Raw genomic sequence first — 70,819 nt, 5'->3', positions numbered from 1 at the left:
CTGATGATATAACCACACCACTTTGCCAGCATTGTTTTTATTTCAAGAGGTTGTGTCCTACCGGTGCTCTGCAGCTCATTTGATGCACTGAAGTGTGGTGGCTGCTTTTATAAAGGATACTCATGAACGTTCTGCTAACTGTTAAAAACTGGCTCAGGAGATGCTTTTGATTTCTGGTTCTATATTTGAAAGCACACCAAACTCTCTGTGCATGATGATGCCCCTTACTTTGGAATTGTGGGTTGTCCAGCTACACAGAAATAAGCTGTTTTTGCATTGAAAGGCTTATCCTGTGGGAAACTGGAAAAGGGAAATGGGCACAGAAGGGCAATGATGCACATACAGCTGTAGAAAGCATTGTGAGCAGGGACAGGATTTCCCACCTTGCTCTGGCTCATCAGGATGCATTGGCAACACTGTCCCCAAGGTTTAGTGAAACGTCCTTTCTTTTGACCATGTTTCCTGACAGACACACACCATGTGGTTGTGGTTTTCTGCAGTTCTGTTTTGACATCTTCTGCAGAGTGGACAAAGCTTGTGAAAAAAAAAACTGAAATCCACTAATCTGTTATATACTCTTGGAAAACAGCATGTTATCATCTACCTGCCCTGTGCTTCTGAAGCTGTTCAGTACAGGCTTGGTCCTTTTCCATGTGGGTGAACCAAAGAGTTTTAGGAGATTTTCATGCACATGGATTTCACACTGTGCTCCCGCTGTTTGATTACAGCACAGCTACACAGAGCTTAAACTGCAATAAAACAGTTTAGTGAAAGTTGTACACAGTGATCTCTGATTTCCTCTTAGGAACTACAATCCTCCTTCATTATTTTCTGCATCCTGGAGTTTGGCTGTTACTTTTGTGGCCGGACTTCTCTTTTAGCCAGTCCTCCCTGTTTATCCAAATGCCCTCCCTCCTTCCCTTTATGGGAAGGGATAATATTAGAGGGCATTTCTTAAGCAGTGGAAACCCTCAGAGCCTTGTGCTGCCTTAGTCAGAACACTTTTATGGATAACCTCTAATCTGTGTGAGTGAGTAACTGAAGGCCCATATGTCCCAAGGGAAACCTTGGAAATGGGAGCCAGAGTGGAGTGTTCGGCAAATAACAAAACCCTTTTGGCTTTGTTCACATCAAACATTTGTGTTTGCCAAGACAGGGAGAAACTTCTGCGTGACTATTTAGAATGCCACCTGCTCATTTAGCATTATGAATTGCATCTAAGCCTACTCTTAAATTAATCCTGTCCTCAAAGACTGGTTAGTAATTTTGAAGGAGGAAATACTCTCTTACAGAGATTGTCCCCAGCAATCTGTACATATTTCTTAACTTCTTATTTCTCCCCTGTGCTGGAAAAGGGAAGATACAGACCAGGCTCTAGATCAATTCAATAAGTAATGCTTGTTCTTCATAAATAGAGAGCTATGATGATATATAATTGATTGACTAATGGGTAAAAAATCAATGTTGTATTAAACCTCTCTTGCTGGAATAAAATGAAAATATTTCATTTTCTTTAAAATATGAAATAGAAATTGCTTTAAAAAATAAAAAAATATTTTTCCTACACCATCCAAAAAAACCAGAGCAGAGGTGTTTTTCCAGCTGCACTTTCCTATGTCTGAAACAAGGCCTACCGTATAGGTTGTGAGGAGAGTGAAGTGGATAACACCTAGAATCTCTGCCTCCAAATTCTCACAAAAAATTGACAAATGAGCTGGAATACCTTGATGTAAAAATAGGGTTATTTTGTGTGCCTTTTTGAGCTTTAAATATATATTTTGGTCATATATACAGGCTTCATCCAATAACTATGAAGCTTAGATAAAACCAGATTAAGGAATTGCTAGATTTTTTTGCTTAATAAAATTTCTTTCAATGCAAGAAAGCAAAAATTTTCAAGCTACAACCTTTCTGTTAAAACCCTTGGGGCTGGGAAATTCAACTGAATTGCTCAAAAATGGAGGGACAATTCTAGCTTTTGTTGCATTATGAAAGATGAGTACAGAGATATCCCAGAACTCCAGCAAACTGGAAAATATGGCACTTCTGGTTTCTGGAGGCTTGTTTTCAGATGCTTTCATAAATGCTTCCTACATTTAACTACTGTCATGTTTCTGAATTCTGACACCATGGCTGTATTATTGTTTAAGTACAATAAAGAGATAGGAATTGATTAAAAAATTAATAATAATTATATTCAGAGCCTCTCTTGCTTGAAAATCAGTCTTCTGATGAATTTGCTTGGTGTGCAGTGATGTTCATCCCAACAATGAAGTCAGAGGTGATGAGAAACATCCCACTTGGCTGAGGTTATGCTCTTATTAAGTAGCACAGCTCTGCTAAGTAGAGATGACAACAAAGCAATAATATTTAAACATTACTGTAAATCTGGGGGAGAAATGGCAGTCTTAAGTGTAAACCTCCTTCCTTTCAGCCTGTGCCTACATACCTGCATTGATGGGCTCCATTTGAAGCACTGTGTAAATGTTTAGTGACACTCTCTCTCAGGTCAGCTCTTATTAATGTTGAGTGTGTGCAGAACAGTTTGCAGAATCTGAATCTTGGTTTCTGGCAGAGTGTCTTTCCTTTCTATTACATTGGAAGAGGGGGAAAGGCAAACTGCCAGGGAGAAGCAGTGAACTGACAGCAGAGAGCTGCAGCCTGCAATGGGTGTAAAAGCATCCTAAACCATATTTAGACAAAAACTGAAGCAGTCACTATTTATTCTGTTTCAAGAATGGCAGTTTTGAAGCCATTTCTGTTACACGAAGTAACGTGTGAACAGTTTTCAAATTACTGTTGCTTGCTTAATAGAACAAAAACCTGAAGAGTCAAATTACGTCAGTAAAGCTGCTAAGCCTCTGTTGTTTCCTTCTAGACTTTTGCTGCCCATCAAAAGTATTGACTCACTGCAAGTCTTTGAATTTATTGAGAATAACAGCAGAAAAAGCATAAATAATGACAGATTCTATCTTCTCCCCACCACTGCCGGGTTTATTTTTTAGGAAAGGAAAATCTGAGCGGATTTGTGCAGGAAGAGACACCTACCCAGACAGACACATATCCAGTGCTTCTGCCTGTAGCTGGAGAAGGTTCTAGTTTGCTTAGCTTTGTTCTCTGCCTTGGATGTCCTTCCTTACAGTCTGTGAGCTCAGGAACAGCAGCTCCCAGCTTTCTGGGAGATACACACCATGCTAAATAAAGGGGGTGGGAGGCTGAGTGCCAGCTATTTTTCTTGCTTTGGGAGTAGTGGCTGCTCTGTTGGGGGCAGGGGGGCAGCTCCAGGAAGGTTTTATTCTTCAGAGCTTTGTAATCCCCCTCTTCACTGGAAGCTGCAAGGGGACAGCTGGGGACACAGCAGGCAACCTTTCAATTAAGTGGAAAGAGTAAGAAATTTTCCACTGACAGATTTTCCCCCTCTTGACCAGACAAATTTGCAAAACTGAACACTGTTATTTAAATAAAATTAAGAAAAAAAAATGTACTCCTTGCAAAAACAAGCTGATAACCTTCCTTCAGGGAGAGAATTGAAAAAAGATTTGAGCTTCTTTTCTTCTACTTAGTTATTTCTGAATATTAAAAAATGGGGATTTTTTTTTTCCAAGCCAACCTTTATTTCACATATTTAAATAAGATCTTAAATAATACTAAAATTCTAATTTGAAATTTACACATTTAAAAACAATATAAATAGACATTTCAGTCTGAAATATGTCCAGGATTGTTGATTCATGAACATGAGTTTTTTGGGGTGATTTCATACTTATGTTTTGATTTGGGATGGATTTTCAGTATCTTACAAATACTTAGGGAATACAAAAGCCATTCTCCACACATCTGCTAGATGCTGTGGTGAGAGTTTGAAAAATATGAATCCATTCCCTGCACTTGACAGAGGTTACCCACCAAATTCCTTTCACTTAGACTGTCAAATTGCTTTCATTAGGAATAAATTTTCCTTTTTCTGCACTGACCAGCACTGAACTAACACCTTACATGTAATAAAGTCTTAATTTTCTATGTTTTTCTTCCACATCTTTTTTGTTGAAGTGTAAGAGTCTATTTTGTCACACAAAAGGGTGGAAAACATCCCAGCTTCCCTCACCAAACAGCATGCCCAGGGAAATGTGTGAGCATACTTTACCCACACTTCAAAACAAAAGCTGTGGTTTATGAAGTCTTTGAATCCTCTGTGCACTGGTTGCGGGTAGAGATGATTGAACTCTAGCCAGAGATTTCGAGAGGGCACTGCTAAGTTTATTAAACATCTGGGAGGCAGACCAGGTTTCCTGCAAGTCATTTGGTACAGAAGCTTCTTACTTCTAACCAGGGCTTTGAGGTTTGCAATTACAGCTCCTAAGAGCCATGGCTGTCACAAGTTGAAAGGATTCATTTCCTCCATGACTTACTGGGACACGGTTGGGATGGCTGGAAGTGACAGAAGAGAATGTCTTTCAAGCTAATAGATCATCCAATATAGCACAGTTCCAGACTGGCTACATGCCAGGCAGACACACTAGAGAAACAAACCCAGTGCTAGTAAAAACTTAAAACAAACATAGTGGGATCACTTTCTCCATTTGACAATCCATTGAAATGGACACTATTTCATCCTCATGACACTTGCAGCACAAGAGTCTGCACTCCAAAAGCAGTTCAGAGCCCTCCAGTTCCAGAGCAGTTCAGCAAGGAACTGCTGAACATCCCAAAATTCAGAGGAAGGACTGGTTTTGGGTATGGGATGAGGTGGTTTATTTGTTTTAATTTGAGGTTTGGCTTTTGAGGGATAGGGGATAGTGTTGTTGGTTTTGTTTTGAGGGCTTTTTTCTGCAGACATCCTTTTCTCCTCTTTACTGTATCCTGTTGTTTCCCTAAACCACTGAGTCTGTTTCTTATAGCCCAGATCCCAATATTGCAGCACAGGCAATGATGTTCAAAGCTTCACTGGCCAGAGATGAGGCCTCGCTGCCTGGAATAGCAAAGTGTGGCTGCTCATCCATGCAGGTACTCACTCCAGCAAGCCTTTCCCAGCCCCCAGGACGGCAAACTTTAGGGCAAGGGGGTTTTTTTTGGCTGCCTGTGTGAGTGTAGTGAGTCTGCAGGACATTATTATTCAAACCCTTGAACCTGTGTCAGGTTGTTAATGTCTTAATGTTTATTCAGGGGTCAGAGACTGCTGGCAGGTGTCACAGTAAATGGGAGGCTGTCAATAAGCAAATGGCTTGCCATTCACAGTGTGATTGCTGTCAGCAGGTGACAGGATGTCAGACTGAAAGAGGAGAGCATGGGGAGGCAGGAGAAACTGCGAATGTCTCCTGGTCTTGAGGAAGTGAGGGAGAAACCTCCAGCAATAGCCACGGTAAATCAACATTTAAACAGCAAGAAAGATCCCAACATCCAGGTTTGGGATAATGCTACTAAAGGAGCAGTTTAGGTCTTCTAAAGCTTGGCGCAGATGGCATTGACATTGGAAGTATTTCCACTTCTCCATCAGGAAAGATGATAGATTATATTTACTGGTACTCCCAGTTCTCCCATATTTGTACATCATGTGTACAGAAAGAGGCGAGGTCCTAAACAAGTGGTTTTATCCACAATTAAAGACAGTGATTGTGCAAAGTATGTTATTTCTTCTAGATAATCTGCTTTTAGGCACGCTTCCCAGTCCACGAGGTTCTGACCTCCCAAGCCACAGAGGACCTGGGGATCAGGATTCTGTTCTCAGGTGTTCACATGCTGCATCATCTGCCTCTGAAAATGCCTCCATTCCTTCATCTGTAAGACAAACTGGAATATTTTTCAAATTTGCAACGACTCAATAGTTAAGATACTTTGAGGAAGTTTTATAGAAATAAAAGGGAGACTTAATTATTTCATCCTGGACAGTTTATTCCGTTGGGACAATTAAATAGAGGTCGCTGATAATGCAAGTGATTGCAATTAAAAACCAGCATCTTTTAGCAATAAAAACTGGGATTAAGCCATACTGAGTCAGGATCAACTTGTCCCCTCCTTTTCACACTGTCTTGGTGTTAACATGGAGGGCACAGAGAATATAAAAGAGTCTCTCCATCTCCTCAGCTCTGGTGCCCACTGCACTGAAGGGGATCACAGTGGTGCAAGTCCAGCTCAGCCCCTCAAACCTGTGACTGATTTTGGCCATCATGAGAAGGTCTGTGAGAATCAGGCTGACAAATTTTCACACATGCTCACAGGGCAGGCACAGAGCTTGTCTGAATTTGGGCAGTTCTTGCATTAAAGGCAAAACATTTAAGGAAAATTAGAGGGAGTGTATTCTTTCCATTTTCAAGACCCTGTCCAAGGTTTTGCACAAATTTTCCTTCAGAAGGTAACAGGAAGAAATAAGGAAGCTATAGTTAATACAGTAAGATGAGCAATAACAATAGATTTTGTCCACCACCTTTTCAGAAGAGTATAAATAATATTTTCTGAATTTTGTCCTAGCCTGAAGAAGGAACTTGCCACCAACACTTTGAGCTCCAATTGCTTAAATTCTGACAAAGTTGTAAACAGCTAAAATCAAAGTGTCATTACAACAGATCTGCTACAGAGACTGCTGTATGCCTATTATTCAAGTGCCCTGGGTGCTTTTACATCTCTAATGTCCACACACAACCCCTGCACTGCCTCATAACTGCATCGAAACACTGAAGAATGTTGTCTGAATTCCTCTATCTTCGCACTTCATTTCAAACTTGTAGCCAAGGCAAAGTTTAAGTGATCTGCTGGATTGATTTCATCTACTCTGCATGTCTAGAGAGTAAATTGCAACAGTTTTTTGAGAACTGAGAGTGGTCAAGAGCTTTGGTATCTGGATCTGCAAGAAATATAGCGGATGTGTGAAATTCTGCAGTTGTCCCAATGATTCCAGCAGGAGTTCTGTGCACAGGTTTAAACGTGTGCAAGTGTTGCCAGACTTTTGAATTTCAGAAAATTGCTTACTTTTGAATTCAATCAATTGACTTCACATTCTAAATCTTTCCCTTCCATCCATTTGCACAAGAGTACTCTTTGTGTATGGAGTTCTGCTGAGCACTTTTTGAAATGCCAAATGTTGTGCATGTTTTAGGTAACATGACTTCTCCACAGTGACTTCAATACTACTTTTCATTTACTTTGCCTTGCATCTCATTTAAAACCACAGGCTAGTTTTGGCAAGCATTAAGAGCTCTTAAATGGTTTGTAATCTGTTTTTAATATGATCCTAGTTCAAGTTCAAGCTGAATAAACATAGGGCTAAAATGAAACCTGATGTCTTTCTGCTTTATGCAGGGAACTGCTACAAACCACAGGGTAAGGGCTGATTTATTTGCACAGCAACAAGTCCTAAAATGAAAAAAAAAATATGGGTACTGGTTGTTTTCTCTTAATTATTACTCTTGGGTGACCTTTTGGAGTTACAGGAGGCAGACAGCAGCTAGTTTGGCCAATTGTTTTACATGGCTCTGACAGAGAACTGTCCAGACAGTTACTTGCTGAAACAAGAGAGAATGTTCTCTCTTGATGTTTAAAGTTCACCCTCATTTAATTGTTCTAGCATGCTTGCTTGGCCAGCAAATGATTGCTGGACAAACTGAGGGACATGGTTTCTGATTTATCACCTGGAAATGATCAGTATTAGGCTGGGGCACATATCACAAGCCATCCTGCATGAGGTCAGGATAAATCTGGAGATGGGGAGGGTGCAGGTTGTTTTATCAGTACACAGATTTTCAACCACGTAACAGAAGTTAGGCCACAACACAAGCTGCATAGAGTTAACAACTCTATTTTCACTATGTCCAGGCTTGGTGAGTTTTCTAAAGCTGCATTTCCTCAAGTTATCTGATACCATTAAATTTGCTTTCCCCCTAACTCTCCATTCTTTATAACTTGTAACTCTTGTGTCTGAAAGAGAGATGGAATAGTCTGAATATGCTGATTTGAAGCACATTAACTCACTTATTAGTCACCAGAAAAGTAAACAGAAATATCTTGAAAAAATGCATTTTTACTCTATGAAAGTACCAAAATTTTAAAGCTCCCACTCCTTCAGCAGTTGATATTGGCATTACTGTCAAATTCACCTTCTCTGGAGTGGGTCTAAAAACCCAGAAGCCTGGTCACAATCAGCCAGAATTGTAGTTTGTTTGCCCAGGAATTTTCTATGTCTACAACACAGAGAAGTACTCTTCCCTCCTAAAATCTTTTTTTTTTTTTTTTTGAAGTAACACATTGTTCTCACATGCTGATGTTTTATAGGAATCATAGAGATCAGGTGGGGCTGTGGATGACATTTTCCACAGCCCAAATCCACAGACAAAGCAAAGCCTGGTTTGCAGTCCAAGCCTGCAGCCCATATTACTGCCATGGTGGATGGTCTCACGTTAAAGCCCAGCCCAGGTGCTGGGTTTCATACTGGCAGATCCATGAGGACTAGGCCTGGATTTTAGGAGAACTTGTTTGGCAAGAATTTGTTTAATTGGTTCAATTATTCCCCATGTCATTTTTTGGGCTTTGCTTGTGCTTAATTCCTTTAATCTGCATTGCTGTTGTGAGGACCACCATATCAAAATAGGAAAATAAACAAGCAAAACATCTGAGCAGCACAAACCAGGCATGTTCTGCACTTGCAGTGTTGACTCATAACTGTAATTCTTTCCCTCCTTCCAAGTTTTGATCTCCTCTCAACTCTGGCCAAGTGATTCATAACTATGCACTATGCACTATGCAAAGGAGACCTGAGCAGCACCACACAGAGTCACTTCCCTGGGATTTTCCTCCCTGCCAGGGAGCCCAAGGGCTGCCTTCACTCTTGTCAGCCTGCACCAAAACAAAGCAGAATAAATGTGCCTGTACTTGCAATTACTTCAGTAAAATATTTCCACTTTAATCAAAGATGTTGTCTGAGAACACAGGAGACAGGGGGAGGGAAAAGCAATGTTTGCCCTTGCATCTGAGAGGGGCAAAAAATAGAAGAAAAAAAAAATGGAAACCTCTTTACCTGGATGAAGTCTAAATCTTTTTTCCAGTAGATTTCTTGTATGTATTGTAACATGGACTGTTTGATGAGGAAATTGTAGGTGTAAACAGGAATCAATAAAGCCAGGTAGTGTACTGCATTGAGAGACCTGTCACAGACAGGAATTGGAGGCAGAACCACCACAAAGCAGAGCCTGAAGAAAATACATCACCATCCTGTGATAGCACCGTCCTCTGACATATTCACCAAAATGGAAAAGTACCAGGATATGTGTGCAACTGCTGGGACCCATGACTTGGCAGTATGTCATCTTCTTTCAGAAACAGCATTGCAATGTCATTTTGTTATATTTCACATTATATGTGACACTTGCCAAACAGAGCAGGCTTTTGTGTGAATCCAGAACATAAAGACTTGCAAGTAATTTCTAGAATCCACAGTAAGACCACGTGGGTGTTTAAGTCCTAATTCCAGAGAGAGAAAGCTGCATGCACAAAGGCCTTTTGTGTTGGGGTTCCTTTTACTATTGGTTACATTGACAGCACAATTACTTTTAAACTAGTTTTTACAAGTATTTCTTTCTATAGCCTCTATTTGAAGAAATGGGAAGGCAGGTAGGCAGGATTGCGTGATTGCCTCCAAATCATCCTGGCCATAGGGTATGAGGTTTATTCAAGCTCCTTCTATTCTTGAATGTAGAAACAGTAGCTAGAGTCATCTGTCTCTCCAGCCTTTAACTACCAGGGACAATTTTTCTTCAGTTAGTGAAAGATCTGGTGCATGTAGTTAGCCTCACTCGCCCAGTGCAGGATCTGACCTGGCTGCTGCCACTCCATAGGAAGACCTTGGCTGGATGGTCTGAGGGGTCAAAAAAAGCAAATTGAGCAAATTGAGATCAGTAAATGTTAGGAGAGGGGGTGGAGAGCAGGGAAAGTTGAAGTATTGCTCCCTAAATCTGAGGTTCAATTGCAGCTTGAACTGTGCAGATGCAGCTCCCTCATCCCAGAAGGTTTAGAGGTACTGCAAAAACACTGGTGGAGGATAACAAGGCTTGTCCAAGATTTGGGCCCTGGACTTTTCATGCTGGAAAAGTGTTGACTGAGAGTGCTGAGGACACACAGAAGCAAAGTGTCTGTCACTCCATCCAAGGGCAATGGGGCACCAGATCCAAGCTATTAAACCAAGTTGCAGAGGAAACTAAGGGCGTGGGTGAGGAGTTGTAGTGGACCTGTGCAAGACTTTTTTGAAGATTACCGTGCATGAGCTGGAGGGGGAACTGGATGAGAACTGGGGAGAGAGAAGAAACAGCACCGGGCTGAGGAAAGAGGAAATCCACTGTGCTAGAAATACGACCTGGGACACTCATGGTGCCGGGCCAGCGGCACACCAGCTGAGGCCACGGCTGGCAGCAGCACGGGGGACACCATCCCGCCGGCGCTCGCCGCCCCGGGTGGCTCCGCAAGGCCGCTCTGGGCCGGGCGGGCCTCGCCGCGCTCCGCCTCCCCCGGCACCGGCGCTGCGGCGGGAGGGACGGGGCGGGACGGGGCGGGAGCGGCGCTTCCCGGCGCTCCGCCCGCCGCCGGCACAGTCCGTGCGGAGCCGAGCCGTGTGTCCTGTGCTGTGTCGTGGGTGATGAGTGCGTGAGAGCCATAAAGCAGCGTCTGGGGCCGGGAGCGCCTGCCATTTCCAGGTACAGTCCGTGAGTCTGCGGTGCGTCTTGTCGGTCCGTCCATCCATTCATCCGTCCATCCATCATCTATCTATCTATCCATCCATCCATCCATCCATCCATGTCTGTCTTGTTTGCCAGCCCCGGCAGGACAGTCTCATTCCTCCTGGTGTTTAATCTCCTTCCTGGCTACCCGGTTCTGTACGGACAGAGCTACTTTTTGGGGGGTATCAGCATACTGGGGAAGACTTCAACCCAGCAGTGGCGGTGCAGTGCTTGGGTCCTTCTCCTTATCTCCTTCTCTATAGTAAGATAGAACAGAGTCCTACAACTGCACGATGTGGTTTGTTTTTTTCCGTGGCTATAATCCTTGGAGAAGCTTTCCCTGCTTTTCTTTACACGCGTCAGTTCAACTGATCGCTGGTTTTCTTGGGGGGGAAGGATAAAAAAAAGCACTGATTTACCAGATTGTGTTTGTAGGGCTGAGTAAAATGGGGGTGTGGGCGGGATGTGTCTGTGTGTGTGTCTGTGTGTGTGTGTGTCTTTCGCTGGGCATCTGCCGAGTGTGAGTGTGATAAAACTTCAGGCTCCTGCGCTGTGTGGGGCGGCAGCAGTTCAGGGGTACGACGCGAGTGAGGACTCTTAAATGACCCCGAATCAGTGTTAAATGACCCCAAATCAGTGTTAAATGACCCAAGACCAGTGCGTCAGTCCGGACTGTAAACTAAGGCAGCCCTAACAAGCAGTGCCTCCCAGTCTGCCCGTGTGTAAAGCTAAATACAACACAGGGGATGAGGAACTCTTCCAGAGAAGCTCTCCTGAACAGAGCGGAGGAGGGCTGGCTCCTCTCAAAGGGCAAGAATGGCCTGAAAAATCAAAAGAGCCGGGAACAAAGAGGTGCTCTGTACCTCAGGCAGCTATTTCTAAGCCAGGAATGTTGAGGGGGCTGCTTTCAGTGAGATTAGCGCCTTGGTGGGCTGAGATGTCATCTGTGCCATCTGTGACAAACTGGGACTTGGGCAGGCAGGACTGGGTCTCTAGGCTGTCTGTTTTGAAAGCTGAGAAGAGCTTTTTGAAGTACAGCTTCCTCAGGCTTATCTTAGGGCTTCCAAATGAGATGCCTTGGAGAGAAGCTGTTAATCAGCTGAAAATCAATGCTAAATATACTCAAGACAAGTAGCTAACTGATGAGCTGTACCGGAGAGAACTGAGACCAAACTCTGATTTTGGATAAGCTGAGGCCAAGCTCTGATTTTGGATAAGCAGTGGGGATATCACTCCTTTGAACAGCAGGACTGAAACACACCGCTGTAGGATTTGTTAAATCTTTGTAAAAGAGGAAAGAAATGACTGATTTAGCAGGGGTTAAGCTCACAGCTGTGCCACGCAGAGTAAAAGGCTTTTTTTATGTGGTGTGCTGAATCCCTGTTGGTTTGCATTCTCTGTGGTTTCTTTCTGCCGAGGTTTTGGGGGACATCTCTGTGTGTTGTTGCCCGTGCTCCGGCTGTGTGAGTTATCCTAACATTCCTCGGGGAGTGCAGGGTCACCGTGCCTGCTCCCGGCCTGTGGGGAGAGCTGCTGGCACACTGTGACAGGAGTGACAGGCACAGCTCAGCCCTGGAGCGTGATCAGTGAAGAAACATGAAAAGCTGGAAAAGCTGAGAATGTGTGGGGCTTTACTTTTCTAGCTGGGTGGTTAAAAAGTGAGGTTTTCTCGGGGTGAAGACAGGAAGGAGCTGTGTGTGGATCGTATTGCCAGTCTGTGCTGTACATCACTGTAAGGGTCTGCTGGTATACCCCAAAGGCTGTTTGGGATGCATTGCCTGCATTTCAGGGGAGGAGGCACAATCTGTGATTGCACATACTTAAGGATTTTTTTCAAATGTTAGTAAACACACAGGTGTACTCTGCAAGTACTGACAAGCGCCCTTTGCTTGGCATGGGTATGAGGGACTGAGCCACATCATCTAATAAACACTTTGATAGAAAATGAGCTTGTAAACAAAGCTTCCAGAAAGCATTTTGCAGCCACAGCAAGACAATACATTAATTTACAAACAGGAGGCAAAGACTCCAGCTGAAAGCTGCTGCTAATTTCTCCTCTGTTCTAGCTGCTGTAAGAAGTAGTATTAAAAAACTAAATTGCTACTGTGAGGAACCTGAATGGGTGGCATTTAGTATTGGCTGTATTTTTAAATGGGAAATGTGCAGGATCATGACAACAATCCAGCTCACTCTCCCTAGGCGGCTCCAGAATAGCACTGAATGACTCAGATCCATGCATTCTGGCTATTTTGGGTTTGATTCATCAAAATGCATCTTCTCCCCGGAATAAAATGTTGCCCAGGTCACCTTCCCCTCCCATGGGGTCAGGTACTCTGCCTGCTTCTGGTCACACCTGGAAATAGGGCCAGAAATGCCAGGTAACATACCTGCAGAGAGGAGCCTGGGAGCTGTGAGACCTTCAGATTCGTGAGGAGTAAGACAGAGGATAAATAAGCTTGAGTCAGACTGGGGAGTGGGGTATTCTCTGAGGTAATTGCTCTCATTGATACAAGGCCAGGTGCTTTCTGCATGAATGTAGCGTGCTGAACTGACAGTACTTGTCCATCAGGACTAGAGTTGATCCTCCCTTAAACATCCTGCAGGGATTCAGACGCTGTTAGGCCACGTTTGTAATGATCTTTTCACAGCCCAGCGTGGTGTCCATTTGCTCAATATCATACCTACTGGGTGGTGACTTAATAGCTGTAATTGTTTCAGGGCAAGGAGCGTTTGGCCATCGATTGCAAATCCCAGGGGTCCACCCTGAGTCGGGCACGGGAACTGCTGCTGGTCTCAAAGGCTGACACAAACCAGGCTGCTATGGCCCTGCCCAGACTGGGGGAAAAGATCTTTTCATCACTTTGGCTATAAGATGCTTCTCTTTGATTTCCCAAGGATTCAGTCAAGCTGATTGCAGACGACTGTTTACAAGTCCTCTGTGCCTCAGACCCAGCTCTGTGCTAGAAGCCACTGGCTGATACCCAGCCCAGATATAAATGGGTGAGAGGCAAGTGTAGCTGGTGTAGATATGGAGCTGTACTTCCTCTCTTAGCTGACAAAGTGCAACCATCCATTTTTATCTTCAATCTGGACATTGGAAAGTGTATTTTTGTTGTTGTTGTGGTGATGGTGGGGTGATCAGTTAATACTTTAACTCAAGTATTTCTGTTGCAGAAACTGAATATACTGCTTTCAACCTGCTGTATATTGAAGTGTCAGTAAAAATTCTGTACTGCTCATGGAAACATAAGAACTCAGTGACTGGGGAAAAAAGATCATATTAATTGTTTGCCCTAAAACCAGCAATTTTTCTGCATCATCTAAATGGCAGAGACATCTGGCAATGAGGTTTTAGGTAGAAACAGTTAAATGAAATTTAGTACTGTTATTTAACACTACAGCAGCTTGCTGTTGTAAATTATAACTTGGCTGCCTATTATGATTACAAAAGGGAAAGGTGTTTTCTTTTGAAGTGTCTGTAGGTAGCACCAAAAGGCCAAGCATGGGTGTCTGCAAAGAGCAACAGTTTTGGGATTCAGAAGATATCTTGCTTTGATGAGGTTGAAGAAGGAACCGTGTCAAGAGAGCTTCATGCTTAAGGCTAGTACCATGCTCCTGGCAGTAATATAAGATATACCTTCTGTACACCTTTTGAAAAAAGATCTTAGTGCTTAATGAAAGGAAATAACCCCATACTTATCCCTCTTTGTACTGTCAAGCAGAGGAATGCAGTAATGAGAAACTGACTAAAGCCACGTGAGGAGCTTGTAGCAGAGTCAGAAGCAGATCCAAACTACCAGGTGCCAGGTCTAAGCAGTGAAATAATGCCATAATAATTCTGTTTTCTGTGGATGGATATGTGAACAGCTCTTGATGAAGCTGGTTATCCCTCTGAAATGGTCCAGAACTGTGCTTAGCTACTGCCCATGCCAATAGAGAAGGTGGATCTTCTGGCTTGGATCACCTAGGGTGGGTTAGGATTACATTCCTGTCACATCCCAAGGTTCACATCCCTGCCACATGGAATGGATCACACTCCCCAAGGTTAGTGAAAGTCTAATACCACAGTGATTCTCTTCTGGTAGTAGTATAGGGGAAACTGCTCCCATTTTTGTTGAAAACATCAGATTTCAGTTTTGTCAGTTTGAAGTATGCAGGAGGCACAAAGTATGCTACAGAAAGGATGCAGAGTGCAGAACTCTGTAGATACAGAGCTACAGGACCCATGTCAGAGTTCTGATTCACTAGTGGGGTAGCATAGCATGGTGGCATCACAGGCCCCATCTGTCCACCCCACCCCACACCCCATTCCTGGACATCTCAGCCACCGTGAATCAGCTGCTGAATCACTGGTTTTACAGTGTGATGTTTTGGAATAAAACATCACTGCTGTTCACTTGCCTTCAAACTCCTGACCTCAGAACTGCAGCAGCCCATCAGCTGAGTGAGGAGCAGCATCCCAGCTGCCCCTCTGCAGTGGGGGAGCCAGGCTGGTGAACTCCTCCAGGCTCTGGAGCTCTTCTGCATCCTGCTGGTGGATGGCAGCCCTGACAAACCAGTCTGCAGCTTGCTGAGTAGAGAGGTGAGATTTTAGTGTTTTAAGGCTGTAATATTTAAGAACAAATGGCAAAACTGTTCTGTGCTTCACTGAGTCCAATAAGGGGAATGCTTTGCTTCTAAAATCCCCACCCTGCTTCAGTAAGGTAAAGAACTGGAAGGTTTTAGTAGCATTCTTGCTTTCAGTGCAGCTGTCAGCTCAGAAATTTTGGTAGAAAAGAGTAGCTATATGTGTTGTCTGTATTTTAACATGGGAGGTGTTTCATTGCATCTTTTGGCTGGCCTGAGACTCTTGTGCATCTTTTTCCTTTTCATTCATTATGTAAATCCCTCAAATTTTACAGAGTCACTATGGAGAATGCAACGGACTGAACTTTTCTAGAATCTCTTGTGCCTTCTGACATTTAATTACTGCTGTGCTAATTCATCATGTCACTTTATATTATATACTTATCCTGTTTATTAATGTTTTAAACCTCTTTTCTGAAACTAGGATTAGCAAAAAGATATACAAGGTACAAAATCCCCACATGTATATGGGGAAAGCCTTATTTTGCATTCAAATGATAAAAGAACAGCATCCAAATTACCTATAAAATTAAAAATAACTTAAAATGAACTTAACAAAAAGACTAATCAGTCACTAATGGAGCATGCTTCATATCTTTTTAAATAATTCTGGTCTCTTCAGTTTTTTAACCTACAGACAGAAGTCTCAGCAGCATTGTGGTCATGGTAAGAGACAAGTGCTTTAAGAAATTATGTTATAGGTGTGGCATCCTTTTAGTGTCTTGTGTTTCAAGGCTGTTGCTTTTGTGTGTCCAGCAACACGGCCAAAGTGTATCATGTGTTTTGTTTGGGAGGAACACATGTCCTGTCCTCACCCTGGACTGAGTAATTTTCCTGCAGCTGGGATTTTTGCTGTGATGCAGTCTGCCTGCATGTGCTCCTCTGGCACTGCAGCAATGCTGTCACAGCCACTTTCAGCATCATTACACTGTCTCTCTCTTCCTGCCCCACTGAAGAAGAGGATGGGGAAGGATAGAAGGGGAGCTGAGTTGTGGGGCTTAAGCAGGGGACATGGATTTACAGCACATCAGCAACAAGAGGAACTTGTTTGTTTCCTTCCCTTTTTCTATGCTTGCAGATTTGGAGAAATTCAAGCCATTCTTAAATGCCCCACAATGTGCCTAATGCTCCCAAGTAAACCCACAAATGTGTTCATGCCCATCACACCTTTGCTGTTCAGTATCCAAGGACTTAAATTTCGAGTCATTCAGGATTCACTTAATTACTGTGCCAAAGTTCTCATACGTGAGTGATCAGTCAGCAGTGCTGCATCTGACCTTCCCAAATCATCAGCTGGGTCTATTTATAGACACAAGAAAAATGCACATTCAGGAGGAAAATGCCCCTACTTGAAATTCAGTTCCTGTTTTATTCTTTGCTTACTGGCGTTTTTCATTTTCCTTTGCAGCTTATTGTTGCCTGGGTGATTTTTGGAAAACTTTACAAAATTGTTCATCCTCTGCTGTTTTAGTGAAAACAAAAGAGTGCTTTAAGGCTGAGTCAGGTTTCTTACATGCACCTCAGGTCTTTTCTTGCCCCACCAGCAACTGTGCAAGGTGTATTTTCTATTGTTATGACATTGTCCAGCATGGATAGTTTTGGTCTTCTTCCTCTGGGCTGGATTCCTTATGAGAGGTTCTTAATTTTCCTCTTGATTTCAGTCTGCAAAAAGCCAATACCACTCCCCTTTTCATCTCCTATGTGAGTATGAAAAAATATTCTGTACTCTGCCTTAAAAGTTATACTTAATAAGTAGTTCTAGGAAGGAACTATAACTCAGGGTTGGTGCTGAAGTCACGCTCTGAGAACTGTATGGCAGATTCATCACAAAGGCTGGAAGCAAGAAGGCTTGAGCTGGGATAGTTCTGTGATCTTAATTTCTGCAAGTAAGACACATGAAACACCCATCTGGGAGTTTTTCAGGTTTCTTATCTTCTCAGTAGCTTGAGCTGTAAAATTTCCCTTTACGTTTCAGTGCTAAAAAAACCAAAAAAGGCTTTGTGAGTGAAGCGCACACACCAGGAAGAGCTGTGTGGAATGCCATGGGTGGCCCCTGTGTCAGGTATGCTTTTGTTTTGGGCAGCCTGGGTGGATGCCCTGAGCTCTGCAAAAGGATTCCAGCTGCTCCAGTCAGCTTTATCCAGGGCCTGGCTCAGATACCTCTACACAAACACATATGGCATGGGGAACAAACAAGGAGAATTAGAGACATGCACATGCCTGCATGGGTGTGAAATCAGTGGCATCAGTGGTGGGGTGGCTCCTGTGGCTGCAGCATTGGAATGGAAGGTTCCTGGCTTTTCATGGAAGACAGGCTGGGAGACAAGGAGGGGGTGTAAGTCTGGAGGATGTCGTGGTTTGAGAGGAAGTAGGTTTTCTGGGATATGCTGTGGTCACCAATAGGTGTTCAGGTTTTAATATTGGCCCTGGTGTGGGCACTGGGGACATTGAATACGCCTCTGAGAACACAGGGGTTAAAAGCAGAGCACTCCCGGGGGAAGCTCTCTTGGGTTTCAGCAGGGAAAGAGTTCGGATCTCTCCCGTCCAGCTGCTGCTGCTGGGCCGGGGAGGGCAGCCATGCGGCCGGGTGAGGTAGGCCGGGGCTTGGACAGAGAGGGGAGGTGAAGAGGCCCTGAGGATGGAAGGGTGGGAGAAGCACCAGGAGGCATCGGGCAGCCCCCCAGGAGAGAGAGTACAGCCTGTGCCTGTCACTGCCACCTTGAAACTTGATAACATGTGCCGGCAGCACTGCCGAGAAGGAGAAGAAGGGGGGGTGCAGCGAGAAGGTGTCCGGCCACTGTGGGAGCTCTGGGCGGGCAGAGCCTGAGCTTTTAACCCTTTTTTGGACAATGAAAACTGTGCAGAACATAAACCTTTCCTAGAAGAGAGATCGAGAGGAAATGGAAGAAGAAATGGGCAAGTGTGATGGAGGCAAGTGAAAGATGTCAGAAGAGTAGAGAAGAATCTTAGGTGGGAAGAGATGATGGAGTGGCCTTAGCTGGACTCTTCTTGTTATAGCCATGGACAGAACCATGTTCCTTGTGACACAGAGACTGTATCCAGAGCAGATGCCTTAGCTGGACTCTTCTTGTTATAGCCATGGACAGAACCATGTTCCTTGTGACACAGAGACTGCATCCAGGGGGAGGCAATGCCTCAGAGCCAGGAGGGTTCAGTGTTGAGACCCCTTGGCCCCAGGGGGTGAAATTTGGGGGGGACAGGTGTCCCGAAGGTGAGACTGTGCTCTTTTTGGAACGAAAAAGCATCCTTAAAAGGACGACCCTGGAAGCAGCTCTGGTCCATGTGCAGTGGTGAGAGCACTGGACATGGAAGGAAGATGTTACAATGGCAGATGATCTCCGGGCAGTGCCACGAGTGACATGGAAACACACGAGGTTTCAAGGGTGTTTCCAGGGGAAGCCCATGGCACAAGAAGGACTCCTCTCCTCTTGATGAACTGAGAAGTGATTGTCTGAAGGGTGGTCATGGACTGAGAGCTGAAATTTGGGGGATAGATGTATTGGAAATTTGGTGGGGGGAGGAGGAAATGTTTTTGGAAGGTTTTCGTTTTCCCTGTGTGTTTCTTGGTGATTAGAGTTGTAGTTCAGTTAATAAAGTTTTCTTTTCTTTATTTCTAAGTGGGGGCCTGCTTTGCTTATTCCTGGTCACATCTCACAGCAGACACCAGGGAGAGGTATTTTCATGGGGGGCGCTGGCATTGTGCCAGCATCAAACCATGACAGAGGAATATGGGGAAATTGTACAGGAGGTTAGGGAGGAGGTTAAGAAAGCTAAGGACCAGTAAGGGCTTCTGTAGGCTTGTTGCTAACAAAAGAAAGAGCAGGGATAATGAGGGCCCTCTCTGGCGCTCAGCTCCTGCATGAAGTCAGTCTTTTGTTTTGCCATACCTCAGTTTTATGATGGCATCCTTAATAACAATGGTGGATGGTAATCACCTGTTAAATGTGGTTAAGAGTTTCAGATTGTATAGGGGACAGCTCTGACGGGATGTAATTGGGTTTCTGAACTTTGCATCTTTTAAGGGGAGGTGTGCCTTGGGACTCAGACCATTCCTCTGCCTGAGAGATATAGTGTGGGAGAAAACTGTACCTAACAGAGGAGCTGAAAATGTTTGGCAGTGGCCTTAAAGACTTTTATGGCTACTACTGAACTTCTCAGTGGGTGCTTCTGTGAAGGACACCAGCTGTCCATATTATTGGGTTTGTTTTATGAATCTGATGTGCAGCCTGAGCTCTTCAATATAAATTAAAACAAACTGATGCAACTTTCCACTGTTTGTAGTAGAAAGCAGATTTTTTTTTTTTTTTTTTTTTTTTTTACATAAAGGTTTGGAAAAGCACTTGGCAGCCTTGGAAGCCACGTCTGATTCCTTTAGTTTTGCCAAACTGAAACTTGGCTCCTGCAGGAGATGGTGGGGGTTTGAGTACATCGTCTTTGGCTCTCACTCCCTATTTACAGTGCTGTTACTGGGAAGGTTGGGGCTTCTTTCTTGTCAGAGGCCACTCACAGGCAGAACATGGACCCCAGTGCTCCAGGTCTCCTGTTCTCCATAGTGATATTAAATGCAGAAAAAAAATGTTATATTCCTCTTTCCACAGTGCAGAGTTTTTGACTCCTCTCTGTCACAGGAGAGCATCACTGGTAAAGCCAGGAAATTATTTCATTGCTCTTTATTCAAGTCAGATCTTTAATAAAAAAAAACAACAAAACAAAGCAAAATGAAAAAATCCCACACTTTTCATTCTTGGGGAAGAAAAAATAAAGAGAGAAGAGATAAATGGGTTTCCATGTGATTGCTAGCCAAATGTTTCCAAAGCCCAGTTAAAAAGTTCCAGTTTTTAACTCCCAGAACATTTTTCATTGGAATAATATTTCTTGTCTTTTTCCCCAATTCCCTCTTGTCAGATCTTGCCCTGCTGTGCTTTGTCAACAATATTTTTAGGTTCCAAGATACCTCTGCTCTATATGCCATGGATTTGTGGACCATTATCTGCTCTGCAACCAAATTTCAGTTCCACTCAAGTTATTCTGAAGGCAGGGTTCGGCTGAAGCTTTAGCTAAAGAAGCTTCTAATTAGAATTAAGCATGCTGCTTTGTGTCTCCACCTCCAAATAAAATACAGAAGAGGAGTCAAAGTCAAGATAATAAAGGAGTCATGCTGGAAAAGCACATGTGTTGTATGAATCACCCCCTTGGCTATGCTATATTTATCTCTGTCACACTTTGCTATCAGCCCTTTTCATCGCATGGGGAACATGTCCTGTGTACTGCTCACTTCCAAGTGAAACCCAGTTCTGACCACACAGAGCATCACCAAAACTTGGTGTCTCACTGAAGCAGGACTGAACCCTCTCTGTCAAGCAGCTTCCAGAAATAGGTAGCAAACAAGTGAGACAATATGTGCCCTTTGGGACAGACTTTTGAGAATTTTATTTCATGGTTACAAATTAATGGCCTGATGATTTTTTCTTTCCTGTTGATGAGACCCTAGGAGACTGTCTTCAACCTGCCTTTGTGTTGTGAGGATTGCATGAAATCAAAACTAATTGCTGGCTAGTCTGGCTAAATTCCCTGCAGATTCCAGTCTCACCCTGAATCAGGCTGGTTTGGTTAGTACGAGATCTGGGTTGGAACAACTACTCACCTTGGTTTTTTACAAGTGCTAATATTGATGTCAAGTTGTTTTGCAGATGCAGACTAGCCTTTCTCACTTCCCTGTGGAGTAATACCTTGGAGCCACAGTGCTGCAAATGTTTAGTGGGTTGCAGTGTTTACACACTGTTCACTACCACTTGCATTTTGACTGAATAAACCATGCTACAGTAGCTGAAAAAAATCTGAATTTTGGTGCAAACAGGACATCTTTCAGTGTCACTGGGCTGAAAAATATTTTGGAGTTGGTTCAAGTCTGTGGCTTTACATGCACGATATGAAAACCTAGTAGGAAACACTGCAGAAGGTTCCTGTCAGCTCCTCAGTAAAGTTTTGTTCCTTAAACTGGGTTAGCCTTGCAAAGAACCTGAAAGACCGGAGTCTTTATGCATCAGGATGCTTTATTGCTGCACAGCATGGCCATGGTAGGCTTGCACCTCACCTGCCCAGTAACTTGAACTCCATTGTACAGGAACCCAGTTAAGTTCAGTCCTGCACTTTACACTGTGGCATGTGTATTTACTTTGTTCTTCTCCCTGTTCATTGGGCTGAATGGAATTGAAACACTGGTTGAACAGCTGCATAGAGTGTCTGATGTCACTTTTCAGGCACTGAGACTTTTCAGTCTTTCCCATTTTGATGCAGATATCTTTTGCCACCTCTCAAGGTGGAATTAGCACAGGTCCTGTAGGCCAGGAGGCTCTCTCCACTGTCCTTCTCTGCCTTTGTTTTTGGCTTTCTTTTGCTGTTTATTTACTGAACCACTCAGGCTTGTGCTGGTTTGAATGTCTCCATTGTCTGGACACACTGCCAGCAGCAGCAGCAAGTCTGTGTGGTGCTCCAGGTTCGAGCTAAGGAATCTGGCTAATAACTTAATAGCTTCTCATCTGCACCGAGCTCACTCTGAAAAGTGCTTTATTGTGGGCTGGGGAGCACACAGATGGCAGCACTCTATTTATCTCCAGGCTGTCACATCACTAGTTGTTCTCAAAATGGGGTGCCTTCACAGGCTGGTGTTCACTGAGGCCTGTGGCTTTAAAGAGCCCTTTCCCGAATAGGATTTGATACAATGAAGAGAAAAGAAACAGCATCTGCTCTTACAATGATGGCTCAGAGGCATTAATGCTTTTCTCATGCACATGTCGACACATGAGCACAGCAGCCTGTGGATATTGTGTTCTCAGTTTGATCTCCCTTGCCTTGAAGTTGTGGGTAGGGTTGGAAACAGAGTGCCATCCCCTTTTGCACTTTATCTGTCTCTCCCTGAATGCCCATCAGCACCCAGTAACTCTCGGGTTCTCTAGCTGGTCAGAGTGACCCCAAGATGCGTTAAAAAGTCTCTTTTCCCAGCCCAGAGGTCAAAGAGGGAGTCAGAACTCTTCAGTTCTCATTCTCAAGGTTGCTTATTGTTTCTTATTTATAAAATTCTTTCTCCTGCCCTGCCAAGGTCCACTCAGCAAGACAGTCAGAGGCATTCTGCCTGCCTCTGGGGCAGTGTTACCTTTTTATACTAAAAACTACATGTACAATATTTACAATTACTTTCCAATACCTATCATCTATGTTAGACAGTGAGCTTCTACTCTAAACCAATCTAAAAGTGCCAACATCACAGCAGAAGATGGAGACCAAGAAGAAGAAGGAGAAAGGCTGGACACGCCCAGATTCCTCCATCTTGCCCCCTGAACCCCCATTCTAAAAACCCAAAAAAAATCAATTTTTCACCCTGTGATAAATTCACTATCATTCTACTTAAACTGTCATGGCTTGTAATTCTTTATATAAAGGTTGGTAATTGTGTTTTTCCAAGGGCTCAATCAAAGGCACAGGGGTCTTGGGCTCTGTGCCAAGGTCTCTGAGCCCCCTGGGCAGGGGCTCGAGCCCTCCAGGGCAGCCAGAAGAATTTCCTGGGCTCCCACAAGTAACTTCTGCAGAAGAGGTAAAGCCAGCATGTTTGGGGTTAAAACTGGGCACAAACTTAGCTTCCCATCAAGCCTATAAAACCTAAGTTCCTTAAACTGACAAGAACTGCTACTCCCAGAAAGCAGGGAAGGAAGGAGAAGGAAGGAGTTTATAACTCAACACTCAAGCAATCAGAGAGATTTTATCTTTTGGCCTTTTCAGATATTGCATTACCAGAAGAGCTCCTGAGTGATCATGGCCCCCTTGCTGCCCACCCACTGCTCTGAGTGACTAAACAGCCTGCAGCACTGACTGATCTTTTCCTTGGAAAGACATTTTGATTCCACAGGCACTGAGATGCAGACTGATGAGTAATTGCTTTATTTTTCCTAAAGCTGGGAAAAAACAGGGCTGGATTTTTTTCACATTTTCACAGAATCTGGGGAGAAGGTTTAACAAAATTCTGAATCTGGTCTCATCTTTTATATCATTGGTGAACTTGGACAACAGTGGTAAGCAACTATGCCCAGGCTAGTTTTTCCAAATTTCTGTAGAGCCACTCAGAGGGTAGGTGGAGGCAGATGAACTGAAGCATCAGGCTTTAGCCTGGGTCACACCTGTCACAGTGTTATTGGGAAAACCAAGCACCAATTTACCAGGGTGGAGTTGGGAAATGGGAGGTTTGGGATTGCAGTTACATGGCTGTCATGTTGCATAAAGGAGACTGTCCTGTCACATAACCTTTCCAGGGCTTCACTTCAGTCTCTCTCCTTCTGCACTGGCACTGGGGGGGTGTGTCAGCCTGGGACAGCTTGAGCCTGCTTCCCTTTCAGAGTGCTGCTCTTAGGGAGCTACTTTCAGGATTTGACCAAAGTGAACTTTATGCCACATCCCCAAAAGCTTTATAGAAAGTCTGAGTTCCCAAAGCCTGTTAGGATTTTTGTACTTCCTTCTAACTCTTAGCCTGGACATCTTATCTGTCATTTAATAAAGAAACAGCAAGATATGGAAGAAGCACCTGGCAATTGTGACAGGCAGTGGTGAAAGCCTGTGTGGCCCTTTCCTGAGGAGTCTGCACAGGCTTGAAAACAGTGCCATCTTTACTGTGTGCAAGTAACCCATGGTGTGAAACTGAGGGTTTTTTTTCTAGTGCTGTATTATCTCTGGGAGATAGAAAACCCCTTACATAGTACCTTCCCTGAATTATCCCTTATCTCTCTTGTGTGTCTCCTCAGGGCAAGATGCCACAGACACCTCCCTTTGCAGCCATGTTTGACAGCAGCAGCTACAACAGGAACCTGTATCAGACTAAAGAAGACAACTGTGGAGGGCTCTATTACCATGACAACAATCTCCTGTCGGGGTCTCTGGAAGCTCTGATCCAGCACCTGGTACCCAATGTGGATTACTATCCCGATGTAAGTTAACTGTGTGGCCAGGCCTGATGTGTCTCCTAAAGGGAAATATGTGCTGCAAGAGCAGATTGTCACATCCATGTCTGAGGAAGGGGTTCAGGTGGCTGGCCAGCAGTGATAACATGTGCTTTACCTGAGTGCATCCTGAAATAACTCACCCAGCCTAGGAAGTCCAAAGCTTTATTACTCCCGTTGTAAGGTGAGCAACCCTGGTGACTCATTTATAAAGCACACACCTAGACTGGCTTATTGCCTGATGGACTGTGTGTACCATTGACCCTCAAAAATGCTGCCAGGCAAGCTGAAGAGAAAGGCATGACCACCATTGTGACAGAATGAAAGTATTTATTGCAAAACCAAGTGGTTTTAGTGCATATTTCCCATTGTTCATCTGAGGTCGACGTGTACTTGCAGTAAGCAACCAAAATGTTGAACTAGTACCACACTATTTAGGATCAGCAGAGGCTGGATGTGACAACAGGAGGTTTGTCAGCTGAGAATTTTTGACCTGTGCGGGCACATTTTTGACCTGTGCGGGCATTGAAACACTTTCTGTAATTCTTAGAAAAGGTGATAAAAAAGAATGGTGTCAAAAGGTGGCAGGAAAGGGCAGCTGGGGAGAACTGGTGGATGATGAAACTGCAGCTTTACTTGTAAACATGCTTCTGCTGAAGACATAACTCTGCTTATATTCAGCTTCTGTTATTGTCAGAGATCTGTTCATGTTTCCAAGACAGGATCTTTTTTAACTTGGGTCAGAATTAACAGCAGCACATTACCTAAGCTAGTGCTTAATGCTTAGTAAACTTCAAATATGTAGCAATTTAGACACTGGTGGGTCAAACAGGATGATTTATTCCAAGTTTCTAGAGCAAGAATGTTGTAGAGTCTTTGTAGAGTGGGTGCCATGGATACTTAACTACTGGGAAAGTGGAAAGTGGAATGGATATTCTGAATATCCATCTCACAATGGGTTTGAATCATGACTCATGGAAAATCAAAGCAAAATAAGGAGCCTCTTCTTGTAACCTCAGAATCAGTTACTGATTTTTATTCTGTAAAAATAAGCTGTGTAGTTCCCTCTGCTTTCACTCAGGAGATAAAGGTTTACTGTAGAGCAAGAGAAGATGAGTTGAAATTTTGTTTTGAGTAATTTCAGGTAACAAGCTTGCAATAAGGCTGTGTGCAATAGGAGAGCTAAACCACCTTTGCCCTGCCTTGTTTTGGTTTAATCTTTCATAACTTGGCTCGAGCACAGCTTATAATACTGGTTCTGGACCAATGATAAGCATTAAATTAAATGCTTACCTCTGTAGTAATTGCTTTTGGCACAGCCACATGTAGAGTTTTCTTCTGCAGATAATAAAGTACAAAGAGCAGATTTTTCAGGAAGGCATTTCAAGAAAATATCAAAATCCTGGTAATTTATGCTTTTCTCTGTCTTCCTCTTGCTCACAGAGGACGTATATCTTCACCTTCCTGCTCAGCTCCCGCCTCTTCATGCACCCGTACGAGCTCATGGCCAAGGTCTGCCACCTGTGCACTGAGCAGCAGAGGCTCAGCGAGCCTGGCCTGGACAAGGTGAGATCCCACACTCTCAGGGACTTCCCAGGTCCCTGCCCAGACCAAAATGCTCCCATTCAAGAGGGCCCTCAGTGGGATAGAACAGACTGAAAACCTGACACAAGCAATTAGAATTTGACCCTTTATTCAGTGAGATTCATGGGGAATTTCCATACTGCTCAGCCTGTCCTCCATGAGGGCTGCTGCTTCTACTGCATTGTTTGTTTTACCAAGAGAATCTGTGAAACAGGGTCCTGAACAGACCAAAATCTGCCCTCTGAAAGTCCAAGTCAGAGGTTTTGTTGACCCTCGTCCTTACTTCACTGAGAATCAAAAATCATTTTGTGGTCACTATGCCCAAGGCAGCCTCTGACCACCACATCTGACCAGCCCTTCTCTGTCTGTACACAGGTTTCTCCCTATAAGGTGCAGTGCATGCATAGGTTGTGGCACAACTTCAATCTGCCACTTTCTTCGTTGAGGGTTAGTCATAACTTAGGGAAACGCTAATCAATGCCTTGCACTGAGGCACTCCTGATAATGAGGGGAGTCATTTCCACCCACCTGAGGCCTAATTTCCAGGTCAGCTAAACCAATGAGAGTCTCTTCATTGGCTTCCATGGCCATTGGCTCTGGCCTATAATCTAATGCTGAATGAAGTTAAGATTAAAATGTACCTGACATTCATACCCTTATGCTCCACAGTATCCTGCAGAGCAGAATTCTGTTTCCTTTGAGCTGGATATTTCCTGCATTGGTGTTACATGTAACATTCTTCACTACTGTTTCCAAATAGAACTGGACCCAGAAAATTGCACCAAAAATCCTACAGTTGTTGACTGAGTGGACAGAGACTTTTCCTTATGATTTCCGAGATGAAAGAATGATGAGGAACTTAAAGGAGCTGGCACAAAGAATAGCCAGTGGGGATGAGGTAAGTTGTCTGCACACAAAGTTACTGGATAAAAAGGCATTGCTATTAGTGCTTGATATTGCTGTTAATAACATGGTGTGGCTCTGGGTGCTTAGGAAAACTTATTAACCAAGGTGCTGGTAGGCAAAAAGTTCTGTCTGGTACCTAAGCCTAGGATGAAACCACACAGCATAAGCAGATCTTCTCCAAAGCATGGGCAAGGTTCTCTCCACCTCTAAGCCCATAACATAATCCCATTTTGTGCAGACAGGCACAATTTGGTAGGTTAGTATTTATCATTTTACTTGGGAGAAGCTAGCTAGGACAATAGCTGAGCAATCCCTATCAGTGTTGATCATTTCTTGTGTTGGAATTGGGCCTTTGACCTGTAGGTCAATGGAAAAGTTAGAGCAGGTTTGGGGAGAAATTTCCAAAAGAGGAATGGACCAGGAAGAATTGTCTTGAGCTTAAAGTATCAACTCAGAGAAGTCTGTCCTATTCCTTCCTGTGGATGGAGCACACAAGGAAATCTCGAAATCCCACTTTTCAGATGGAAGTTCCACATGAGTATTATGAAATATTTTGACACTTAACTGATGCTTGTCTTTTAAGTACTGAAATAAACTCGGCCAAAAGCCAAGAGTTATATTTACTTAGTGGAAGGGAAATTAACAAGGTTTCAGTCAGTAAATCCTGTGTAGCTGGCATAATACTGCGATTACAAAAGACACTGGAGTGGCATTTGGAAGAACTATAAACACAAGTAGCAATTGCTAAATGGCATTGTGTTTCCAGTGTTCCTCAGGGACCAGTGTTCCTTATATAAGCTTTTAAGTAATGGTATGGATGAGGCAGCAAACAGCACTTTAACAGGCATGGAGGTAAGCTGGACTCAGAGAAGCTGAAAGTGCTGCCGAAGGCCTGGAAGGGCCTTGAGAGGCTGTACACAAGCATGGAAAAGAACAAACCTAAACTGAACTTGGAAGCTGAAATACATTTTGATGTTCTCAAAGTGGGGAGGAACAGAAGATGGGACAAAAGAGTGAGATGTGGTATGAAATACAAATGAAAAAGAGACACAATTTGATGTGCAAGCTGAAAGTTGCAAGGTAGCTCCAGGGAGCTCTGGGCAGGGAAGGGGCAAGAGGTGTGCCCTCACTCCAGGGGTGCCAGGTTGCTTTGTTTCTAGATACTCTTCATAGCAAGGTAGGAAATTGAATTCAGTTCTAGGCAAAGTAGTTGCGATTGAGGGCTCACACCCACTTGAGAAATACTCACTGGCACAAAGAAAAAGAGCTGCTTAGCCTGGAGGAAGTTGAGTTGGTGCATGGAAGAATGAAATGAGAAGGGGGAAGGGTTGTCTGCAATGAAGTTTCTGGCACTACAGACAGTTTATTTAAACAGTGAAATCGTCTACTGCAGGGAAAGGCAGATGTACAAAGCTGCTAGAAACCGTGCAAAGGGAGTAATCTTACTCAGAGAACTATAAATCCTTTCTAGCGGTAGCTTTGAGGGGTTTTGACTTTGATGTTTCCTTTAAAAAGACAAAGTTAAACCAAGCACTGCAATAAATTGACTTGTTTTATTGTGAACTGCTTGGAACAGTAAATGGCAATTTCCTTGACCTTGCCTTTCTACAGATCACTTGGATTTTTGTGAGTCATTACCTTAAAGGATACAAAAGAAGCAGTTTCCTACTCCTGTTCACTACAGTTCTACTTATAGCTTCTTATTTCACTTCCTGAATTATTGTACTCCAGTTCTTTTAAGAGCTGGTAGTAAAAGTACAACCAAAACCTCTCACCACAGTAACATGTTGCTCCTTTAAAACAACTTATTTGGAAAAATCTTTGGAGAAAAGGAAATTCATCAGAATAAAGGAAATATTGCTGCCTTGGACTGATCATACTATAGTGTGCAGACAATAGTTTTTGGATGATCCTTTTTGAAGCCAGTTAGGTTTTGGTTTAATGGCTTTAGGATGATATGAGGAATCTGGAAAAGTAACCCCTTTGGTTACACAGATCTATCTACTTAAGAGTTGAGTTCTACTCCTACTTTAAATTGCACTCCTGGTAACTTAAATCACTACATGGAAAGGCCTGCAAAGGCAAAGGAAGAGAGAGATGGTTTTATTATCTTCTCCTTTTCCTCAGATTCACTGCAAGTTTGAGCTCTGACTTTGGTGAACCTAGTCGTGATTTGCTGCAGAGAGAAGCAGGCCCTTTGTTTATCACTGAATGGCCACATGTTTTTTTCTGTGGTTTTAAGCAGAAGATGGAGTATTTTCATTTCTTGTATTTCCTCCAGTGGTGGCTGGTACTTTTCAGGGAGTGGATCGAACACATCTTTTCTTTGAGCTGACTGGGTCAATATTGTGAGACAATCACTGCTTAAACCCTCAGCTGGATTCCTTTTAGTCTGATGAGATGCTAATATTACAAATTCACGTAATAGAGCTTATCTTGACAATAGGTATCAGCATCCATCTGTTGTGGTGTTGTGCAGACTTTAGTGCTGTATTCTCACATTTTGGAAGTGTTCCCTGACAGTTTGATGTTCAACAGGTGTACAGGAAGAGCGTGCAGCAGCTCCTCCAGACCCTGCTCCGGAAGCTGGCCGCTGTGACCCAGTACGAGGAGGTGCTGGCCAAAATCGATGCCACCACATCCACAGATCGCCTCACACTCCTGAAAACCAAGCCCCAGTCCGTGCAGAGGGACATAATCACAGTCTGCAATGATCCCTATGTGTTAGCTCAGCAGCTGACACACATAGAGCTCGTGAGTTGTTATACTCCTGGGGATGACTTCGTCCCTCCCCTCTTTTTGAAGTGCAGGTTGACAGGGGATATGACCTGGCTGCTTCTGTGCTTTTTTTAGGAGAGACTCAATTATATTGGACCAGAAGAATTTATCCAGGCGTTTGTGCAAAAGGATCCTTTGAATAATGACAAGGTAATGGGAGCAGATCTGGAGCAGCTCTGAAATGCATCATTTGCCATCAGGTGCACCATGAGCTGAAGTGAGGTCCAGCAATAAATGAGGACCTGAGGACCAGTAGAAAACAACCTTTAGTTAAATATTTTGTTAATGTTTTTTTTCTTTCTGGAGTACAACTCCTGAAGCTCGAGAACTCAGCCAACAAATTGACTTAAATGAACCCATTTCCTGGGTTTTCTGACTTAAGCTAAGGGAGAACTTAATCTGTGAATGTTTTCCCCAGGCCATTTATGTGGCCAACAGCTGGAAGAAGCTGAGTTTAACTTTGCCTTCTGCATTACTCATTTTCAAGATCTGTTCTTCCTTTTTAGTAAAGTGAACTCTTTGCAGCCAAGTGGCACATGGGGGAATTTGCAGGTAGAGCAAATAGACATAACAAAAAGACCACAGAGGGCTCTAGGTCTATGTGAGATAGAGGGCAAATATGCAGTGTTTTTAACCAGCCACGATGGAGTTGTCATCTGTTTGAGTGCTGTTTTCAAAATGACTTAATTTTTTTATGTTTTTCAAGATGACTTAACCTCTGTAAATAAACTGTGACAGAGTCAGTCCATTAAAACTTGAATTATCCTTAAACTGACAAACAGAATAGAATGATGCAAGTTTACAATTTGATGTTCAGTCAGATGGTCTCTATAATTGTTTTTTCAGATAGAGATCACTGAAACTGCTGTCTATCCCTTTTTAGGCAGCCCTGAGATGTGGTGTGGGAATGATTTCAAGGTGATACAGCATAGCACTGCTCAGGAAAGGGATAATCCCATCAAAATGGGATGGGAAATTACTATTGAGCTGATCTCCCAAAGTTAGGATGCAGTATGTCCATTTATCATCAACAGCCAAACATAATGTGCCTGACATCTGTTTTCCTGCTGCACTTGCAGAGGGCCTAATGTTTTATCTACTCTATCAGAGGGACAGAAGTAAGGACTGAAACAGTGTGCATATTCAAGGGAGCTTTATACAGATATTTATCCCTGATTGTTTGCATAAGTCTGTCTTAGGTCCTTAAAGCATCCCAGTAGGACTTAAAGTATTCCACGTGCCTGCTGGAGTTTTAGTGGGCCAGCAGCTCAGAAGGAAGTTACACATGCTTGAATATTACCACTGCTGCTTTCCCTCTAAGGTTTTGTCACTTTGGCTAATTTGAGTTATTCCTGGTTACTTGACAATGTTTGGGAATGGAAAGGCAGAAAGCCAAAAGGTCTCCCAGGGAAAAGATAAAAATGGTGCTAAAAGTTGCTATTTTATTTCTGTCTGTAGAGCTGCTACGGAGACCGAAAGAAGACTCGGAATCTTGAAGCCTATGTGGAGTGGTTTAACAGGCTCAGTTACTTGGTTGCAACAGAAATCTGTATGGTGAGCAAGGACTCTTTGTGCTGAAAGGTTTTGTTTAGTTATCCAAAACTGTGAAGCCTTTTTTAGTTTGGTGCCTTTTGGACTTTCCATTCACTTGGTTCTGTAATTGTTGACATTTGGATGCAGTCAGAGCAAGTCTGAAGAGGAAATAAGAGCAGTGTTTTTAGCATTATACTGGTGCCTCAGCCTTGTTCGTGTGACAGTGATGATTTATTCTGGGTTAGCCCTTCTTGGTATGTGAGTGCCTCTCACCTGCTGTTCTCTTCTCTGGAAGGCCCTTGTGAATTGAGGCACATTCTCTCCTCTGGCTGACCCTCTGCTCTGCTCTGCTGGTCTTCATATCCTTCTTCTTGGCAGAGTCTCTTTGCCTGTTGTCCTTGCTCTCTGCCTGCCAGGGATCTGGTTTGTCCTTGCCATCCTGAATGCTTTTGAACACAATAGTGTAACTTCTTCTACACGTAAAGGATAGTGTGAAGCTCTGCTACATATGGAAAAGACTTTTAACAGGGGTCTTATTTCCTTGGGGATGTGTCCAAGTGCTGTTTCCTGCTGAGCATAACCCTACAAATGCATCTCTTGCAGCCTGTGAAGAAGAAGCACAGAGCAAGAGTGATAGAATATTTCATCGATGTGGCACGGGAATGTTTTAACATTGGCAACTTCAACTCCTTAATGGCTATTATTTGTAAGTATGTGTACTGAGATATTATTTTATCCCTGTTTACATCTGGATAAAGGAAGCAGAGTGCTTCTCACAGAAGACTACTGCTGAGCTTGGTCAGCAGCATGAAGTTACTCAACACTGTTGTAGTGCTATGTGTGTAGTATAAAGTTGGTATAAACCAAAGTTTTCTTTGCAACTCTTCAGAGACCTCAACCCCCACTTTTTTAAACCAACTTCAGTGCTTAATTGGAATAGTAACTTTCCCTCTAATATGGAGAATTGAAACGTCTTCCATCATTTCTGTCACATCCTAGTAGTTTAAAAATTCCACACCTCTTTATATCTGGTAGGAAAATACTGGGAATATTTTTTTTTTCATTTGAAATATGAAAACTTCATAGTTAGGCATAGTTTTCAATGAATTATGTAAGAGATGGTGTTCAGAACACTCATTTGAACTTTCCTGTTGTATATACATGTTTTATCAAATCCACATTAAATAATGTCATAGCACCTTTTTGGAGCTTTCATTCTGTAAGAGATGAAGATTTTGTTTCCAAGGTTATTTTGGAATTTGAAGGAAACAATGACTCTGATTTCTTGAGTAGCTCCATTAAAAATACTTGTTATTGGTAATATATTCTTTGCTTTATAAATACTTACTGGTCCAAGCTACCTGAAAGATTTTTTCTTTTAAATACTCCAAAAATCTCTTTCTTTTATATCAAGCTGGCATGAACATGAGTCCAGTGTCTCGATTAAAGAAAACCTGGGCAAAAGTGAAGACAGCCAAATTTGATATTCTTGAGGTAAGTTTGGCTAATATTTGGACAGGAGGCTGTTAATACCATGTTACTTTTAACTGCTCAAAAATGTGATTTGGCTTCATTATGACATTTAATTTAGTTTATTTGTGCTCTTAATGGATATTGTCCAGCTGACCTTTGTCAAAGATCATGCAGGTGCAGCACTATACGAGTTTGTGATTTATCCAAGACAATGTATTGGATCCCTTGTTGTGCTGAATGGACATTTTTTAAAATAAGGTTCTCTTCTCATCAAACAAATAGAGAGATACCACAGTCCTCTACACAGCTGCATTTGTGGGCCTGTTCAAAAGACCTTTTCCTATTTAAGAGTTGCTCAGTTGAAAAAGGATTGTGTGTACCTCATTATTTGCATCTTTTCATGCCTTGCAGCATCAGATGGACCCTTCCAGCAACTTTTACAATTATCGAACTGCTCTGCGTGGAGCGACTCAGAGGTCCCTGACAGCTCACAGCAACAGGGAGAAGGTGTGTTTGCAAATGAATTGGCAGTGGGCAAAAGGGAAATGTGCTTGTTAAGTTGCATAGTAAACCTTATTCCTGGAATTCTCATTCTCAGCGACTCTGCCCCTGGTGGGCTTATAAAAAGCTGCCAGATCAGTTTGGTGCTGGCTGAAAGTCCAAACATTAAATGATCACTTTGATTAAAGTAAAAAAGTACATTGCCCTCAGCTCCTTTCTGTTTGACAGACACCTCTATCTCACAAACCTCTATACCACAAACAGAAGGGCTAAGGACTGACATGAGGTTGCTAGCAATTTGTTCTTAAAGCTGCTGCTTGTGCTAAACTTCCAGTAATTCATGGCTTAAGGTGGAAAGACCTTAAAACTTATTCATCAAAGGTATTCTAAACCTCAAATCTAGAAAGAGCTGTGGCGTTCCCTTCCTGTGTATAGTCTTTAGATGCAGAATCTCAGTGGTAGTTCTTGTGGAAAGGAAACAAATAGCTTCCCAGCTGCTCCCCACTTGGAAGCGGTTGCTCATCAACTCCTTATGATATTAGGACTTCATGTTGTGTTGAATAAACATGGTCTTAGAGTTCATGGAATGAACTACCAGGCAGATGAAGTAAATCCACCTGCAGTCTGCTGATCTATACTGTTGTTAAACATGCAATGTGTTTCTGAGTCCTCAGGATCTGTTCACATATCATTCAAAGTACCAGAAGTCTAAATGTAAGAGGCTTACTTCTTTTCAGAGAAAAGTCAGTTTTAAGACTTCAAAGAAAGAACTTAGAGATATTGAAATATGGTGCAGTGAAGTGTTCCACGGAAATAATAAGTGGTATTTGTTTTATCCCCAGTTGTAACAAGAATGTGTAGCTGTGAAAACTTCCATAGGACGAAAATTAAAAGAGAACCATTTTCAGAAAGCAAAATTCTCCAGCATTCTCCAAAGAAAATACTTTGTTCATTTGGCATGAAATGCTTAATTTTAAGCCAATCAATACCAAGGCTCCATGACTTGCATGATTTCAGGGAATTGTAGGTCAAGCCATTTGTGCTGCAACCCCAGCATTCCCTGCCATGCCTCAATGTGCCTCTCCCCTTGTTTACCAAGCAAGTCCTGTCAAGAGCTACACTATGAGATATCCTGCAGGAATTGCATGCAAGTAGGTCCCTCTGACCATTTGTCATCTGGAATCTGCAAGGAAGAAGGAAAAAATGAAAACAAGAAGGACATTTCATAGAAATGGAGGACTTCATGGAGAGACTTGTATTTTAAAATGTAGTGAATGCACAGCCTTTTGTGTAAAGATGTACAATCCTTAGTCCTTGTGTATTGTGCTTACCTTTTGTATCACCTGACTTCCTTTAATTTTTCTCTGTAGACCATTGTGTCTTGATTCAGGACCAGACTGACAATAATGCTGCTCTCTCCCTAGATCGTGATACCTTTCTTCAGCCTCTTGATCAAAGATATTTACTTCCTCAATGAGGGTTGTGCCAATCGCCTTCCCAATGGCCATGTCAATTTTGAGGTAAGGGGAGCACTGAGTGGGGTTTTAGTGCAGGCTCAGCCCCTTTAACAGAAAACTAAAGCAGATCACTGTCCAATTTCCTTTGGTTCTGGGAGAGCAAACATAGACTGGAATTTGAGTATATCTGTTACTTCTCAAGGGAGCTGGGAGGTAGTCAGAAAAAAGCAGTTTTATCAAAGATGGAGTGTTTATAGAAACTTTCAATATTCCCAGTTTTTTTAGTGGGGGGAAGAAAAGTCAGAACTTCTTCCCCGTGCTCAGATTCGTCTCAACATTTCAATTCATGGTTATTTCAATTCACAGGTTTTTTATAGTTAATGACAAAATGTTTAAATGTGGTATTTTCAGAGTCCCCTGTCGAAGGGAGGAAATTATGAATCTGACTCCATGTTCTTAGAAGGCTGATATGATATGATATGATATGATATGATATGATATGATATGATATTATACTATACTAAACTCTATTAAAGAATAGAAAGGATACTTATAGAAGGCTAAAAGATAATAATGAAAAATTCGTGACTCCTTCCAGAGTCTCGACACAGCCTGACTGTGATTGGTCATTAAGTCAAAACAATTCACATGAAACCAGTGAAACAACCACCAGTTGGCAAACAATCTCAAAACCTCATTCCAAAGCAGCAAAACACAGGAGAAGCAAATCAGATATTTATTGTTTTCATTTTTCTCTGAGGCTTCTCAGCTTCCCAGGAGAAGAATCCTGGGCAAAGAGATTTTTCCAGAAAATATGATGGTGACATTCAAATTAGTATTTTAGGGCTTTATCTTTTAATTCCTCACATAAAAAGCAAATTCTTCCTTTATCAAGATATATAGGCAGCATTTTCATGCATGTGAGTCCCAGATTTTCTCTGAAGAAATATGTGATAGAGCAGCAGTGAGGGAGTTTTGACTCTCTTGTCTTCCAGTAGTTTCTCTGCCTCTGATTTCATGCTTGTTATCTGACACAGGGGGAGTTACCCAATGATTTATTTCCTGGTACTTTCAGTTTTCAAGAAGCCTGGGTCATCCACACAAAAGTACAGTACATTTCAGTTGTAGTCATAGGCCTGAATTAGCCTAAAGGATCTAAAACTAGGCTGTGCAATGCCCTTTTGCTCAAGGAATCCACCTGCACTTGTGGCATGTTAATCTTTAATTGAAAGAGCTTATCAAATAATGGCATCAGCACACTACATGGGGAGTGTTTATTTTTGGCATACATTTCCAGCAAGAAAATAGAGCATTTCATATTTGCTAACTGACAGAAACATCTGGATTTTGAAATGTCAGTATAAGCATCTGATGTGAAAATCGCTATGTATTTAATTGCAAAACAAAAAGCATAAGCATCAATGAAGTTACAGTTTGGGCATAAGGAGTGGTACCAGATCCTTGAAAGAAAAAATTAAGGTGTACTTCATGATCTACTATATTTGTATTCACAACAGCAATTTTAACAAGGTGAAGGAGTGGGAAGTTACCATAGATTGAAACAGGAACACACAAGTTAGAAGCTGAGTTGTTGAGTCAGATCATGTTCAATTCTATCTTAAAAGCCAAGGATAATCGAAGCCTTGGTCTCCAAACCAAGATCTCTCCCTCTTTTTAAAAAAATATTCAGGGTCAGCAGTGCTGTTCAATGTATAGCAACTTCTTCTGCTTTGTATTCTCACAGAAGTTTTGGGAATTGGCAAAACAGGTCAGTGAATTTATGACATGGAAGCAAGTGGAGTGTCCTTTTGAAAGGGATTGGAAGATTCTGCAGTACTTGCTCTCTGTCCCAGTCTTCAGTGATGATGGTAAGGAGCTCTGGGCTTCTGCAGGGATGGTGTCACTGGCTACTGCTTAAACTCTTTCTGTGTTAATTTGTGGCTTCCTCACAGTAAGGAGAGACTGTCCTGAGGACATCTCTGTCTGGCAAGTGAAAAATGTTCCTCCCTTACAAATGACTGAGAAGATAAGATTTTTCTTTTATGTGCATATGAGGATCAACATTGGTTCTGAAATAGAATGAACTAATGTGATGTGGTCCCTGTAAATGTCACATGAAATGTATTTATGTGGACTTCCAGGATACTGTGCACTAAAGGGTGCTGCTTAAGGAAGAAAATAGGGACTTCACTGGCTGCTTACAAAGCACCATGTCCCTGGGCTCAGTTTATTTTCTCTTGAGTGCTTTCTTCTCTTCGTGCTTTTGAGTTTCCGCTGGTTGGTTTTTTCCCCCCTCAGGGTAGTCTTTGTTCTCATGCACAGTTTGTTAGCATTGTCTGGGTGCAGTTATAAGCAATGCTATACTTCCTAATGGGATTCTGAAGCCCTAAACTGAGGGATGGATAATACATGCCTGCTTCATTTAACTCAGACTGCTTTGCAGGGAGAGCAAATTTTAAAATGCCAATAGGCCTAACATAATGTATTTGCTTCTGATTGCAGCACTTTACTTGGCTTCCTACGAAAGTGAAGGTCCTGAGAACCACATTGAAAAGGACAGATGGAAGACACTAAGGTTTGTGTCAGAGGTTAGCCAGATCAATAAATAAATAGAAAGGGATACAGAGCAAGCATCAAGCAGTTAAAACCAAATGGAGTGTTACATGTTTCAACAGATGGGATACAGCATGGTTGTAAATGCCCCCCCCTCTTCCAATCTCCTAGACTCTTGGAAAAAATAGAACAATCAGTCTTAAACCCTCTCAGTCCTTCTTTCCCTTAGGAAATGGAAATTAGAATAAGTAATTTTGAATTTTAATTCCTTGTGTTACTTAGTGAAGAAAGAAAGTGCTTTCTAAACTCCAAGAAATCCCTACTTCCTCACAAGTACTATACAGAGCACTCTAGATGCCACTGATGTTTTCACAGCTTCTGCCTCCCTTTCTGCACCAGCCTTTCAGACAGGGCTGAGGTTTGCCTAAAGATCACTATGGGGCAAATGTATTAATGAAACCATTTAACAATTTAGAGTTCAGGCTGGGGAAAAATATTCAGCAAAGTCATATTTTTGGTGTTTCTTCTACTGCTATTAGAATGCAGCCTCAGCAGCTCTTTGATTTTACTAATTGTGGAAGGATACATGAACCATTGAGGCTGGGGATGTAACAGTTCCATCTGATTTATTCCACTCATTTTGAGGAGGAGACAAGAAGAGAGTTACTCACATCAGGGCACAGACATTCCACAGAGTGACAAGGTGAAAACCAGCACCTGGAATCTCAGTTTCACAGCTTCCTTATCACAGTCACTCTGTCTAGAAGATTTACATTGTTCTAATGGTTGCTTTACCCATTTCCATTTGCATTTCCCTCTGCCTTTCAGGTCAGCGCTTCTGGGCAGAGTCTAGAGCACACCCCGTCTGCTGTTGCTGTGTTACATGGATTGCCAAGGGCCATGGCTTGGTTTACTTTTCTGTGCACTGAGTGGCACTCAGAATGATGAAAGATGTGCAGTCAGTTGCAATATTGTGGCAGCAAAGATGAAAGAAGTTAATTCAAGAACAAACAGGCAGCTTCTCCCATCTGACAGATGAGATAAAATCACAGCCCACTCATCTGGCATTCAGGCTGAAGTATTGATTGAGAATCCTTTGAAGATCTCAGATGCTGCCTATGAATCATTTCACACCTGGATGGAATATTCTTTCCTTTCCTTTTGCTGCAGCTTGCTGCTACAAGGACTCTGCAGAGCTGCTGGAAGGACTCACAGGAGGAAATGTTCACAATTCCTTTCAGTGAAACCCAAGTCTACATTGAAGAGCTCTCATTCCTAATAAGCTGAATATATCCCAAAAGTTTGGGATTGCTAAGAAGGGAAAGGACTGGACACAAAAATTGGCTGCTGAGGAGAATTTCTCCCAACCACTGTAATGGTGGCTGGGTTTTTTGTCTTTTTCCAATGTGTTTCTGAGTTGGCTGCTGGCAGGCGAACTCATTATTATTTTAAGTTATTTTAAAAAATATAAAGTTAATAAAAATCTAAGCTGTGGTAGAAAATGCACCTGCTATAAAAAGGTAGTAGCTATGTAGCTCTACAACTTCTAGGGAGGCTTTTTCTTTTGTTCACTTCTTTACAACTAACCACTACATGCTACAGACACACTTATTTTTACTGTGAGGTTTTCTTACTCTTGATTTTCCATACTTGATCTTCTTCTTATATTAGGTTGAACAAGCTGACTTTTCTAGAATAGTCATTGAGAAACTGGCATAAAAACTGTTGAAATATGAGAGTATGTTTTTATTAAGTAATTTTTATAACTGCTTTTTTTTTTGAAAGGGTAAAAGTGGAGAACACAATCTACTTTGACTGAAACAGCAAGATGCTGAAAAGAAAAAAAGAGTCTTCTTCTCCACTCAGCTATGAACAAAACAGTCTTCCTGTGTGTTTGCTTTAGGGATTATGTTTATGACTGTGAAGTAGTTCACTGTGTTACACACCTAATAAGTTTTTAGTAGCTCTGAATACTTAGTCACTCTAGCTATCCTAGAAGGAACCTGATTGAAAAAGAAATACAAAACTAAGCTGTAGCTTTAGATCACCCTGGATGCAAAAATCAATAAGCAAAATACATACTTGGCAAAAAAAAAAAAAAACCTATTTGCAATTATTCTGCTGCTGTTGTTAAAAAAAAAAGGAAAAAAGTAAGAATAAATATATTTATTTGTTGCACTGTATCTCTTGAGTTTTCAGGTGAGGTGGTTTTTATGTTCTGTCTGTACCTTTTCAGGCATATATTTTTATTTTGAATTCCATAGTAACATGTTGAGGTAGCCTTTGTTAATGGGATTACTGTCCTTAACTACAGCCTGTTTGCTGAAACAAGGTACTGGAAGTCTCTGAGTTATATATTCCATAAGGAATTCCCTTCTCACCCAGAGAAGGTTTCCTCTCCTCCTTTCCCATTCCCTGTGTTGGGCTAAAGGAGGAAGAAGAGGCCAGCTCTTGGAAAGGAGAAAACTGCTTCTGCTGTGCAAGGCTTGCCTCCCAGTTTTCACCAGGTGAGGTATTTCCCATCCTCCCCTCTACATCCCTCCTCTGTTGTTGAGGCTTATGTCTGGTGCTTGAGAGGGGAGTGCAAATCCCAAACCTCTGGCAAGCCAGAGCTGCTCCTTCAGCCATTATTTAACTCAGTGTTTGATGTTAGAGCCTTGCCATGCTCTGTGCCCTCTGCTCCATCATTTGGTGCAGCCAAACCATGCTGGGCTTTAATTTTGAGCATGCCAGGCTGTGTGGGGCTGTTGAACCACTGGCGTGGAAAGGGCCATTCACACCTGTCCATAGCAAATGGGAGAGAAAAGGACTCATTCTTCCATGGTCGAGCAGCTCCCAAAGGAAACATCACAGACTCTCAGAAATGAGGAGTCACAAGAACTCATTAACTCTACAAGCTGAGTGTTCAGGCAGGACTGAAAATTCCAGCTCAGTGCTGACAGATGCTCAGTGCTTAATGGGGGCAGAGGCAGCAACGATGTCTCCTGTACAAATGGCTCAAACTTTACTTATTTCCTTGTGGTGCACTTTCTTCTCATGGTGCAGAGACAAAATCTGCCTCTTACAGACCCATGTGAACCAGCTTGTTCAAAAGGGTCAACAGATGCCTGGCTAAGCCCACAAGAGCAATACCTGTCCTTACCATCCAGCTATTTCCCTGCTCTCCCAATTGGAAAATCTCCATGGTGTCACCATGAAAAGAGCAGTCAGATGAATGCAAAAATGTGCAAGAGCCTATCTGCAGCTGTCATGTCTAAAAGAACAAGTAGGAACCTTTACATCCACGTGGGTATTTTGCATTTGTGTTGTATTTTGTCAGCCTTCCCAGACAGATGTTCTTGACAGAGCTGAAACTGTTACTTGATCTAGCACTAAAACAGGCAAATAGGCCAGCAGGGAAAGCATCATTCATTTTCCAAGACTTCTTCTACTCAAGGGAATATTCTTTGTCATTTTGGGAGACTTTCCTTACTACATAAATAAGAAAAAAACAAAAATAAAAACACATGGAAAACAACATAAAAAAAACAAAGTCAATTTAAAAAGTCAAAATTGCAGATAAGAAAATAAAAAGATGCCTTAGTCTCAAGCTAAAGTTCTCTTATAAAACTATACTAAAATATAATAGATTTATCAGATTCTTTTTCTTATAACTCATAAAACGCATTAGAGCAATGTAACGTTCTAACTACAGCTATAAGTAAAAGCACTAGTGCTGAAGCAAACAGATGTTAAAGTAATTATGATCTAATAAGCTTAAAAAAAACCAAAAACTTGCTCCAAAAATAAAGAAAATCTCTGTTTCTCAGAGATAGATGAGACGAACTTTTATGCTAAAACAGCTTATCCTTAAAATAGTACCCCATAAGTTAACATAAACCATATTAAAACTATAAGAAAATTATAAAGCATAAAAAACCTTTCACACTGCAAACAAATTTTCCTTTCCCAAGCAGCTAATTTGCTGACATTAAAACCACAAGAAAACTATTTCTTGTAGAAAAATCTCCATAGCATAACAAGAGACACCTCTCTCCCTAAAAAAACTAAAAAAAAAACTATTCTAAAAATAGTAAACTAACTAGAAGTCCCAGATTTTTGTCTCTTTAAATTATCAATTTTAAAAAAAGTATAGGAGAAAGAAAAGTGTTCTAAAAGTTTAATTCTTATTATTCTGTCTTTTAATTCTATTAATAAAGTTTTCTTTATGCCCTTTAAAGTTTTAAGCCTGCTTTGCTCTCCTCCTAATTCTAATCTCACAGCAAAAAAATAAATAAATAATTCTAATAAGTGCACTGGCATTTAGCCAGCATTAAACCCACTACATTAATTAGTGTGTTAGCCAAAAATCTCAAATTAGCAAACCAAAACCACTACACTTACTACATGTGTTTGGTATGCTCCTTTGTGGGCTTCCTGCAGTATTTCTGTTGGAAAAGAAGAATAAAAGAAGAATAATTCTATTTTGCATTTGTAGTGCACCAATGTCTGCTTTTTCTCTCAGCTCCTCTGTCTAGTCTTGGTAGCAGAGTTTTCCTGCTTAAAGGGAAGGCATGTGCTAAGCTGTCACTTCATACTCCAAGAACTAATAAAGTTCAGTGAGGGTTTGGTGCCAGCAAGGGCATCATTTGATACCCACTGACACTTCATTATCACTACACTGTGCTGCATAAAGTTCTTGTGGAATAGGATTTTTTTCTTTCTCCTTCAGTAGAAAGTTTTAGCTACAGTGTGACCCAAAAGGAGATCTCACTGTAAGCCAATTAAATACAGTGTCCTCCTTCATGGAGATTACTTTTCAGGAAGAAAAATGCAGAAGATATTGTGAATAAAGCAGCTGGTTTTTATCAGCTATTTATGTAGCCAAAGAAGTCTGAGTACCAGTGATTCTGTGGGGTCAGATTACCTGCTCTGTCCTAATGCTTTTCTCCCGTCTTGTGAAGTCCAGAGGTTAGAAGGGGAAATGATTCTTATGTGGACTTCCAGCTGCAGGGTAAAGCAGCATCTGGAGCCAGTGTATTCCAGGAAACAATAAACCAAGCAAAAATATCTGTTGGTGTTACAGAAGGATCTTCTGCAGGCCCCCAAGTCTGGCATAGTGGTCAAAAGATTAAATAACTTTCCTGGCATTAACAAGTCCTTAGTGTCTGACAACTCACTAGCATTTACATATGGAATGCCTCACTGCTTTTTAAATTAGTTTTTCTTGGGAGAAAGGTATATGTAGGAAGTCAGAAATAATTAGGGCTGGGAGAAAATTATTTCAGAAGGAGTTAGACTTTCCCTTGTCCTTTTCTCCTCCAGACGGTTCAGAGGATTTGAATTCTGCTTTTCAATTAAAAAAGTTAGAAGAGCAATATGGAGTATTCTATGCAGTATTCTATTCTATTATTCTATGGAGTAATAGAAAAGTGAGTCTGGTAAGAAATGAATTGGCACCCCTTTCCTGAGGCATATCACATAACTGTAGCCAGCAGTATTGGATAGAGGGAAGGGCAAGCAATAAAAGTTTAAGTTTGTTTGACTTGCATATGTGGAATTTCAGGTTTGCTGCCTAAGAAGCTCCACTCAGAAATCCCACAGGGATTTTCTTGTAAAGGGAGTCAGATGTGGGCTGCATCTGCTACAAGGCTTTAGAGAAGATATCCAATGCCAGCAAGAGTGACCTAGTAGGATGACAGCAGAAGTTTACAAAAACATCAATCAATTAGTAAGAAAAGTTTAGAAAAATAGCATGTGAAACATGAGGTAAAACAAGTATTGGCCACATCCAATGTATTTCTTCCTACTGCTGTTGCTAAGGTAACAATCTATTCTGATGCTAACAATGAAGAACATTACTGTTTCTCTTTAATTTCTGTTTGAGCAAACATACAATTTTTTTGGTACTTCTTTCTGTTTGGCAGTTCAGGATCAGGCCTAGAGGAAGCAGCAGGTGATGCTCCTTGATAACCAGCAGAATTGGAATCCAGAGGCTGTTTGCCCCCCATAATAAAGTGCTTACAGCATTACATACTCTCAAGCAACTTCACAGAGAACAGGTCTCATGAAGATCCAATCTGAAGTTGGAGGGTTAAGGAGACCTGATCTGTGAATTTCTGTTTCAACAGGTTTAGTGAGAACCTAAAATTGCAATACATATTGAGCTGTTTTTCCCAAAAGATTAATGAAAATATATTCTGGAGCAATATTCACAGAGTATGTCATTAGCAGATTAAGTTTCAAGAAAAAGGTAAGTGTATGAGAACAGTGCATCACAGTATTAGTTTTTTAACAGATAGAATTTTCCTTTCATCATACAAAATGAAATTCAGATTTACCTCAGATGGTTGCTTTCATGATACAGATTTTCAGGACACAGTACAAATATTTTGATATGCTATCAGGTGCTTGTTATACTTAAGAAATGGTCATTCACCACCTTTAGAAGTGAAGTGGGAATTTATTTAAGTCCATCTATTTGTCTATACAAATTTCATTTCATATAATAGTAGCATCCTTGATTGGATTATTTAAATGCTACTTTTCTTCTCAAAGAAGAAAACTTCCTTTTTAATAGCTGCCATGGGAAGTCATAGTTACACAGTGTCTTGTGAAGAGTGCCAGTTGGTACTCTTAGTAGTTAGCTGGTTTTCAGTAAAAAGAAGTGAAGAAGACACTCCTGTTATCCAGCATGACTGAGAGAGCCTTTTCAGTTAAGTATTACATGGTTGGCCTGCTTAAATCCCTTATCTCTCGTCTGCTACTTTGGAATTGAGTTTTAAAAATTGCAGAGGTCCTATTCCAAGTGGGAGGAGGGCAGGGTGGGTGTTTGTCCCTCCCACTCAAGGAGGGGACGCTGACATTGCAGGGGCCGCCCGCTGGTCCCTGTGGCTGCTCCTTCAGTGCCCCCCTCTCTCCCTGTAAGCCCTTTCAGTCCATGAACTTTCCTGGTTTCAGCTTCTGCCTTTCAAGATGTGGATGGGAAACTTTATTCTGATGCAGGGTGCCCTCTTGTGATACAAGTGAAACAAATCCAGAGATCCGGGTGAGATGGGATGAGGAAAAATGAATGAAGGGTCCCAAGAAAAAATGTGTTTAGATTGTGACCATATCCAGAAGCCAGCAACTGCTTTATCTCCACACTCTTCAACTTCTGCCAACATGTGGTGTGAAGCCAATGAGAATTAAGCATCATAATGAATTTTACTGGGGTATATTTCCTGCACAACCTCACTTCTCTCAGCTTTTTCCCTGGAATAGCTACTTGTAATTGAAATGAAGCTAAAAGCAAGCAGTGATTCAGGTAGGGCACTGCATCCTGTTTTGAACCACCTGGAAAGCTGGTTTCTTTGGAGTAAAGGAAATGAGACTCAGCACCAATATTATCTTACTTAATGCCCAACTGAAAAGTGTTCAGGTATTTTGAGATTGAAATGAAGTAAAATGCAGAATGGAAAAAAAAAAGCATCGAGAGCATTATCAGAGTTTTCTCCCTGTCATTTTACATCCTCCTGAGTCAAGATTGCACTCATTGAATGTTTCTCTTGGGATTGGCCATGTGTGGTATATGATTCAACGTAAATTTTCTCTTGTAATTCCTTTTTTTTCCTCTTAACTGCAGATGGGGACATGCAAACCCCAAAAAGAACTCTAGGTTTTTGTAAAGAAAAAAGCAAAAAGCCTGCCATCATGCACACATTTAATTTTGGGAAACAAATACTCAAGAACTTGGGGAATGAACCCAATGAGCATATTAAAATTGTTATGAATAAATTTATTCTCCCTCTCTCCCCTTTTTCCCAGGCTTGTCATTGATCAATTGCAAAAAACACTGGTTCTAAGTGCTGTCTCTTACATGTTGATTTCAATCCCATTCTTGCTGCTTCTCTCTGTCCATTCATTTATCAGTTTGATATCACATTGCTTCCACAATATCCTGTAAGCAGACGAGTCATGGAGTTTACAATTAGGAATTTACTTGGTTACAGAACAAATCATATCATGTAGGTAAGCTCATGGCAACAGGCTGGCTCCTGCTTTTCCAGCAGCAAACATTTGAAAGCAAAATGGCCTTAAAACAGTTGTCTGAAGTTGAGGAAATTGCTTGTCTTGGAAACACATTAAGTTTTGAAGAAACACTGAACAGAGATAGAGACAGACCGGAGCCAGAGGTGGGGAGTATCTGCTCATTCTTGAGACCAATCTTTTGTGTCAAGTTACATTTGCCTTGGGCTCTTTGGGCAGAAGAGCTTTGTATACTGAGATTCACCTGATGTCACACCTACAAGCCAGGGTGTTTCACATGTAGATTAAGACACTGGAAAGAACCAGGCACCTCCAGCACTTCATCTCCTCCCAGGTGAAGCGATCTCACTCTTTGCTGTGCTTCCTGGAAAAGGTAAAATTAGGGTTGATCCCACCTTTAGCAGATGGAGTATGGAGTATGGAGTATGGAGTATGGAGTATGGAGTAGTCCCTGACCCTACATATTTCTTTCAATTCATAGAATAAATATACATGTCCTAGTGCACAGTATCTCAGTGGGAAAGCTTGAATACCCTTCCAGATGTGTCATACACTGAAGGATCTTTGTTTTAAGTAAGCAGTTCTTCAGCATGTACTAAAACAAAATGATGTATAGCTCTTTTCCCTTCTTGCCCTACAGAGCCAAAGCATACACAAAATGTATCGCAGAAAAAGAGGGGCCAGACTGCAGGCAGATGGAGGCGGTCCAGAAAGGACCACACACATTGTCTGGAAATATTCCTGCTTCCAACTGCTCCTGGCTGTCTTAGGGAGGAGTGGGGTGTAATTATCTGGCTGCAGAACTGACTGAAGCCATTCTTTGCCCTGTGGAGCATCTGTGTAGCAGATACTGCCTGGGGAGGTGTCACTTGCACTGCTTGAAGTGACTCCTCTCCTGCTCTGAGCTCACTTGCATTGCAGAAGTGACTTGCAATCTGTTGGGCACTGTCTGCCCTTTCTTCTAAACACCCAGGGCCAACAGGTCCCTGAGGCTTGACGAGGGGAGAAAATGAGTGAAAAGGTAAAAGGGGAACAAAACTGAACATAAATCCTTGCTGTGTAAGCAGAATTTGTTTTTCTATCACTGGGCCAAAGTGTAAGAAGAAAAGATCCTGCATCCCTCCCTTGTTTGGCTTCCCTTGTTCAGCTGCCATCACCAGCTTGACCACCAGATGTCTGCACCCAACAGAAAACCAAAATGTAGCACTGAGATGAGCAGCTGGGAAAAGAAATGAAAAGACTCAAAAAGTGACCGGGGGGGTAAGTGCAAAGGGAGCTGTAAGGGTTTCTTTCCAGACCTAGACACCCCTGAGGCAGGAATGATCCTCAGGCCCTCCTGGTAAGCTTTCATTCCACAGTGCAGGACTGTATTCCCACCACCAGTGATGTTGAGCTGAGCTGGATCTCTTTGGAGAGTGCTCAGGAAAAGGGAGTGCTGGGAAGCAGTGCTGTGGCTGTTTAACCTGGCTGCTCAAACTTATCACTTGATGGACAGTCCCACAGGAGAACTTTTTCAATGTAAGGATGAGACCTAGGTCAAGACCAGAAAAGGTTTGCATGCAAAAAGTAACCACAATAGCAGGATGCTTTGAAATGTGATGTGTGATAGTCAAACTAGAAAAAAATAAGTGTCTTTTCAAAGTGTGCTAGGTCCCAGCTGAATTCTAATACTATCTATTCTTTCATGTAAAGACTGATTTCTGCTTGAGAATTAAGAAGCAGTGCCATTTCCCTCGTACAGTCCCTTGTCACTGTCATATTTTTTGGAAAAATCCCTTGGCCAGGATTTCTCTCCTGGGAAGCTGAGAAGCCTCAGAGAAAAGGAAAACAGTATTATCTTATTTGCTTCTCCTGTGTTTTGCTGCTTTGGAATGTAATTGGAGGTTGTTTATCCAACATGTGAATTGCTTTTACTTAATGACCAATCATGGTCCAGCTGTGTCAGGGCTCTGGAGAGAGTCACGGGTTTTTCATTAGTGTCTTATAAAGCCTTCTGTCTGTATCCTTTCTCTATTCTTTAGTATAGTTTTAGTATAGCATTCTTTAATATAATATATCATAAAATAATAAATTAGCCTTCTAAGAACATGGAGTCAGTTTCATAATTTCCTCCCTTTGATGGGAGACCCCGAAAATACCACAGTCCCTCTTTTGTATGCCATAATCTCTGTTATCATATCTGCATAAAGAGGCTGCTCAAGACATCCTAGCAACATTCAACCTGTCAATCAATTGTAAAGAGAGGCAGCAAAATATGGTGAACTTTGCCCAGTGATCATTTTAGCAGGATGAGAAGCTATTTTTCCCACAAGGCTAAAGAGAAGGATTTTTTTTTTTTTTTTTTTTTTTGCAAATGGGGACAGAAAGAAAAGCAGGATCTCACTTGTTATCTGCTGCCTTCTGAACAGCCACTGTTGGGATCCCAGCCTCAAGCCAGGACTGCAGCACCACCTCTTGCCAAGGGTGTTGTCCCAAAAATCCTTCCCTCACCCAGTGGGCAAGAGGCCAATTCACAGACTTGAGGTATTTATTTACAGTTCTGTGCAGACAGGGGTGCTGGGTGGCAAACTCACAAAGCCAGCATGACAACTACCAAAACCTTTTGCTATTTATATATTTTAGCAAACAAAACATGCTTTCTTTTTTTTTTTTTTTCTTGACAGCAGTGGATCTTAGATTATTGATGTCCTTTAGGTTTCAAACAATGTTTTTCTCATTGTTTGATTTTTAATTATGTTACTAGATAGCCAAAACCACAAGAACAGCCCCACACCCACAATAAAAAAAGTTTTTATTTGAGGTGGAAGGGAAGAAGGGATCAACTCCAAACAAAACATTCTTTCTGGAAGTACAGTGGGCAATGAGACTGTGTTGTGTTTCAGGTTGAAGTCCCTCTTCTAGATTACTGATTCAACAGGTTAGTCACAGAATTAAGAGCAAAATTGTTAAAATAAAGAAATACTTCCCAAGGCATGAAAGAAGCAGAAGCACTGTTATTTTCTAATCCCTGTTTGTTTTCTGCCTAAAAAAAAAAAAACAAAACAAAACCACCAACCACGCAACATTTAGCACCATCAATTTTATTCTGCTACAAAACATGAAAGCAATCTAAATCCCCATGTTTTCAGGCTCCTGCTCCTCAATACTTCCTGGCTATAAATGTCTCATCTATTTCTCTCTAAGACAACAGTACAAATGGAAAGGATTAACAACAGGCCACCCCTGTTGCGCTTCACAGGTTTACTGCTGCCCCTGCAGTTTGCAGATAGGACAGAGGTTATTATAGGATATAGGTCTTGTGTGATACAATTACATAGCTTTTTCTTTCACAATAACACCAAAGTAAATTGCAAGCTTTCCAAATTTTCAAGCTAACTTGTATCAAATGAAGTTCTAATTTATCTTGGCCGAAGCACCCCTAATTTTTCCCAAACATACTGCTACCCCAAAACAAGTTCTGAAGGGATAAAAAAGCTCTGTAAGATGTCTAAGGAATTTTTAGAAGAGGTGTGACAGCTGGACCTGCCCACACAGGTATGGGCCCTCCAGACAGTGCCCTGCAGCTGACCTCAGTCCTTTCAGGTCTGGAATGCTGATCTCCAAAGGCTCCTCAAGGTAACTCCCGGGTGTTCCTATTACCTTTTTCACTTTTCAGCAAAGAGCAAGACCCCACAGAGCCCTGGTGTACCATAAATAGGGAGCAGGCTCTGGATTCCTGGCTGCATTTCTTGTGAACTTTGCAACAGGAGAAGAGGGTGCTGACAAACTGCCTCAGGGAATTGGAGCCAGTTGCTGCATCCCAGAGCAGCTCACTTGCAGAGGGGTTGCTGGGACAAGTTTTCTCATCACATGCTTCACTGAGCACTATAACATTTCTGGTTCGAGGCTGTTGAGCAGTGAAATGTATGTGACCAGCATTTTTTTATCATTTTTTCTTTTGGGGGCTGGTCCTGTTAGAATTTATGTGAGCTGCTTTATCCCAGACATGGACAGAGATCTGTTGGAACCAAAGGAAGATTTATAAGTGGGCAGTCCCAAAAGGAGAGTGTAATGTGACAGTGTTCACAGGGGTCTTAGGATGAGGGAAGAGATGAGAATGTTGACTCCATGTTTCTGAAGGCTTGATTTATTATTTTATTATACGTATTATATTAAAACTATACTAAAAGAATAGAAGAAAGGATTTCATCAGAAGGCTAGCTAAGAATAGAAAAAGCATGATAACAAAGGCTTGGGACTGACCGAGACAGTCTGGACAGCTGGACTGTGATTGGCCATTAATTAGAAACAACCACATGAGACCAATCACAGATCCACCTGTTGCATTCCACAGCAGCAGATAATTATTGTTTACATTTTTTTTCCTGAGGTGTCTCAGCTTCTCAGGAGAAAAAAATCCTAAGGAAAGGCTTTTTCAGAAAATATCATGGCTACAGTGTAATTGTAGAGAAGAAATTGGAGAGCCAGTGTCCTCGAGGCCACAGGTTGGTGTTAGACCAAGTCTTCTTGACAGCATCCCTAGGAGAGGTATGCATGCAGCTCTTTGCCTGTTGTAAAATCCTTTCATCCCTGGTTTGTCAGGCTGTTTGGGTGAACAACCCGTGGAGATGTTTTGAATCAATATGAAGATATGTGCTAAGAGAGAACAGCTGTTGTGAAACACTGCAAGAGTCAATGCTGAATATGGGCAGTGCTCCATTCTGGGGCAAGCCTGAGTGGGTATAGATGTATCCTAGGGCACGGGCCAGCTCCTCGCAGGCTGTGCAGGGCGGTTTGAGGGTCAGTTTGCGAGAGCAAGGGCTGCAGCATCTCTGCAGCTGCGTGCCCGACAGCCAAGACCCGCACACAGAGCGGCAGAAAGCGAACAGGACAAACACCTGAGCTGGGCCCTGCATTACCTCTGTGCCAGGTGGGTGCCTTCAGGAGCCCGGCCCGTCCCAGCCCACCGGGACGGGGCATCACTGCCGAGCCCGGCCGGGCACAGCAGTGCCGAGGGAGGGACCGAGGGCGGGACGGGCCGGCCCCGCCGCAGCCCCGGCCGCCGTGACGGGAGCGGCTCCGTGCCCAGCCCGGCTCCGCGGGGAGCAGCGCTCCGTGCCCGCCGCCGCCACCCGCCCGGGCTCTGGGCTCGCAGGTGAGGGCAGCCCGCGGCTCCGGGCGGGCGGGGGCCGGGGCAGGCCGGGGCCGGGGCAGCCGCGGCCTCCCGGGGCCGGACCGGGCTCCGGCGGGGCGGGGGTGCTGGCCCGGCAGCGCCCGCACCCCGCGGGCCTGCGGCGGACCCGGGTTCGGCTGGGGCTGGATCCCGGGATCATCCCCCGAGCATCCCCCCGGGCATCCCACGGGAATCCCTGGCATCCCCCGGGCATCCCGCGGCGGGCGCGGACACCTCCGTCTCTCCCGGGTGGGTTTTGGGTCTGTCCGGTGCTTGTCCCCGTTTGTTCAGTGACCTGGAAGGAGCGTGTGAGGAGACCTGTGGGCAAACGCAGCGCAGTGAATGCCCTGTTGAGCCTTTTGTCTCCGGAGCTGTGGGTAAAGCTGGTCAGGAGCAAGGCTTTAAGTTTTCTGCTAGAAATTGGCTACTGTAATGCTGAATTACTAAAATCACCTGTTAGTGTTTTATTGATTCCTGCCACATCCATGAGTTTCCTACTCAAGTGGCCAGTTAAGATGTGGAAACAGGCATCTGTCAGATCTGGCTGCCTCTTCCATTGCCTACTGACAATTAACTGTGCATATACAAAGGGAAGACAGAAGCTGCTAACATTGTCACTCCAGTGAGGATAATATATTATGAACCTCTAACATCACACAGTAAACCTGCTCTGTTGCTGGGTACAATCCAAACAGTAGCTTTTTCTGTGCCTTGGGGCAGTCACTCTGCCATACATAATTTTAAAGTGTGTGGGATATCCTTTATTTGAAATGCAGTGACTGCCACTGCTTTTAGTAGCAGGGACTGCTACAGTGTGATGATGTGTTTCCCATAATCTCCTCTCTATACTTTAACTTTTATTTATGTTGACTGTTGTTTGGGTTGTTTTTAAATATGGTTGCATGCTGAGCTAAGATCTTTGGTTAAGCCATGTGCAGTGACACATAGGTCCCTCTTCAGAGTTATTTGGTTCGGTTCCCTGATGTGCAATTTGTTTAAATTCTCCTGTGCAGTACAGATTTGCCTTCATTTCTGACATACTGAGAAGTCCCTGTTAACAGGCTGAAGCATCAGCTGTTCAAAATGCTCAATCTGTGAAATTGGCACAAATGAAAAATATTATTCAAAGTTACAATAAGCAAGACAGAGCTGAGAAGAAAGACTATGTTAAAGAAAACTAGATTTGGAATGTGAGGTACCTTGTCAGCTGTTTCAGTTCTGACCCACTGAAGGCTGTAAACCAGAACAGAACTGTGCATCTGTTAAAAGTATGGTTATACTAATGAGTAAAAGCAAATTGCTGGAGCCTGTCATCTGACCAACATACCTTGTCAGGGCCATGTTCTTATCCAGTTCCAATAAAATGGTGAAAGAGATTATCTTAATCCACATCACTTGGGGTTCAGCCTGAAAAAGGTGTCTTTCATCCATGGGGCAGACAAACAGCTACTTTGGGCCTGCTGTTGCCTGACCACAACAGCAGCATCATCCCTTGCTCCTCCTGAAATGATCCAATGAAACATGCCAAAGATTGTGTCTAAGGAAGAAGGGGGACACTTCCCTGAAAATTTACTGAAGGCTGCTGGTTTGCAACAAGTGCTTGTTGAAGCCATACGTGTGTTCTGACAGGAGCCCAGGACCATTTTTTTTCCTGGTCGCTTTTCATGAGTAGCCAATGGAAAGGGGTAATTCCCCATAAAAAGATAATTGTTCCTTGACAGCAGTAGCAGCTGTTACAGCAGTTGTACTAACAAATATGAGCCAGTTTTAGATGAGTAAGTGAGCTGCAGAAATGATGCCAGCTGCCTGTGTGTTAACACATATACTTACTAATCACGTATGCTTTATGCCAGGCAGGTATGTACCCACTGGTTAAATTAGTCTGTCTATTAAATTAAATTAGTCTACACAATAATTATTCTTCAGTGGGGAAGTGACCCAACTTTTGTTTTTTGCTTCTAACAATTTTCTTGCTTTAGCAGTCAAGCACAAGCTTTTTTCCTTCCTACTGTTTGTTTTGTCTTTGTTAGGCTGAGGGGAGCTTGCACATCTCTTCAACTCACAAAAATGCAGTAGTAGCCATGAGATCTTTTGCTTTGTTTCTACCACCCCTTCCTGCCTCTTCTCCTTGCCCTTCACTCTGCTGACTTGCAGGACTGGAGAGTCTGAAAGCAATCAGCTGTGTTTACTACAGTTGCATATGGCAAATTCAGCTGCCAGCTAATTACTGAATTCACTGCTCAACATTCCGTGGCCTAATTTTATTTTTTCTTCAGAAATGAAATAAAACTGCAGATTTATTTTCCCACCTAGGTCTCTGGACAAAATGGGGAACGGATTAGTGAAGCCCAAGCACCTGAGGCAGTCCAATAGGCACGTGGCAAACCTGGCTATTGGCTGTGCTGCCAGCCACAAGTTTCTGATGGACCCATGCCTAGGCATCAATGTGATCAATGGGCCAGCTGATGTCCTCTGCAGCAAGGTACTTGAACTGGAAAAGGAGCTGAAGAGAAAAGATCAGCAGCTGCAAGAGAGTCAAAGCCATGTTGCTGAGCTTCAGGAACAGCTGGCTATGCAGACTAAGGTCATAGCAGAACTCACCAAGGAGCTTCAGAGCAAGTGCATACAGCTGAACAAGCTGCAGGATGTTGTTAGCACTCAAGGAGAGCACTCTCTTCAGCCTTCTCCATTTAAAGTCTCTGCTGACAGGAGGAGGGGAGCCAAGGAAGATGTATCTGCAGAGCCAACAACAGGACTGTGTGATTTGAGCAGGCAAACTATGTTTTCCCTTGAAAAAGCAACAGTCCGAAAGGATTCCAGGTGAGCTCATTTCAGAGGGCTTCTCTGTTTGTGTTACAAGGTTATTACTTATATCATAACTATATCTTCTCTTCATGATAAATCAGGATTAAAGTATTCATCCTTTTCATGTAGGCTTTGCAGCTGTGATAGACTCTGGTGGAGTTTGTTGGTAGCTTTAACCAAGAACCATCTGTGTCCCACAGACTTCAGATGAAGAGTGGTGGGCAGCCTCTGTATTTTAGATGAGAATCTTTCCGTTTTTTGGGATTTATCATTATTGCCAGCTTCCTCCTTCCCTCCAGCTTCTAACAATCATGGCATAGGAACTGAATCTTACTTGTTCCTCTTTTAACCCAATTACACCTTCTAGACTCTGACAGACCCAGAAACCTCTGTGGTCAGAGCTGACCTTGCAGACAGAGATATCAGACTGGTATCCTTAAGGATAGCTTAGACCCTCTTTTACCTTGCAGTGTAGACATAACCTGAGAGTCTTTTTAACATGGTGGTAGCCAGACTCTACCTGGATTTCAGCCAGTGACTTTAGTGCCTTCAGATTTGTAGGGAGCTTTGTTATTCATGGCATATCTGAGTCTTTACTATAGTAGACCTGAGAGTTATGAGGCATGTTTTCTCATCCATCATGTCCAGCACTGCACCTTAGAGGGTGCCTCATGAATCAGAAAGGCTGCCTGAGTCACCACAAAGAGCTGAGAACTTCAGCTAGCAGTGTTTTTCCAGAGTAAGGGAACTGCATTAATATTTTATCACAAGTACCTGGGTAGCTTAAATCACAGCTTTAAGAGTGTTCTGTTTGTAACCTGTCTCCTCCTTGGCACAATCCTTGTACTGCAGTCCACCACATGGTTTTCTAGGGTGCCTTCAGAGACAGAATTGTCACAGCAGTGAGGAGAAGAGCCAGTGGATTAGCAAAGTGCAGCAGCCAGAACCAAAGCAAGTATTGCAGCTTAAGCAATCCAAACATAATGCACGTCATTTTTTGATGTCGTGGTGGTCAAAGTATTATTTGATCTTGCAATATTTTGGAAGCAAACATATGCCAAAAACAGCACCACAAAGCTGTAGTGCTGTGCATTGCTTTGTCTCTCAGTTAGATAAGCCTGTGATACACGTGCACTTGTGTAAGACGCCATCACCTTGCTCTTGAGACAGCCAAATGATGAAAGGCACAAACATTTGGTTTCCTTACCTGGTCTGTAAATACTGTAGTAGGTCAAGTTCAGGCAGTTCAGACACATAAGGACAAAGTGTAACCTTCACTGTCTGCAGAATTCTGTGTGTTATAATTAGCAAATACTGATCCATTAGCCCAACACTCTCTGTAGGGGTGTTTGGAGTTCCTGCTACCAGTAGCTGCCTCCCCTTTACAGAGAAAGGACTTAATGCAGCCCCACTGCTGTGGAAGGTAACTTTACAGTGCTCCTTGTGCAAGGAGCTGCTTCAGAAGGAGGGGAAGCTCCATGCTTCTTGAATTTGAATTGGTTCCAGGGTGCCACCAGTCCAGTTTAGAATTATTTGTAAAACAAATGGCACAATTTGATGCTATTCCTGTGGCAGGGGTTTGAGTGCCATACTTTTATTTGGAGTATCTCAGCATGGATGATTTTCATGAAAGTTTAGAAGCATAGTCTCCTCTTCCACAGTTCTGGAAGCTTTTGTGCTCATTTCACATATCAGGCTATATGCAATTACTGTATTTTATTGCAGTATTGTACACATGATGCAGGCCAGGATGAATCAAATTAGCAAGGTTGGCTTTAGATGAAAACTAAGTTAGAGCTTATATTCCAATAACCCTGTTGCTTTCAGCAGAAGGTAAGTTATGATTCCTATTTCTACACACAGTCCTCACCATAGCTACTTGGTTTTATTTTCCTGCATCATCTCATCACCTTCACTTATTTTCAGTCATTACATGGCTAGTAACAATGTAAGTGTATTTACATGCCCTAGGTTTGTTCATTCCTGGATTGTCCTCGGGAGATTTTTCCCACATAACCTAGTTTTGATAACAACCTCCTATTGCTTTATGAATACAAACAAGAGGAAGCCTTAAATGCCTCAGAAATCTGTCAGGATTTTGACTTTCTCAACATTAGGAGCAAGGGGACTCAGAGGCAGAATTTATACTTCACTTCAGCAGTAAATGAAAACTATCAGCAGGGCCATAAAAGCCCCATCAGTGCAGAAGTTGTTTAATTGCCTTCATTTCTGATGAGGGCTTGGGGCACTGCTTTATAGGATGCCTTTGAGCCAGAACATACATCAATCAGAACCCATAGATTGTGTATGATCTGCTTTGTTTTGGCTGGTTAGCCCTTATCCACAGATTCATCCATTGTTTCTTTTTCCATGTGTTCTCCTTCTTAAAATCCAACCACTGGGCTCTGCCACCAGCAGCTCAAATACAGACAGTTCTTGTCTTTACAAGTCGCCCATTTATTTATATGCATTTACTGCAGCAGGAAATGCTGCAGAGATTGTCTCAGGGAGCAGTGAAAACAAGATTGTTCAATGGGATTGTTTCACCAGGTGACTACAGCACAGACAATTCCCTCACTAACCAGGCTACCATCCCACAAGGCCTAAACAAGGCAGGCAGAGCAATGTGTTAGAAATGAGGAGTCCTCTTGAGAGCAATGAATGCTTGGTGAATAACAAACCCCAGCCATGCTGGGCATTTTAATCTTTGTGGTTTTTCTTTTGCAACCAGTGAGAAGAAGCTCATCACAGATGCCCTGAATAAAAACCAGTTCCTGAAGAGACTGGAGCCTCACCAGACACGAGACATGGTGGAATGTATGTACGAGAGGACGTTCCAGCAAGGGAGCTACGTCATCAGGCAGGGAGAACCAGGAAATCACATCTTTGTGCTCAAAGGTGAATATTGCTTACTTGTACAGCACACAAGTGCAAGAAACAGGAAAGGGGTTTGGAAGGTTTTGCAGGAAATCACAGTGAGGGTGTTTGTGCCTCTAAATAATTTGTCCCTGTAGAGGGCAATGCAAGTTTTACCAGTGACTTTTATGAAACAGAGTGAGAGCAAGTAAAAAAGCACCTTGGAAACATGAGTCTTGATTTAATGTTTTTTCATGACCCTTTTCATTTCTGAAAGTCCAGAGGCCAGCAGCTCCTTTCTGTTGTAGGTGTAGTCAACCCTTTCATCTCCAGAGGAAGAACAGATATTATTTAAAATACAGAGAAGTGTTCGATCATGAAGCCACTCCTGAAATAAACTTACTTGTCAACATTCATAAGATACCAGTTTTCTGTGTACGGGAAGTTGAAAGATGAGCTCTTCACTCATTGTTCTCAAAGATGAGGGGTTGCATTTTTAAAACGTGCTTGGCTCTTTCTGGGGTGGGGGAAAAAACAAGCTTTAGGATAAGAAGGCTTTCCTAAAATAAGGCCAACAAGTCTGAAATCATTTGTGCTGACTGCTACTGTGCCTCAAATTGCTGTTCAGCTATAGTTAACACCTGGAATTTGCTCCTATTAGCAATAAGGTCTTTCATCTTTTCACCATTAAAAAACAATTGTGTTAAATTTGCATATTTCATCAACTGGGGACCACTAAAAGTCTCAGAGACTCATATGAATTAGAGCTCATACTATATATGTTCTGTTGAGGTGGGAATATTTAAACAGGTGTACCAACAAACTGTTATATGTTGGAAAGCTCATTTTCTGCCTTTAGTTGGAAAAAATTATGGTAATTGTGTTAAGAAAACAGGAATGTTACAGGAAAAAAGAGGAGGCAGGATTTGTGACAGTGTGGTCATATTATTGCAAGACAAAATGATAACACTTTGAAAACAGATGAAATATCAAATAGGAGATGTGCACTTGGAATTTTTCCTGGTACATTAGAACCTTTCTTGAGGAGATGGTGTGGGCCTTGGAGAGAAGAGGGCAGAACTTTCATAACATGTTTAAGAGAAGGTTTTTGGGGCCATAAACTGTGAAGAAGTTCAGACTTTCTTTGACTTTTGCTAGTAAAGCTCAAGAGCAACTTCTTGAATGAAGATTTAATGTGCTTTTAATTTTTCTGCCCTCTCCTTTGCATTCTGCACATACATACTCATACATCTCTATGAAGATGTATTTCTCCTGTGATCATTATTTTGAGACTTCTTTCTTTACACCACACTAGAGTATCTCTACCACAAGTGAGTGGCTTGTTGTAGCAAAGCTTTATCCATCAGGATTTAGAATGGCCCCTCCTTCCAGAGCACATCTGTAGATTAGCAGTGCATTTAAAAAAAAATCTTCCTGGTTTGTTTATGTGTTTCAAAGCACTTTTTGCACTGTTGCTCCCATTCCTGTGTTCCAGGGAGTGGCGAAGTCAGAAATATATTGATTTGTTTTCCATTCACTCTGTGCAGTTGAGCACAGATTTAACAGCTATTATCCTGTTGATTTTTGACAGAGGGCAGTCTGGAAGTCTTTCAGCAGAATAAACTACTCTCCTCAATACCTGTGTGGACAGCATTTGGTGAACTGGCCATTTTATACAACTGCACACGGACAGCTTCTGTGAAAGGTACCTGAGGTTAAATACAGCAACCTTGCTCGAAATGAAAACTGTGGATTTTTGTGAGATCTTGTTATACCCAGATTTCCTTTGAAATTTTCATTTAATAGATGTTTGCTTGTCTTTGTTATCTACAGTAAACTCACATATGTCTTCCTTGAGTTATTTCTTCTTGGGAACTCGAATACTGTGCCATGAACGTCATTCCATCTCTGGCATAACCCTTGATAAACAATTAGGCACCTCCAAATTGTGCTGGTTAGCCTGATCTGTAGCATGCTAACAACTAGGGCAGGATTGTGTTTTAATTGTGGATGGTTTAGTAGAGGTGGTGGTCTCTGGTTCTTATGTTCTTGTGTCTAACGCAGTGCCAAGGATGAAATTGCAGTGAGTTTGAAAGCATATGAGAGCCATGGTGTTTTTAGTAGAGTGGGTACAATTCTAATTCAATTTAAAATATGCAGGAATTAGTTGCTTTTGCACTTCTTTTAGTTCTGTATCATCATTATGTCACTGAGTCTTGCCTAGACCCATTTGCAGCTGGCAATTTGGGGACTGACCAGGATGGTATTTAAGTGTTGATCTGATACAAATATTCCTCTTTCTGCATAAGACTGGGTGTGCATCCATTAAATACCCCCTGATTCCCTTTCCAACATGCCATAATTGCTCTGTGACAAACAAGTAAGTAACTAAATATGGTTAAGTTCATAATTTCTTCACTCTCCTGCCATTTCATAAATAATACTTTTGTTTGAAGACTAATTTCTGTTCTTGTCTAAATCTGCAGGGACTTTGTGCCACCGGTAAGTATGAAGAGTTCATGTTGATTTTAAAAGGAGCAAATGGAATAAAACAAGAAGTTGTTTGCTGTAAAAGCTTTTGGTCTTTCTTCCTGCACCCAGTTTAGGCACTAAATCATTGCTGGCTTTGCAGATGGAAGTTATTACATGTAATCTGTTTTTGTTGCTGCCTGATAAACAGAACAGCATCAGTAATGTGATTATTTTTCTTACTAACATGCTGTTCTAATTGAATATGTTCCCTATTTTTCTTTTTTGCCTGCTGTATAGTATTAGCATTATAAAGTAGTGTTTCCACATAATAAGATGTCAAGCTGCTTTAGGCCTTTGCTAGCATTAATTGGTTTTGAGGTAGGACAGGAATAGTCCAATTATGGGCAAGAAAAGGTGTTTGAATACTTGCAAACACTGCAGAAATCCACCCCTCCCCAGTAGCTTTCCTGTGATCCTTGTGGAGGCAGAGCTGTGCAATGCCATACCTGAGCATGAATAGTGAACACACGTGTGAAACCCTCTCCTGGTGCCCTTTTCCTGCAATCTGTGAAAACTCACAAGTGAAGGATTTCATCCAACCAGCATCTCAGTGGCTGCTGCTGCTCAGCAGCATCTTCACAAGCGGAGCTGTATTTGTGATTTACTCCTATGTTTCTGAATTTCTCTCTTTTTTAAATCTCATCTTTGAGATTGCAGGCATTTTTCTAACTCTATAACCACTTCATTAGTTAAGGTGTAAGATACAGGAAATACCAATTTGCAATAGGCTGGGTACTTGCCATGCTTTCTTCATGTAAAATAAACTGAAAGATGTTATCCAGGAGAGAAATAAAACCAAAGTAACACCTTTGTTCTCCCATCCAGCATCCAAAAATATTTTTTTATCTATTTTGATAGATGGCAGATCATATGTGTGTATTGCATACAATGAGAAATGACTACACGCTTCATTTTAAACCTGGCATTTTTGTTCCCTGAAAAAAAGGGTTCCATGTTAATTATAAACAGAGGAAATCAATTGTCCCAATTTTTTTCTGTAAATTTTATCTCACAGAAAACACAGTTTTGTTCTTTCGTAGAGCAGAAGGAAAACTGCTGAATATGGTGTAGCATCTTTAAAAAGAAGAGATTAAATTTAATAGAATCACCTTTTGCTTAAAAAAATAAGAACAGTTTTGTTGTGTCAGTGATTGCACTCAGAAGCTTCTTAGTGATTTGCATCTTTGATGCTGAGTCCTGTGCCTGCTTACCATATTAATTGTTTGATTATCTTTTGAAAATGAGACATTAATATTTTGCTTACCCTTTATTCCCTTATACAATGGATAGTTTGGAGGAAAAGTGTATGAGGATCACAGGATTAAATGAAATTAAATTTATTTCTTGACCTCTGCTTTTTCTATCTTAGTGCAGATAATTTTCATACAATCTGAATTTGCATATACTCTGAATTAGAGTTTGATCCAGGGCACGGTATTTAATGACATAGGTTTTGGAAAACTAACCATGTTCTTCTTTCTTTCCAGTCAGCTTCTTTGCATTTTACAGCTTTTGAGTGCAGTGACTGTCTGTGATTAGGGTAGATTTTCCCAAGTGTTCAGCCCTGTCATTTCCAAGGTTGCTCAGCCTATGAAATTGCATGGAAAGCATTCCCTAGAGGAACCATTTGGAAATCTATTCCTTACTTTAGTGAGCATTTTTAAGTGGGAATTGAATTCTTTTAAAAGTCTGATTACAATAGGCGCTGGATATTTTAAAATTCAGCCTTGGCCTTGTGAAATAGCTACTCTGACTTCTACCATGAGCTGATTCTGTAATATCATCTATCAAATATTTTGGAAACATTGCTGATTTTGTTCTCTTTTTTTGTTTTCTCAAAGCAATCACTAATGTTAAAACATGGGCACTGGACAGAGAAGTGTTTCAAAATATCATGAGAGTGACAGCACAAACCAGACAAGAGCAATACAGAAACTTCCTTAGAAGGTAAATATGATTAATTTCTATTTCTGATACTGCTTTGTGCTACTTACTAAGGTGCACAACAATAGTGTGCCTGTCTTGTAAACAGAGAGAAAAAGGTGCTCTTCATGCAAATATGGCCTCAAAAGCCTGAATATTTGTATTTTTTTTCTTTTAATATTCATAAGAGTTTTTTTCCATTTTAGTTGTTTTTCTCCTGCATCACACTAGAAAACTTCAATAGGTGCTTGAATGCCTTTAAGTAGTAGTATAAATGTATAGAGAACTTACAGGTCTAGAACTGAGAACAATATAATAAATAAAGCTAAGTAAATCCTCCAATGAGTAGTTAGTTTGCTGCTGGAGGAGATTAAGGAATATTCCTTATCCTTTGGAGATTTGAATATGAGATCTGCATGTCTCTCAACATATGAACTAATTCCAATCTAAATTACCAGGAAATTTGCAGAGCAGAATAATTCTCTCCTGCAGGGAGCACTGAGAGTGGTGCCATGCTTCTCCTTAGGAAGATGGGGAAATTAGAGGTTCCAAACCACAATTAGCTGTGTAATATTCTATCTTTTTAACCCAGAATGACCATTCTGTTGTGCCTTCAAATCAAGATGCCAAGCCTGGCCATGCATAGAATGCTTGTGTACTTTCACATCCCTCTCCACCTTTGACTTCTATACACACTTCTTTGCTGAGCCTAAATAGATAGAAATTTCTATAATTTCCTAACTTTTACAAGTCCAAGTGATCAGGATTGAAGGTTTTTTCATTCTTACCAGCAAGTTCACCAAGTTTTTACTCTAATTAGATTATCTTTCCATAGCTGTCCAGAGTACTGAAATTTTTACCTTTGATTTTACAGTCTCTGCAGTGCACTTGAAAATATATTCTTGAATTGCTATCATGTCTAGGGTTTGTAATTGCTGGATTCTTTTGAAATTAATCCTTATGCCCACTAAAGTCCTTCCTCTTCTGAAATTCAAAGTTGATTTACAAACTGACCAATGTTTGCTGCATTTCTAAGTTGTGAGAGTTTATCTAAAAACCAGGATGAGAATGCTTGAACCTTACAGATTAAGATTTAGTTGTATACTGTGTTCACCACTAGTTTAACTAGTTATAAAATTTGACTGTAAAAATTGCTTATGATAACTGCTTTGGGTTATGGGGCTTCTTTTTGTTTTGTTTTCTGGAAGTGTGTCCCTGCTGAAAAACTTACCTGAAGATAAATTAACCAAGATCATGGACTGCCTGGAAGTGGTAAGATATTAAGTTTTTCTAAATAATATTCAGTAAGCTTCCAAAATAACAAAGAAAAATAAAAAACTACCAAGCTTATTTAATATGAAAGTGGTTTTGGAGTCATCAGAGCTGAATTCCAGGTTGGCAGAAAATAATAACATTTAGTGACATTGAAGTAAGTTATATTTTGGCATCAAGTGAGCCAAGCAAGTTGTTAAGACAATTTGTAATCTATATTTTATTAAGTACAAAGTTGCTCTCCAGGACTCTTTTGGTAATCAAATTTACCTCTTTGTGATGTGGATATGTAATACTTTCATACCCCTTGGACCACATACACTGCAAGATGTAAGGGAAGAAGGCATTAGGTCCCCCAGCACACAAATCCACCCGAAATATCTGTATGCCTTAGGGCTGTATTTGCCAGCAGCTTTGAAGGTAAAGGCCTGATCTATAACCACAGCTGGGATTTTTTTTCCAAGGATAGTGGTAGCTCTTTATTCTTTTCACATAGAGGCATGAAGTATATAGGAAGTCAAACATCAGTGAAATATCCACGTGTGTTAAGAACTCTGCATAGCAACCTTTCAAAGATTTGTTGGACAATATTTTCTCTCACTTGCCCCCCCACCAGGAGTACTATGACAAGGGAGATTATGTTATTCGGGAAGGAGAGGAAGGAAACACCTTCTTTATAATAGCAAAAGGAAAGGTAAGGTATAATAAACCTAGCTTAAAAAATAACATGTACAAACACTTGTATCTCAAAAGCTATTTTAAGGGTTGCAGTCTCCAATAAAAATGTTGCAGAGTGTTTCTGCACATGTTACTAAATTCACAATATCGTGACAAAAGCCTGGAGCAACATTGCAGAGATTCAGGGAGCCTAAATTTTCATTCACAATGAACTCATGTTATACTATTCTAATTACAATGTAATTAAATTGTGTCCTGAAGCCTCTTGATTCTGTGCCACAGATGTAAAGCCAATTTTTTTGTAAATTTTTTTTGTAATTCTTTTTGTAAATGAGATTTGACCCTATGTCTTCTCCTACATGGTGCAATATCTGAAGGGCAAAACATAGGCTTGTGAAAAGTCTAAGTAATGGAGTCCCGGACTTAATGGAGAATGGCCCTTGAGCTGTCTCAGAGTCCTTTCATTTGTTAGTCCCAGAGAAGCAAGGCAGCAGCCTTTATCCCTCAGCTGATACCTTGGAGGCTGACTCAGGACTCCAATATTAAATCAGGAGAATTTTCCACAACAAACTTCCAGTTTCCAAAACATCTCTGTGTCTGTAGATATTCTAGTTTGTTTCTTGCTAGCATGGGCGTCAGCAGAGAGTGCTACTGTGGAAGTAGAGTTTCATGAGGGGAAATGTTAGTTAATGCTTCTGGAGTGTTGCCTATTTAACTGAGAAGACAAAAAGCTCATATGACATCTGCCCACTGTGGGAACTGAAATATTTTTCAATCTTTCATTAAAATGTGAGTTATTCTGCTCTGTTTCAAAAAGAATGAGGAGAAAATGTTGAGGGCTTGCCAATAATGAATATATTCCTTCTTCCCAGCAAAAATCAGAGAGGGGTCAGGGAATGCTTGAGTGTAATTTTTGAGAGGAGGGGTAACAATATATATCTGTAACTCTTTCTGCAGCATTACTGAGTTTAAGACATTTCTCAAATACACTTAACAGAAAGAATATCATGCATTACTTTGAAACTTTCCCTTACAAATTTTTTTTTTCCTCTACTTTGCAGGTGATAGTTACCCAGAGTACTACAAACCACTCGCAGCCTCAGGTGATTAAAAATCTATACAAAGGAGATTACTTTGGAGAAAAGGCTCTCATTAGGTTAGTTCACACTGTCTGATTCATGATATGAATTTCAGGATCTCAATTGTCTCATCTCTGTGTGTCAGATTCTACAACTCATGGCTGTTTTGAATATATTTCTTTTCATTGTAAAGTCAGTAGATGAAGGTAGTGACCGAATTTGTGTTAATGTTTTGAGGGGTTGCAGAGAGAGCTCGAAGGTTTACACTGGCATCTGCCTTTGGTTTTCCCTGCAGAAGTCAAATTCTGGCCCTCTGCATTGTGACTTATTGTCAACACTTCAGTAAAAACTGTGGTGAGAACTTGTGCCGGGTTGTAATTGCCAGAATGGATAAAGTCCATTGTGAGTGGGACGAGCTCTTGTTTCCATTGCCCTCGGCAGTAAGAAACAGAGAGAAGGAGTCACACAGTCCATATTTACGTGTGTGATTGAGGAGGGAGTCACCTGGCTTTGGGAATGTTTTATATCCAAGGAGCTTTTTAGAAATAAGTAGTGAATCCTGATATGGTGATAATTACATCTCACCCTAATTTCTTGGAAGCTTGCTAAAGGATGTCATGATCCAAACCCTATCAAAACTGGAAAAACCATTGTGCTAGACCATAATAATGACTAGTAAAAGGCTAAATGTTGTATTTGGTTCAGCAGCATTAATCCAGGCATGGGCTGCAGAGTCTTTTGAGGAGTTTAACCCAGAGCAGCTGTGCCCCTCCATGAGTGCAGTGTGAGGTACTTTGAGGATTTTGACATGCTTCTGAACTCTCCTAATGCATTTCAATTCTCAGTGACGACGTCAGATCAGCAAACGTTATTGCAGATGAGTACAACGTGGAGTGCCTCGTTATAGACAGAGAGTAAGTACATTGCACATTCATAAAAGACTTGCATCCTCTTTCAGCAGGTAAAAGTGACTTTCAGTGGGTTAATGTGACCTCACTGTAGGCAAAACCACAGTGTTTCCTTAAATGGATCCTGAATGAGTGGTTGTGCTTTAGGAATACTAATGAAGAGAGGCTGACAGCAGGTGCTGGAGCATAGAAGCTTAAGAGTAGTTCAGAGTTACTATCTTCTTTCTCTCCTTGAAGTGGTGATGTTTGTCCTGATCTCCTGGGTCAGGGGTTCCTAAGGCCTGTTCTTGTCAGTGAAGCCCAGGGCAAAGAGAGCATTCAGTAATTCTGCCTTCTCTGTCCCCAGAGTCCCTGCTCCATTTAGTAATGGGTCCACATCATCCTTTGTTTTCCTTTAGTTACTGATGTATTTGAAGACATCTTTCTTCTTGTCCTTGACATCCTTGGCCAGATTGATTCCAGGTGGGCCTCAGCCTTCCTTGTCTCATTTATATTTACCCTGACAACCTCTCAATATTGTTCCAAGTAGCCTGACCCAGCTTCCATCTCCTGTGTGTTTTCCACTTAAACCTGAGTAATTACAGGAATTCTTTATTTCTCCAGACAGGTCTCTTGCCCCCTTTGCCAGATTTCTTGATCATTTCTTGAGCCTGGAGGAAGTGATCCTTGAGTATCTACCAACTCCTACTGGGTCATGACTGAAATGTTCAGCGGTTTATGATGTTTCCTTTGTGGTTTTAGGACATTTAATCAAACAGTTGGAACTTATGAGGAGCTGCAAACTTACCTGGAAGGTTACGTGGCAAATCTGGCCCAGGCTGATGAAAAGCGACACGCAAAGTAAGTCAGATCATGTTCGTTACACCTACAGTAGCTAATCATAAAAAAGAGTCATAGATACTTAAGTAAAATCATGGATGGTGGTTGAAGGAGATGGACCCCTAGGAATGACAACAGTCACTGTAATAAAACAGTCTGGCTATGCTTATGGAGCCAAACAAACTTTTTCTGATACAAGAATTACATAGAATCTCAGGGTATTGACTTCCAAGCAAGAATTCATTCTATTCCTGGAAAACTGAGCACAGGAAAAAAAATGATGTTGTGCTCAAATAGATTTTGCATTTTGATGGTAAGTTCTTTGACTGGTAAAAAACCCTGAAGGCCAACTCTAACTCCAGGTTTATTTAAGGAATCTGTATTACGGTGCAAAAGATTAAGTGCCATTTCAAAAAGAAAGAAGCAGACATAAAGAAACAGTTTATTTTTAATGTTTCAGTATAGCACTGATGGTATTGATGTCTGCTCTTATCTGTGGCCACACTTTTAGTTTATGTACCTTTGGTTTCAGTCTGAGCACTGCTGGAAGGTTAGCAGAGTGTGTTTTTCCTCTGTTCAGAAATATATCTGCATTCTTATTTCTGATAATTCTACTGGAACTGGTACACAGTCCTTCAAGCATTGCTTCTCCAGCTTGCACTGCCCAAATTTTGCAGCTGCCCCCATCAACAGGGATCTCACCAGGGATCAGGTCTTGCTAAAATTACTGTAGATTCTACTCAGTGAATTTCAGTACCATTTTTGTCCTAATTTACTTCTATAGGATTCCATTAAGATTCTGTTAGGAAATAAGAAGAGTTTTCTTTCCTTCTCCTTTCCCACTTCCCCTTTTCTCTTTTTCAATTTCCTTTCCTTTATATAGGATCATTAAAAGTAATGGCAAGGAAAAGCACTAACCCATGTTATTTTTTTTTAATGCAGAGGAAGATCCTTCTGTGGACAGTTGACCAAAGAGGTGTCTTTGGAGATGATAGAGCTGAAGGAGAAAGTAGCCCAGTTCCCTCCTTCCCCATTCCAGAATTTAGAAGTTGTCACAACTCTGGGTGTTGGTGGGTTCGGAAGGGTTGAGCTTGTAAGAGAATGTTTTAAAATTATTCATGTAGCTCTCTGTCTTGGATGATTGATTTAGCCACTGAATAATGGGAAGGATTTTGGTATTCTATGTGCTTGTGCCCCTCAGGCAGAAATAATTCTCCATAAAGCAATGCGTAGTTTAAAAAAGCATTTCAGGACTTGGGTGTTTAAAGAAGCAAATCCATTCTTGTGTGCCTCCATCTCCTGCTGTTAAAAATACCTTCCTGCTCACTAGACATAGTCATCAGTTTGTGCATGTGGAGTTTACAGATGTGCCTGCCTGCATTATGTCCCCTGAATGGCAGGCCTTTTTCCAGGAATCTGCCTGGACCTGGAGCAATCTGAATGGCACCACATAGTCTGTGCTGGTAGAACTGCTTCTGTATGCCCCACAGCAGCTCCAGCCAGCCTGAGCTATCTCTGAGCTGAGTTCACTGGGAAATTTCCAACAATTTGCAATGGCTCTTTTGAGTCATATTCAATAGTGTGATCAGCTGTCCTTCTGGGATACCAAGGGCTTCATTAGCCCAAAGCCTTAAATTCCACTTCCCTCTGGCTGAGCTGCAAACACATCTGACAAAACCTGAATGCTTTTTGTGCAGGCTGCTGAAGGTAATGGTAAATTAAAGGAGACTTTGTGCTTTTAGTGAAGTCAATAATCCTTTACAGTCATTAGACCATCAACTATTCCATTCTGATTCATGCTTTGCAAAAAAAAAAAATCCTGGAATTCTACTGCAGCATCTGAATACTAAGCTGAAAACTGAATTCTTATCCAGCTGTAGAACACAGATATCTGCTTCCTTCATTTCCAAGAGGCCCTGTTTTAACTTCCATCTTTTTATTGCATATTGGATAATATTTCAGTGTAATGCAAAATCATTTGTAAACATTCTTCCTAAACTGCCTCTCGTTTTTGTTTGTATTATGCTGGTGATTAGAAATCTTAAATTGAAATTGGGACCCACTGTGATATAAACTCACTGTAACATGTAGTACCTATCCAAGCTGCTGCTATTTGGTATATATAAAATGAACAGAGGGAACATTTCACTTTACGAGTGGGGACTGGGAAACTCAAATATCTGATGCTTGGCTTAAAATCACACATAACAGTTCTGCAGAAAATCTGGAATTTGTCCCTTGTTACAGCCATCAATTTCAGTCCTGTGCTGTGTTGAAAAATATGGATATCAATGTATCTACTGAGAACGATTTAGTAAAACATCCTTTCTTTGCCCTTTCTTTGCCTGATGTGTTTTCATCATTTTTATTCACAGGTTAAAGTTAAAAATGAGAACATGGCTTTTGCTATGAAATGCATAAAGAAGAAACATGTAGTGGACACCAAACAGCAAGAGCATATCTATTCTGAGAAGAAAATCCTCGAGCAGATATGTTCTCCATTTGTTGTGAAGTAAGTTGAGCATAAGGTTCCCTTGGTGTTGTCCCCCAGCTGGCCTCTGAGGCAGCACTATTAGGAATGAGGTTTGACACACATGAGCTCAGGAGGAAAGACACTGCAAGTCTCGTTTTTATTTTGCTTTTCCTAAATTGCTGCTGTTTGTCTCCACAGGCTGTATCGCACATTCAAGGATAACAAATACGTGTACATGCTCCTGGAGGCTTGCCTTGGAGGGGAATTGTGGAGCTTGCTGAGGGACAGGTAACAGCAAACACAGCCTAACCTTGCCCTTTATAGTCAGCCCCACGTGGCTACTGAGCAGGTAGACCATTCAATGAAAAGGTGTTTGGTTAATATTCTGGTTGTTAGATATTATCTGGTTAATAACTGAAGCATTTTCAGAACTTGATTGTGATTATTATTTTTGTTCCAGAGGCAGCTTTGATGAATTCACCACCAAGTTTTGTGTTGGGTGTGTGACAGAGGCTTTTGACTATCTGCATCAAATAGGAATTATCTACAGAGACCTGAAGCCAGAAAATTTAATTTTGGATGCTGAAGGATATATAAAACTGGTAAGATGTAATCAATTGTAATGTTATCCTTTTGTGCCTGTATCCTGTTTCTTTGCAGGGGGGGATATAAATAGCATGTAATTATAGAACCAGGATCCTGGAGTGTAGTAACTCTTGTGCTTCAGCAGTAAAGAGGGAGGGCTTCTCATTGCACACTGAGGAGCAAAGGCATTGCAAAGTCACTGCAAGCCATGGACAAACTGGGGAATTGCAGCCTCTGAGAGATCTTGCCACAGTATAAAGAGCAAAAGAAAAAATTCTCCCAGCGGTCAGTTTTATTGTGAGGACAGAAACCACATTTCCCGGGTGCAGAATTACCTCCCTGTCCAGCCTCATACAGTCACAGGTTCAACATTCATTGATTCCATTTACCATCACAGGTGCCCTCTCTTTGTAGAGAGGGAACACAGAAAAGAACTCCTGCCATGCTTTACTGTGGCATGAGAAGTGCAACAAGAATACCCTTCAGGGAGCTTGGAATATCCATTCTGAAGACAAGGAGCCACCCACTGCTTTCCAGGGACAGTAAATCTCATGTCCTCAAGGAAATCATGGGTTGTTCTCCCCAGAAGGAAAACTATTCAGAAAATTACTTGTGATACTAAATGTATCTGTTTTATAACATTCAGTAATCCAGTGGAATTACCTCTCGCTCCTTCACAATTACACTCTATGGTTGTTCTAGCTGTAAACTAGGAATTCTGGGATTTTTGCAGAAAGTGAGGAAGCAATTAAGACCTTAAGGCTTCCCAGTGCAAAACTCTCCTGCATTATGCAGCATATGTTGATTTTGATCAGGTTGATTTTGGATTTGCAAAGAAGATTGGATCAGGGCAGAAAACCTGGACATTCTGTGGAACCCCTGAGTATGTTGCCCCTGAAGTCATTCTGAGTAAAGGCCATGACTTCAGCGTGGATTTTTGGTCCCTTGGGATTCTTGTGTATGAGCTCCTCACTGGCAGGTAAGTGCCTCCTACTCAAAGTTCTTACCTAGTTTATCTGTTATTAGAAACCTTTCCAAGGTTGTTTTTAGACCACCTTGCAAAATTATACTTCTTTATGCAAGTCTTACCTTCCATCATTTCAGAAATGTCACACACTTAGTGGGTTATGTATTCTCAGTTCTGCCTTATCCAGGCACAAGCTATAATTGGCAGGTGTAGGGCTCCTGCAGCTGCTGCTGATGTTTCCTGTGAGGAACAAGTGACAACAGACTGTTCTCTTCCCTGTTAGTGGGTGATGGGGTGCAGTGGGGTGGGTGAGCTGAAAGCAGGGCTCTCTCTTTAGCTCTCTGCACACTCCCATGACAACTCTTTCGGAATGCTCAGTGGCAATAAAAGTGGAAACTTCTCTGGGTTAGGCTTAAAGGGACACGTGGTCATGCATTTTACCTGGTACATACAGGAAGCTTCTCAGCTTCAAGCCTTTCTATTATCTTAAACAGGCTGAAAGGGTGAGGGTTGTAAAAGTAGGAAGGTGGGCTTTTTTTTCCATCTTTTTTTCTATATTCTCAAATATTTGCTTAGATAGGTACTGGCCACATCTGCTCTTGCCAGATGTTCCATTTAGCAGTGTTGCTTTCTTTTTCCAGCCCACCATTCTCTGGGGCTGATCAGATGATGACATACAATTTGATTCTCAAAGGCATTGAAAAGCTGGATTTTCCTAAAGCAATAACAAGGCGACCTGAGGATTTGATCCGCAGGCTCTGCAGGTAGGAAGGGCAGTCTGGGGTAAAGCCTGAGTGTAGAGAGATTGAGCTCTTTTAGGACTCAGACTGAGCTTTGAATTCCTGACAATCTCATTTGGAATTGTTATGCATGGCATGGTCTGTTCTGATTGAATTCAGTATGCATTGCATGCCCCTTTATGTGTCACACCTCTGAGTCTGCAGAGGCAGCAGAGGCTCTGGGCTTTCTCTGCAGCTGGGAATTTTTTCTGAAACACATCTTTGGGAAAATTTATTAAGTGGGGGCTGAGTAAAGAGCTAAGGGATTTGATTTTCAAATCAAGCACATTGTTAAAGAAAATAAAAAGCTTCCAAAATGACTTAAGCATATAGATTCTACAGAAAACACAGGGCACTTAAAGACTGGCTTAAGTCCTTTAGAAAATGTGCAGAAGGTGGTATTTCAAAAGGGCCAGCCTAACTTAGTGGCCTGCACAACCTGTGGCTGGTGACACTGACTTTGGATTCCCAGCTCCTGTGGGATTTCATCCATGGCACTGGGAGCAGTATTCAACATTCTTGTGTACCACGACTGGAAGGATCTTTGTGGCTGTAAATTTTGATCTGCCTCCTTTTGTAGCTCAGACCTGCTGGCCAGGAAAAAAAGGATATGCAGCTAAAAGTCAGCCAGCTGATTTCCCTCTGCTGCTTCTCACAGCTGAGTGACACTGCTTTGGCTTTCTCCATCCTCAGAAAAAAGGAGCAGTGAGCAACACCTCATTATATCTCCTCATGAGGCCACATGTTTCATGGAAGCTGCATCCCTGTGCAACTGTTACATGCAAGCAGTTAGGACCTATAAATGCTCTTTTAAAAATAGGAATATTTTATATGTTCTTATTATTTTTCTTTTTTTTCCTTTTTTTTTTTT

General features: G+C 41.8%; 2 protein-coding genes across 3 annotated transcripts in view; both read left to right on the top strand.

Moving 5' to 3' along the window:
- The first annotated feature begins 10,563 nt into the window (after positions 1–10,563).
- RASGEF1B (RasGEF domain family member 1B) lies at positions 10,564–39,296 on the top strand. 2 transcript variants are annotated; one of them, XM_036382750.1, is made up of 14 exons: positions 10,564–10,673; positions 24,134–24,316; positions 25,772–25,894; positions 26,673–26,810; positions 29,357–29,572; positions 29,672–29,746; positions 31,055–31,150; positions 31,733–31,835; positions 32,544–32,623; positions 33,014–33,109; positions 34,528–34,623; positions 36,308–36,428; positions 37,063–37,135; positions 37,942–39,296. In XM_036382750.1, exons 2-14 carry the CDS (start codon positions 24,140–24,142, stop codon positions 37,964–37,966), a joined length of 1,419 nt encoding a protein of 472 aa, XP_036238643.1. In that variant the 5' UTR covers positions 10,564–10,673; positions 24,134–24,139; the 3' UTR covers positions 37,967–39,296. The 2 variants fall into 2 exon arrangements, with proteins under 2 accessions (XP_036238643.1, XP_036238642.1); XM_036382749.1 differs by having other exon boundaries at positions 36,305–36,428.
- Positions 39,297–50,168: 10,872 nt separating this feature from the next.
- PRKG2 (protein kinase cGMP-dependent 2) overlaps positions 50,169–70,819 on the top strand; it is a 24,639-nt gene continuing 3,988 nt past the window's right edge. The window contains exons 1-16 of the mRNA XM_036383074.1: positions 50,169–50,254; positions 52,586–53,092; positions 55,809–55,975; positions 57,525–57,638; positions 60,307–60,412; positions 61,597–61,660; positions 62,277–62,354; positions 63,400–63,494; positions 64,263–64,331; positions 65,067–65,165; positions 66,087–66,237; positions 67,520–67,656; positions 67,816–67,905; positions 68,078–68,219; positions 69,018–69,181; positions 69,811–69,933. Coding sequence (XP_036238967.1) covers positions 52,599–53,092; positions 55,809–55,975; positions 57,525–57,638; positions 60,307–60,412; positions 61,597–61,660; positions 62,277–62,354; positions 63,400–63,494; positions 64,263–64,331; positions 65,067–65,165; positions 66,087–66,237; positions 67,520–67,656; positions 67,816–67,905; positions 68,078–68,219; positions 69,018–69,181; positions 69,811–69,933 — 2,093 coding nt within the window. The 5' untranslated portion in view covers positions 50,169–50,254; positions 52,586–52,598. The remainder of the gene's footprint in view (positions 50,255–52,585; positions 53,093–55,808; positions 55,976–57,524; positions 57,639–60,306; positions 60,413–61,596; positions 61,661–62,276; positions 62,355–63,399; positions 63,495–64,262; positions 64,332–65,066; positions 65,166–66,086; positions 66,238–67,519; positions 67,657–67,815; positions 67,906–68,077; positions 68,220–69,017; positions 69,182–69,810; positions 69,934–70,819) is intronic.

The sequence above is a fragment of the Molothrus ater genome, chromosome 4, assembly GCF_012460135.2.
Source record: "Molothrus ater isolate BHLD 08-10-18 breed brown headed cowbird chromosome 4, BPBGC_Mater_1.1, whole genome shotgun sequence".
Lineage (NCBI taxonomy): Eukaryota > Metazoa > Chordata > Aves > Passeriformes > Icteridae > Molothrus > Molothrus ater.
Note: the sequence above shows the minus strand (reverse complement) of the source record. Positions and strands in the feature narration are given on the sequence as shown.

Excerpts from the sequence above, each read along its gene's own strand:
- RASGEF1B (XM_036382749.1), top strand. The coding sequence starts at position 24,140 with ATGCCACAGACACCTCCCTTTGCAGCCATGTTTGACAGCAGCAGCTAC. Across the intron at positions 29,573-29,671 it reads AGCTGACACACATAGAGCTC|GAGAGACTCAATTATATTGG; the intron begins GTGAGTTGTTAT and ends TGCTTTTTTTAG. Across the intron at positions 34,624-36,304 it reads ATGGCCATGTCAATTTTGAG|AAGTTTTGGGAATTGGCAAA; the intron begins GTAAGGGGAGCA and ends GTATTCTCACAG.